Source organism: Amyelois transitella, chromosome 6 (genome assembly GCF_032362555.1).
Source record: "Amyelois transitella isolate CPQ chromosome 6, ilAmyTran1.1, whole genome shotgun sequence".
In the NCBI taxonomy this organism is placed as follows: domain Eukaryota; kingdom Metazoa; phylum Arthropoda; class Insecta; order Lepidoptera; family Pyralidae; genus Amyelois; species Amyelois transitella.
Genome location: NC_083509.1, coordinates 7,688,660 through 7,751,455, shown reverse-complemented (window position 1 = coordinate 7,751,455; position 62,796 = coordinate 7,688,660). Strand labels below are relative to the sequence as shown.

The 62,796-nt window shown below is 34.4% G+C and overlaps 1 protein-coding gene and 1 long non-coding RNA gene across 3 annotated transcripts; both read right to left on the bottom strand.

Annotated features, from left to right (window-relative positions):
* Window positions 1-801: 801 nt before the first annotated feature.
* On the bottom strand, window positions 802-3,091 carry LOC106131203 (uncharacterized). The gene is made up of 4 exons (XR_001228512.2): window positions 2,981-3,091; window positions 1,969-2,014; window positions 1,639-1,671; window positions 802-1,058 (listed from the first exon to the last, which is right to left on the bottom strand). It is a non-coding gene; the product is annotated as an uncharacterized LOC106131203 (long non-coding RNA).
* An 8,464-nt stretch (window positions 3,092-11,555) lies between these two features.
* LOC106131390 (transcriptional regulator ovo) lies at window positions 11,556-34,713 on the bottom strand. 2 transcript variants are annotated; one of them, XM_013330497.2, is made up of 4 exons: window positions 34,329-34,713; window positions 16,423-18,152; window positions 15,440-15,865; window positions 11,556-14,263 (listed from the first exon to the last, which is right to left on the bottom strand). In XM_013330497.2, exons 1-4 carry the CDS (start codon window positions 34,483-34,485, stop codon window positions 14,078-14,080), a joined length of 2,499 nt encoding a protein of 832 aa, XP_013185951.1. In that variant the 5' UTR covers window positions 34,486-34,713; the 3' UTR covers window positions 11,556-14,077. The 2 variants fall into 2 exon arrangements, with proteins under 2 accessions (XP_013185951.1, XP_013185952.1); XM_013330498.2 differs by having other exon boundaries at window positions 16,480-18,152.
* Between the last annotated feature and the right edge of the window lie 28,083 nt (window positions 34,714-62,796).

Here is a 62,796-nt window from a genome sequence, read left to right as displayed (position 1 = left end):
CATTAGTTTGAGTGCTAACCGATGCTTTTACGTTGTGAGAAAAAAATGTGATGAAACCTGCACATTCAGGTAACTGCATGTGTAACCATGATGTCAAGAGGTCCCAAGGTCAGATGACTGCTATCTGACCTCGGGACCTCTTGACATCATGGTTACACATGCAGTTACCTGAATGTGCTTCGTGTGAAAATCTGCTCACTCAATCCAGGATTATGGTCGTAAATGCGCACCCCGGGCTCCTTACCAGATCGCTGACGATGTATACGGGACTATAGCCAGGAGGAAGAAGAGGACCCTTTCCATTATACCTAAGTCTTATAAGTAGTTTTGATTGGCTAATCCTGTTTCTTGTAATTTTTTATACAGTTGATCGATAATGTGCCATTGCGTCTGGCAGCGAATATTATTTTGTAGTGTTTATAGTTACAAAAATGCATTTAAACATTTATTTAAAGAGTAATAAATAATATTTAAAATTTTTAAATTGTTTTGTTTTTTCCCTTTTCAGTACCAGCTATCGATTCAGGACTGAGCCTTCAAGACAACACTAGTTATGCTTTTAACGAATAAATATGATTAGAATTTATTCATCGCCTACAGCCATTTTTATTTGGGTGCATTTCGCATATTGAATAGCTTATAATCAAACAATCCTAGAAGGTCAAAAAGAGAAAAGTTCCATACCTTTCTAGGCAAAACGAACTAGCCACACTGAAGAAATAGAAGAATTTTTGGTACTGGTTTCAGTCATTCTTATACCAAAACTTCAAAAACGTAATACTAATAATTATTTTATCTGAAAAAATTGTAAAATAAAACAGAATGATAAGTTGATACATTTATACGAAATAAATTATAAAAACCATTACTTTGTGAATTCTGAATGTTTATTATTTTATGTTGTTGAGAAAACTAAATGCCTAACTGTAAATAAAATACTAGGCATGTTTGAACCCAAAACGGTTCTGAAACTTAACTTCGACAAAGCAAAACATTTAGGTGTTGGGGTGACGTATTTTCATGTAGCTGTCATTGTGTATATAATCAGCATACAAAATCTGAAATTAAAAAGGGGCTAAGATAAAAAAAAAATGTAAGAATGAATTAGTACGAATATAAAACCAGTAGATTCTACAAGGTAAGCTATTAATTGTTCCATACTAACAGTATGAATAAGAAAGTTTGTTTTTCCGACTCATATGGCTGGGGTTCCTGTTACTGTTGCATGGACAGGGACCACGGGGTACGCTTATTATTATCGCCTATTCCATTTATACCAGCTAGGAGGGAAAGTGGATTTCTTTTCCACTTAACAAATAGGACATTGGATTGTGTGAGTCTGGTTTTTACACGAAGCGACTTCCATCTGATCTTAATCATAATAGTTATAGATCAGTTGCTTAAATATGCAAGTTTCCATGTTGATTTTCCTTGCCGAATGACCAGCTAACAATAAAACTATCTGTTTGCCCGTATCTATCTTAAGTTTTCACACCTTAACCGTTTAAGAAAATTGGTACGTCGTAAATCGTATGATAAAATGAGATATTGTACTGACATGTTATTTTTTAATGCTGAGCACGAGTAAGATACGAGAAACGGATTCATAGGTAATGGTAATATGTTTATAGGACTCACCTTTAAATAAGTTTTTCGTTTCGTTGATTATCTCTAGAAGAAGATAAGTAATTGGTTTAGTTTAATATTATATATAATCATTGTATTCGATAATTCTATAAATCTTTGAAATAATAAATGAAACAATACTGTGTCTATACAATAACTATCGCAGTCCATTAGTTGTTGACATGGTACTGGTACTTAGGTAGGTATTATTTATAGAATTGACCTCCCGCAATCATAGGTAGGTATTCCAATTTGTATATGTAAAAGTTTGTGTGTATGTTACTTAGTTGATTTTTCACGCAATCGGAATAAAAAGCAAGCTTTACAGGAATAAATACTTACTAGTAGGAATACCTGCCAATTCATGTGTGAATTCCGGCATTGCGAACTGTAAGTAAATTGAGATTTAGCATTGTCATAAATAAAATACGTCAACTACGCGCCATCGCATGTACAAACTCTAATAGATATGTCTGATACGTTGATAATTACGCCTTTATCCCTTACGAAGTAAATAATGCCAACTGTCAGGTAAAGACTGAAAGGCCACGTTAAGCGGTATGGCATAATGATGGAACTGAGGTTCAAATAGTGACACGTTACTAACCCATCGCCAAGAAGAATAATTCCTAGTTTATTGGCCTTTTCTTTGCTTGACTTTTACAACCTGCATAAGAAGACAAAAATAGTACTCCTATTTCCTTAGTGATACGTTACAACATGTTTTGTTGGTGATGAAATGGTCCTATTCTAAAATGCTGGGAATCACACGGCGGAAAATTATCGTATCGTATGTGTAGAGCTATACAACTTGTGAAACTCGATAGTTTTATACAAATTATGTATATCGAATCTTATCAAGATTTTTTTAATTCTGAAGAGTAAGAGCGGAATCATTCTATTCGTTCGCCGCGAACTTAAAACTCGTGTATTCTTTCTTTTATTTTTTAACAAAATTGTGAATAATTAAGAAATAACTTCACCGATTTTATTGCCCCCTAATCTTAAAAAGTGTAGGTATTGACGGATCCTGCATCCTATCTTCCTTTTAAATTTCATTAAAATCACACTAGTGCTTCGAAAGTTATCGTGATACAAACATACATACATACAAAAATGTATTTTCGCCCCAAGTTGATTGGGGCACATCAGATTTTTATCGCTAGTGCGAGAATCTGTCTAACCCGCAAGGAATATAAGTCGATGTGATTTTAAGTATGTGTATGTATGTATCTTAGAGTGGAAATCCTTGTTAGTTCATTGACAAGTTCTGTGATAAAAGCACTTAATTATAACATCAAAGTTAACTCTGAACAGCTCCGAGTATATATTTATTAAGTAAAAATCTACTTACGACTTGAGCAAAGATTAACACAATAGCAACAAATAATAATATTCCGTTATACATCTTAGTGGCCACAAGTGTTGTCTTCAGCTTGATGAAAACTAATTCGTAATATTTAATAACTGCTTTATATACTTACCTATCTACATACATTCAGTTTCTGTAAAAATAATTAATATTTTGAAATTAAGGTCTTGTTCACTGTTATGGCGGAGGCAAGAGCGATTTCGTTATGTGGCATACATTTTATATTAGCCGTTTTTATAGAAATAAAATTCTACTTTGCTCCATTAACCGCCCCATTTAAATTGCAGTGATTGAAAATTCGCAGTTAAATAGATTTTTGGCAGTTTTCACATGTTTAATATTAACTTTAATAGAGGTCGTACCTACATAATCTCAAAAGTTCCGATACTAGGGGGTCAGACTACCAAAAAATTAGACTAGTTTTAATTGCTCTAATATCTACTTGAAGGAATTTTGTGCGTCAGATTCCAATGCGACGTTTCAGGCGCAATGCTCACTTTAATCTTACCTCATCTAAATAGACAGGATGCAACTGATAATTTCTTTATATTCATCCCACCATCTCCACATGCAGTAGAATGGAGAAGGGACTTCTTCCCTACAAATGATACTGGTTTGAAAAATAATGTAAATTCCTACCTAGGTAGGTACTAAATTTAGATCTAAAAAGGTTATCAACTAAACTGAGTGAATTGAATATATACTGGGTCAATATAAAACTCAATGTGCTCTTAATTGTCACAGGAATGGAAAGAACATTACAGTATATATCTTTATTATGAAGATAAGATCTAGGATTTGATTTTGAATTTATAAGCGGAATTTACCGCGACCGCTTCAGCACTTGGTTCGCTCACGTCTTAAATTTGATGTCGAAATTTCATAAACAGTTGAATAAATAGAACATTGCGCAAATTTGAACAATGGTAGTATCTATTGATTAATGAATATTTATTTGTAAATACGTGAATATAATAAAAATAGTTAAGTAACAAACGTGCTGATGGTGTGGAACCCGTGGTATGCGAGTCTGACTCCCAATAATGGTTTTTAACAAGTCGGCAATGTAAAATCATAAAAAAATGAAATTTTCTTTAAATACTTTAGAATATAAACAAACATGTATTTGAAAACCTAAATAAATTTTATTGATATGTTTTCGATAAATTGAATTACTATAATGAAGCATTTTTATCTATAAGGCTAGGTCCAAACAGGCCCGGGATACTGTTAGTTCCGATGTATGCGCATAGCGCTAGTGTCGCACGCTCCTTCTGGCTACTTTCGCTCCATATTTTCGGCCATGTATTTTGCTTTCAATATGGCGACTCCGACGAAGTCAACATCAGGGCACATACCCCAGCAGCATTTTTCGATATCGAATAGGTAATCACAAGCTTGTCGACATTAGCTTAGCTTGTACATCACTAGTGACAGTTGCGACATTAGCGCTATGCGCATATATAGGAACTAAACGGTGAACCAATGAGCGTCCTATCTGTCTTTAGACATATATTAATATCTGTGGGTCCAACCATGGCGAAAGTGGCCGCAATGGTTACTAAACATTTTTGTTTAATGTCAAGTTCTTTTATGTCAGTAGGCGCTCTAGGAGTTTTTTCTATCCCAGATTCTATTGTTTTTTGTTTTGCCAGATGTGAAATTTTTTCGTCCCTGGGCATTGTGGAGCAGGTAGCTGGAATGTGATAGAGGAATATTTCTTTTTAACCAACTGCCCATGTGGAGATGTATTTTAGTATTGTTTTTGATAACCATGATTTAATTTTTTATTTAATACACATTTGACAGCAGCCGTTTACCATAAGTCGGATCTGTTTGCCATTTTTCCAAGTTTTTTTTACCCACAACATGTAGTATTAAATTATCAAAAAATTATTACATATTGTTCAAACCCACCAAATGTATTACGTACGTAAAACTTATAGTGGTATCTATGCTAATGTCTGAATGTAGGTACACTTTAATGTAACAGTTTAATGTAACCTAACTTGTAACAGCACATTTTAAATTATTTTTTTTTTGATAATAAATTAATTTTTAATAATTGGATTTTAGTCCTATCAAGTCCACGTGGTTAACAGTATCAAGGAAATGGACATACAGAATGGTTTTATAAAAACTCTCGCTCGTCTTTGTAATGAATGCTTCCTTTTTTTTATATCCAATCTGTACATATGATGATATACATAGATGATTTTCACACCATTGCGGTCAGAAGGGTTAGTGCGAATTTTACTCGATCAAATGCGGTTAGCAAGTAAACGCGAATTTGTGTGTAATTTGATCAGCGCCGCCTAGTGGTAACGCAATGGCACTAATGCAATTCCATACAAATTCGTGATAACTTGCTCGACGCGTTCGATCGAGTAAAACTCGCTGTAATCCCTCAGGCCTTGTATAGAATGGAAAGACTCCGCCGCCCGGCCGCACCTACCGGTTTATTCTACGCGCGATTGGGAAATTTTGGGATATTTTAAAAAGCGTTTATTTTTGGTTTTAAGTATAAACTAACATGTATTTTTTTATTTACTCCATTGAGTACTTTCCTTGAATAAATCTACTTAATTCAAAATCTAAATTTTAAATGTGCCGTGTGTTCCCGGACAAATGGAAAAAAGAATAGGACTCGTACTCGACCTCACGGACTAAGGGATTGATTTATAAACTTGGGATTCTTCTTTTAGACGATGGGCTAGCAACCTGTCGCTATTTGAATCTCAATTCTATCTAAAGCCAAACAGCTGAACGTGGCCTTTCAGTCTTTTCAAGACTGTTGGCTCTGTCTACCCCGTAAGGGATAAAGACGTGACGTATGTATGTATGTATGTAATTCAAAATCGACCATAAATAACTACTTACTTCAAGGTGGAGGTAAAGAATATTAAACAAGATTAATTATGTACACCACTTTTATTTTTCTCAGAATGTATGTAGATTAATAACATCACATGAACCCTAGCATGAATCGGCTATTACAATATACTTATTTTCATTACTTCGAAGGTTATCAACATAGTGACAGTACTTTAAAATATTATAAATGAATTCATTTGATTATTATAAGTAGATAAGTCTTTATAATTATTTCAAGTAGCCCTAGTAGTATTATCGCAAACAAAAGTAGGATGCACAATTTTTAACTTATAAAATGTTTAGCAAAAGGTCAAATAAAAAAGTTGCCGTGATGATGTGAAGTTCGCCAAACTTAACGTGTAGATGATGGATTGATACCTGAAAATATAGACATAAATGAAAGAATTATCCTCTAGAATACAAATTTTAAATTGATGTTTTTACATATTATTGACTTACCGAATATGCCCAGAAACGAGTCGGCCATATTGCGTTCTTTTCCAATAGCTTGAGAAATTATTTTTGTAAAAGGATTAGTTGCGTTTTTTAAATTGCTCGGAACACCTGAAACGTAAAATGGAATATTTAGCGTAGGTTTTCTAAGTAGGTACTTAATATACTTTTTTTACTCTAAAACACCTAGTAACAACACTTGATAGAAAAAGCTCAATGGCTACGATGAAAACATGGAACAAAAAGTTGAACACGTAGAAAATATATAAGAAAGGATAATATATTAATGTCTGGCATTTGACACTGACACACACAGAGTTGGGAATGGTACTGTATTTAATGGTATCACAAAATCCACAATTTATTAAAAATAATTTTGAAAAAGATAGAGATAATAGATTGTTTGTCTCATAGTCCATTCCTTCCTCATCAGTGGGATTTTATAGTAAAATTAATAGATAGATACGAGTAAAGATTTATCAAAGTTCGGGACTAGTTTCCACAGGTAGGGCAATAAGTAGTTCAAAGCGTAGGTATCGGCAAGTCATACCTTTACCCGCAGTCTCTGCATTGGGCACTACACCATTGGCGAGACCAGTGAGGGATTTAGCTGAAAAGAAATCATATTTTCAAAAATGAAGTCATTGAGAAACATCGTTTTTCTGACGTGTGTTCCCAATTGCGACTTATAGTAGGCATATCGGAACCTATTGTGCTTGAAGAAAACAGATATATACAAGTTGTAGGTAATTTATACCAAGTTTTTAAAACATAATTAAAATATTTCATACCCATGGAGTACCGTGCAGTGTAACTTGATATGCGGTAGACTGTACACCCCCAAAAAGCTATCATAAATAAGCTATCTTTCTTTCGACAATGCGTCATCGAGCAAGAGCGGTGAAGCAATACAAATGCCTTTAACTTATTTTTTTTAAGTCGTTCAATGAAAAGTAATTATGTAGTTACCTGGATCATCAGCTGGTTTGGCAAACTGAAAAAAGGCAAGTATTAGTCAGACGTTCCAGTGAAATTAATTTGACTATATTTAGCATACTTATAAGCATGGGATTCCGCTTTTAGGCGATGGGTTAGCAACTTATTACTATTTGAATCTCAATGCACATTATAAAGCCGTACAGTTGAAATACGTTTTTAAAGACTCTTTGTTCTTTCTACCATGCAAGAGATATAGACGCGATTATATAAGTAAGTAACTATATATATGTAAGTAATATAGTTACTTACTTATATAATCGCCGCCGTGTGGTTCCCGGCACCAATACAAAAAGAAAAGGACCACTCCATCTCTTTCCCATGGATGTCGTAAAAGGGAATACTAAGGGATGGGCTTACAACTTGGGATTGTTTTTTAGGCGATGGGCTAGCAACCTGTCACTATTTGAATCTCAATTCTATCATTAAGCCAAATAGCTGAACGTGGCCATTCAGTCTTTTCAAGACTGTTGGCTCTGTCTACCCCGCAAGGGATATAGACGTGACCATATGTAAGTATGTATGTATATGTAAGTAACTACGTTTGAAACGGTAAGTATGTTTTTGAAATGTTATATTTCGAAAATATATCCTGTCCTTGTACTAAATATAAAAAAATATCTACTTACGATTGACGCGACGAGTGCGAGGAAGAAAACGCAATACAGGAATTTCATGACGATATCTTTTTGTTAGTCGAAAATAACTTTGAAACTGATCTCTCTATTATAAGTAGCAATACTGATTGTCTGAACCTAATCCATGGTGTTATATAGTAAAAATTTTGGCCTCTAGAATTGTACGGAGAAGTTGAAAAAATACATAATTACGCAAATGTGACCATTTGTTTCATTCGCAGGATTTGTTATTTTAATTTCGTAGTTAAAATAAATTATTTTAAAGGACGCATCCATAATCTTTTAAACAAAAGAGCTCTATTTTTCTATCACAGCGATTTCTAACGGACTAGACACATTTGTAGAATGTGCGAGCAAAAACAATAGATAAGGAAATAAGTACAGTAGATACTTTATAATAGAAGTACGTAAGAGAATATTTAACAATACTACCTACATATAATAAAACAGTAAAAAAATTTTGTCTGTACATTGCGTATATTTAAAAATATTAATTTATTACTATGAAGAAATAGTAACCGAGAAAGAATTTGTCAATAAACATATAATAAAACAGTATAAAAATTTTGTCTGTACATTATGAATATTTTCAAAAATAATATTTATTACGATGACGAAAAAGTAACAGAACATGAATTTAAAAAAAGTCTGTCTCTTTGAATGTTTGTTTGTATACGCTAATCTCCGAAACTTGTTTGTTTGATAGCTCTTATGCCTGGCCAACATATAGGTTATATTTTTTTTACATCATACATTTACATAGGGTACATCCATCTCAGTTTGGTCCAAAGGTTCGACTGGCAGAGAATGCCTCGTGGCATTAAGTCCACCTGTTGTACATTTTACGTGCATTAAGTTAAAATGAATAAATATATTAGTTCATGCCGCAAAGAGATGTATTTATTGCCTTATACAATGAAAAAAGTAATCAGTCCCACGTTCTTTGTGCTGGTGAATAGTCAGGGACGGTCGTTATCACGCGTCAGATCTGACGTCTGACTGATGTTGTGACTTGGAGGAGGAAGATGCAGCGCACATCCTTATCTTATCCTAGACTGAAAGTGGCCCTTATAAAATACGTTTAAAAAATTCCATACTGGTAGGAATTGCAATATCCAGATACTTGTAAAACTGTCACTGTCAGTGCCGGATGAGTTTTTATACTGCAAGAGTTTAGGACTAAGATCTACTTCGGAGAAGCGTACCTGCAACTTAATGCACGAGCCTATGCGGGATAGGATAGTCTCGAAGTCGTCTAGCGAATCTCCGCACCTCCGCGGTAATTCCCGACTTGGGACTCCAGGTTATCACGTTGATAGGGAGAAGGAGTGAAGACATTGCATGTGTTATATGTATATAACATGCAATCTAGTAGATTGGCAGAAGGAATTTCATTGCAGCCGACCGAGTACTAGCGCGTGAAGTCAGACAAGAGAAGATAGTAGGTACTATAATACCTACTTGTGTGATAACCATTTGGGAAGAAAATAGTTCCCACTTCGGCAAAGTGGCGTAATTTCCTTAGCTGCTGTGTCTCAATAGTTGGCTGTATTTCTGTCTCTTTCGGCTACTTCTTCGCTAGCTGTGTCTCAACAGCTGGTTTAATGTCTATCTCTTGCGGCAACTCATTCGCTTGCTGTGTCTCAATAACTGGCTGAATCTGTCTCATGCGGCAACTCCTTCGCTTGCTGTGTCTCAATAACTGGCTGAATCTGTCTCATGCGGCAACTCCTTCGCTTGCTGTGTTTCAATAACTGGCTGAATCTGTCTCATGCGGCAACTCCTTCGCTTGCTGTGTCTCAATAACTGGCTGAATCTGTCTCATGCGGCAACTCCTTCGCTTGCTGTGTCTCAATAACTGGCTGAATCTGTCTCATGCGGCAACTCCTTCGCTTGCTGTGTCTCAATAACTGGCTGAATCTGTCTCATGCGGCAACTCCTTCGCTTGCTGTGTCTCAATAACTGGCTGAATCTGTCTCATGCGGCAACTCCTTCGCTTGCTGTGTCTCAATTACTTGCGGGATCTTCGCTCTTGCGGCAACTTCTTTGCTTGTTATTTATATATTAGCTGGCTTAGTCCACTTCAACAGCGGTAAGATTGTCAATATTGGCTATCTTTACCTTTGCGCAACATATTTCCAGCGCTTGTCTCTACTTCCGCCGGATAATGGATTTTACTTTTTTTACGCTGGTTGAGTTTTATCCTTAGGTGTTTTGCGAATACTGTTGAATATTCTTAAGTCATGCAATAAAGTTATTGTTTGTTTGGTGGTACCGTAAGAGCAATTACTTCCAGGCCGTTTAACTGTACCTATATTCCTTGGTTATAAAAAATTGACCCGTTTTGTTGACAAGGGTTTTATTGCTATTTAGCATCTGGCTAGCCGCTCTTTGTTTCTCACTTTTGATATTCGCCTTTGTCTACAGGATTGTAGTCCTTTCTCTTTTTGTAAAAAAATCTATGTATTTTTTACTTGCGACGCCAAATGGTTGTAAATACTTAATTGTAAAGTAGGTTAGTAAAATAATTAAGCCTCCCATATTTTACAATTATCTTTTTATAATGAGCCTAAAGTAAATTTTGTGCTAGGCTTTTACTTCGGTTATCTTTTAAAATCTGCGCAGAAAGTAAAGCACGTATTGTCAGCAGCAGGTATGGGCCTATCTTTGATGTAACTTTCTCTAAAACATGTTATGGTAGTTCGAAATAACGTACTACGTCATCAATATAAATGCTTTGTATTTTTGCTCAACTAGTTTGTGTAGGGGCTAGCTATTAGAAACAAATAATTAAATGAAAATTATATTCAAAAATTTGTTAAGAAAATTAGAATGAAAAGGCAGTGAAACAACACAAAATTAATTTATACCTTTTTTAGGGAATTTCAATAAATAAAAATTTCTTAGAATAACAGGAGCTATTAAATAGCGAATCTATCTTTGATTACCATTCTTTTAATTTGAATTGCGAACTAGTATATTGACATTTCTTAGTGCAATAAAAAATATCTGTCTATCTATTTTCCTTTTAGCGCTTGTTGATTTTGAAACTACAATGAACTTACATACCACGTGTTTGTCACTTACGGAGAAGACTGCGCTAAACCCTGAGGACCACCTTTTGATGAAATCTTTGGTTGTGATTCAGAGATACTGTTTCATTCATTGTTGTTTAAATGTAAATTTGTGCGAAGATTTTAAAATTTAATGTTGTAGTTTTGAGATCTAATCATCATTCATCACAAATTAATATTAGGACACCTCTCATCATTGCGTATTTTCTATAACATTTTCTGTTAATTGAATTAATAGGCATCATTAACTTCGTATTTTTCTAATAGGTGCTGAGTTGGAAACCTGCTACTTTTTGAAGCTCAATTCTATTATTTAGCCATACACCTGAACGGGGCCTTTCAGTCTTTCCAAGAATGTTTACCCCGCAAGGGATATAGACGTGACTATATGCATCTATGTTTTTCTTTCCGGTTCTTTGTGACTTCATCATGTTTAGCTAAATTAGGTAAAAGTAAGGTAGTGAAAAGATACGTGAATGTTTTAATCATGATATATTGCTTATCAATATAAAATAACAGAGTTTGTTCCTTAAATATGAATCCAGAGTGAGGATGGATGAAATGCTAGTAAATGCAACAGACAAGTACTTACAAACAAGGCATTGCGCTATCACAATAGTTATCTACCCGAAATGCATTAATGAAAATCAGATGTATCAAAACTTACCAAATTGTACAAAATAATATAAGTATCATAATATTTAATTTTTAGAATCTCATAAACACTAATTAGGTACCACTATGTTAAGTAGTTATTACATTCTCATTTTTTCTATTATTATCTAAATTTAGACATATTTACATTTTTTATATATGTCACCGTAAAATAACTAGAACTGTAAATAGAAGAGATAACAAATAAACTTCCTAGGAAATTAAAAACTTTCGTAAGATTCTAAAAGAGAGATGAATTGTGAAAAGCAAGTGTGAAAAAATCTTACGTCCATATTTTTGCAAATGTATCAATATGCACTTCTTCCTCCTGGCTTTAGTCCCCTATGAAGAGGAGCACGGGGTATGCCTTTGACCATGGATCCTGGATTGGGTCTTCTTCCTCCTGGCTTCAATCCCGGTTGCATCCACACCTCTCTGGGAAGAGTCCCGGGGTAAGCCTTTGACTATGGATACTGGACATTGCGTGAGTCAGGTTTTTACACGAAGCAACTCTCATCTGACCTCCGCAACCTTTGCAGGGGAATCTAACCCGCATTGGATCGATCATGGTTACACATACAGTTGCCTAAATGTTCAAGTTTCCTCACAATGTTTTCCCGTAAGAGCATCGGATCTTTCGACTTCGAAAATAGTCATTGGTACACGGTCGAGGTGGCTTTCGCAACTGTTCCTTTTTTGCGCTACATACATTTTTAACTGGGCATCTTACCGATTCGACCACCGACGTTCTTAATATAATTTATTAACTTACAGATCTTTATAGGTACTTCGTAGCAATTGTGAAGGAGACAAAACAGAAGGAACACGTCACCTTATCAACCAATCAGAGCGCACATATGTAGTCTGGTTATAGCCTACTTTCTTATTTTACGTGCAAGTTCGGTAAGTTATCAATTTACGGAAAAGTGAACTTAAAATAATTTAATTACACACAATTAATCGCTCTTAATAAACTAACTAGGAATTTAATGAACTGTTCCTGTTATTTTCCGGTGACATAGGTATACATATTTCATCCAAAGCTTTTCTGTGAAAGCGCAAAGAATCAATTGAGCATCATAGTAAAAGGTAGCAATTCCATTGTTGCAGTATACAAATATATGATGGACAACGTATGTGTAGAACTGTATTCGCAGTCACTCGAACATTTACATGTCACTATTAACTTAAATCTTCAAAAGAAACTATAAATCATGTTATTGAAATATTTCCATGTGCAGCAATGGATTTGCACCTAATCATCAACTCACTATCCGAAACGGCAGCGCCGTCCCAAAATGAGCCAAATCTGCTCAGTCGCTATCAAAAAATACAACAACAGATGCATAAAATAACTTACTTATTCAATAGGTACATTTTTTCTCACACACACTCACAGCACAAACTGTATCCGATCATCAATTTAATTTAAATAATATAAATATTTTAAAAATGCATTTAAACTTGGTACGACATACCGTGAACCCATTGACAGGTTAACGTTCGAATTCCAAAATTTCGATATCAATATAAGTACAAACAAGAAACAAACATAACATTTTCTATAGTACACGTATAACTTGTGACGTATTTTGTGTTAATATTTTGAGAAACAATTAGGAGCTAGTATCACTAAAACGAGGAAAGAGATTCCTTATAAGTATAGAGGAGTTAATATGTCAGAGCTTAACTTCCGACATATATAAACCGGACAAAAGATGTCATCCGATCTATAACTGCTTCATTTCAAGTCAGCTTCCTTTGCTATTGAGCACCATTTAATTAAATGTTTAGTCTCTTGATAAACATATATCTCCGGCTGGTTTGAAATGAAACTTACAAATGATTCTATGTTATTTGATTGTAGACCTTAGCTTAAATTAAGTCTAACTTACAACTATACTTATGTGATAATCCCGTACCATCACCATAGATTGCACATAATACCCGATACTTTGATTTTTGCAGTCATACCTAAATGCTAGGCCAGTGGACATTCTTATTCACCTTGACTGTTAAAATAAGGTATTTTGGAGAAACAAAAGGTGTATCGTTCCGTAGTTTCATTAACCTTTCAAAGTAAATTAAATTCAATAATGTCTAGGTCTAGTTTGGAAGACATCGATTAAGATATGTTTACATTTAGTGCGTTTTGCTGAATGGGCACTGGGGTTAGATCAATACTTCAACTTGTTTGGTTTCACTTTAAAACGGACGGAATAAATTCGTAATTAAGTACCCTTCGTTCCATTAAATCAATTAGAACTGTGGCGGTCCTCAAGATACAAAACGCAGGATCTTTTGTATCTTGAAAATCGCCACAGTTCTATCTCACGACTATTTCAAAATTTGTAAACTATAAGGTAATTGAAATAGAAATATAAAATGATTTAATTATGAACAGGCATTGGAAGCTGTCCTAAAAGCTGGTTAGCAAATGTGGTGTTTGTGAATTTAAAATGTCTTTTGTCGTAGAATTTAAGAAGAGCTGGCGAGTAGGGGTGTTGTTTCTTCAAATGCATGTAGTGTTCCTCTGGTTCAGATGTCGTGTGGCCACATTCTTCACAAACGTACATCTGAAAAAGATAAAAATAATTTCATTACTACCCAAATTATTATGAAGTGTTTATCACAAATCTGCATATATTTTTAACCGTTTTGTGTCTGTTGTTGTTCCCAAGAAGCATTGGTAATTTATATACATAAATAAAATCACGCCAATTTTGCAAAGGTAGTGAAGCGAAAGAAAATTCCAGCAAATACATTCTGTAAACAGCTAGTCAAGTCTCGATGGAGCTTCTTGTTTATGTCTAAAAGTAGTAATAAAGAAATCGCAGTCAGGTACCTTAGACTTGGCATGACTTTGCCTAGCTTACTTTTTAGAGATAAACAAGCAGCTCCATCGAGACTTGGCTAGTATTTTCGAAATGTTTTTGGTGGTACAGCCTAAAGATAAAAGAAGAGGACCACTCCATCTCTTTCCCATGGATCTAGTAACAGGCGACTAAGGGATAGGCTTTTAAACTTGAGTTTCTGACCTGTCACTACTTAAATCTCAATTCTATTATAGGGCCGGATAGTTGAGCGTGTCCTATCAGTCTCTTAGGGACTGTGGGCTCTGTCTTCCCTGCAAGGGATATTGACGTGACTTTATGTATGTATGCTGGAATTTTGCAAGGACAGTCGATTGTTTTATGTACCAGTAGTAGAAGGGGACATTACTATATCTCTTATACACCTGATACCAACTGAAGGTTCTTTATCATATACTTCAGCTCTTCGATTTTTGACATCAATGGCAGCGGCCTACCAAGTTCAATATTTTTTGTAAAGGCGGTATCTCTAATAGTTTGGTTGGGCTCTTGTGTTTCCTAATTCGGTCACCAGGTACTCCAAATCTTCGATTATCCTAGTTTTTATAGTTTTCCCTTTATGTGACCACCAAACATCAATGATATAATACTCATCAAAATCAATCTGAGTTTATGGGAAGTATTCGTTTTATTTTGATAATCATGAGTGAAAGAGTGCCATGAATGCGAAATTTTGCTTTCGCTTTACTTGGGAACTAAATGACCTACAGACTTGAAATTTTTGATTGTAAGTATGTGATTATAATTGACTGGACGACGAAAATGTCTGCGTTCTGGTCAGGCCAGGCCCCGATTTCAGAACATCTGGATAAGGATCCAGAGGTTCTGAAATCGGGCCCTGAACTGAAATGATTAATGTTAGTAATCACTATAATTTACCTTAGTTCGTCTTTCCTTGTAGGCGTAGGTATGCTGCACACCATGAACTTTTAAGCAATGCGATTCTAAAGAGCATCTTTGGGTAAAGGACTTCTCGCAGAGATTACATTTGTAAGGCCTGACACCGGTGTGCGTTCTGGTGTGGCGTTTCAAGTCAAAGGTGTCGTTGAAACCTTTGCCACAAAAAGTGCACAAGTATCGTTTGACATCAGAGTGACACTTCATATGTCGGTTAAGAAGCCTTTGTAAACTGAAGTTTTTAGAGCAAACTCTGCAGACGAATTTTGAGGGATCATCTTCACTGACTAATACTTGTTTGTTTTTCTCCTCTTCCCTCTGTCTGGCATTGGCTTCAGTAGCTAACGGATTCTTCACACCGTGACCACCATTAATGAATTCCAATGGGAGTTCTGCAGGTAAACCCAACTGTAAAAAAATAAATTAAAATTGCAGATATGTAAGTTTTAGTAATTATACAAATAATGCCGTGTGGTTCCCGGCACCAATACAAAAAAGAATAGGACCACTCCATCTCTTTCCCATGGATCTCGTAACAAGCGACTAAGGGATAGGCTTACAAACTTGGGGTTACTTTTTAGGCGATGGGCTAGCAACCTGTCACTATTTGAATCTCAATTCTATCATTAAACCAAATAGCTGAACGTGGCCATTCAGTCTTTTCAAGAGTGTTGGCTCTGTATTCCCCGCAAGGGATATAGACGTGACCATATATATGTATGTACAAATATATTCATTATTATTATAAGGCTGAGCTTAACGCTTTCAGATATATAATAACAAAAAATAAGGGCAATGAAGATATCAGTGCAGATAGTAGAAGCATAAGTTGATTCAGGCTCAGCGTTACAACATAACGATTACTCATTATCAAACTTCAATGTCGTCGCATCAGAATAATATTTAACGACATTGAAGGATAAAAACGAAATTGAAGCTTCGCCTTAAAATCAAGTAATGCTTACCCTTTGCTGCAAGATTTGCATTTTGCCCTCCTTGTTAGAATTTATCTTGAGACTTACAGCAGCTGCTGGACTGAGTGAAGAATTTTCGATGTGATTGGTGCTGTCCAATGAGTTGTTTCCACCAGGCGATGGAAGCGAAACACCGGTGGGGGAATCTAGATCCAGCGAATGACTAGTGAAGGGAAAGCCTGGAGATAATATTGGTGGTCTTTGCTGAAATTGTACATGGATTTGCAGTTGTTGCATTTGGCCTTCATTGTGCTGTAGTAATGCTGGGTTGAGCTGCATCAGTAAGTCAGGGCGGTCTTTAGCGAAGTTGTATGATGGACTTTGTTCTTGACTTGCAAATGCCAGATAATTTGCTTTTTCGTAATACTGTCTACTAAGATTTACTTGTTCTGCTAAAGTCTCAATGTCTAACGGATTATGCACTGAATCGGGAGTGATTGATGAGGATTCTCTTATTTCAGAATCAGTTATAGATTCCACGTGATTATTCAATAAATTAGCAAAATCTACTGTGGAATCTGACAGATTACTCAAAATGCTTTCATTTGTACCCGAAAACGTTAGGGTAGTAGAAAATTGATAATTGTCAATTACATCATCTCCCATGTCTACAACCATTGAATCATCGAAATTATTGCCATAATTGCTAATTCCATTTATGTTTTCTAGTTTATTATCGTAATCTATATCAGTATCGTATCTATCTTCATCTTTTAGAGCAAGACCATAGTGTGCATTCTGCATTAATGAATACTGCTTGCTTTGTTCAGGAAAATTGGTGGCGTTATCATTGTTTTCACAGTCCATATTAAATCCGTTTATAATATTAAATTCATTGGAAAAGTTGCCATTGGCATTAAAAGAATTTTGTCCACCTTTAGATGAGGGCCCAAGTGTTTCATAGAACGGTGGAAGACTACCAGTAGGTGGACTGTTAGGTCCATAGTTGGACCTGCCATCTCGACCATTACCACCGCTCCCAGATCCTCCTCCCATGGCTCCACCGCCACCTGAAGATGGAGCAGTACTACCACCTCCTGAACTAAAGCTTCCCGAACCTCCACTACTCTGTGAGCTACCACCGGAGCCATTCCCTCCAGTCGATCTTCCATGTCCTGCGGCAGCACTCATTATTCCAGGAACTTTGCTTGCGGGGCAGTTTCTTAAAACGAAAGTAGGCCGAGCTAAAATACCATTAGCAATTTTAGAACTGCTTGTTCTTCTTTGTTCTCTAATTTTCTTTTCTGTTTCTTCATCTTCTTTTTCGTCATGTTTTTTTGCAATTGCGTAATCAATTGGTTGATCTTGTTCGGGTTCTGGTGTGGAAAATGATGTTGGTACTTTTATACCGGAATATTCTTTCTTATCGTTACGCAATTGTGATTGTGAAGGAGTTCTCTGTATTACTGATACTTTTTGACATGTAACATTGTTATCAATGTTAGGTGAGGGTGTAGATTCAGGCGAAGGGGGAGTTAAGGAAGGCAGTACAACAGGCTCACTATCTAAGTTTACATCCTTTTCTTCTTTAATTAAGGGTTTCTCTTCAGTTTTCTTGTCCTCTGCTACAACGGGGAGATACTGCTTGCGTTCTGCTTGAGTTAAAACGTGGCCTCTATGGCTTCCGTAAGGAATATCACCACCAAGAATTGATGAGATAAATCTTCTCGGCTCCTTAGTAGGCCTATCTTGAAAATTGCTTTCGCCGAAAACATCTCGATCTGTAAAAAAAGGAAAAAAAAAATTCAATAGAAGTGTTAGGTATCTTTGTGATGGTTCATACATGTCTATTACGGTGAATTAATATTCTCATATTGCATTTTCTTTATGTGTATTAAGTTACATAAGAACAAATTGCTGTTAACTCTTCGTCCTCAGTTTGTACATACGTATTCGTGTGGCGTTGGAGGCATAAGACCTCGTTGACGTCACTGGTATGTGCCTCCATAACGGTAATAGTCGCCTTCGCATACACGCCTACGAGTCTATGTGTGTGTCGCATTATTGTAATTTGCGCGCCAGCGGACAAAGTGACAAATTCAAACCCGCTCGACCCGAATCTGCCACCATTACCTTTTACCCATGTAGTTCATCGTTTACTGTTTCCTGTCCTCTGTCTGATAGATACATTTTGCCAATGACAATAATTCAATTCCAGTCATGTATTTTTTTTGAGTTATTGTTATTTGTGTCGGTTTACTTTATAAACTTGGTTTTATTAAAACAAGGAGATTTTAGGAAAGGAATAAGGAATTGCTCAGAAACTAAAAAAAACCTATTTTTACAGCAAAGTCCGTAGGTAGTTAGTGAAAGTCCCAAGGTTGGCTTAAACGAGTTCCCTTGCCCTTTCTCAGCTTTTGTTAGAGACCCAAGGACGACGTCAGCATTGTTAAAGCTCTTTTTTGTCCGGTGCCCATAATTGTATGCGTCTGCGCAGGCGGGCGTGACGGGCTGCGTATCCGAACATTTTTGAATCTTTACCCATAGTGCACTGTTTTATGGTGCATAAATATAAAATCTCTCTTTAGATATTAGCAAGTTTTATAGACACTCAAAGACAAAATATATTTAATTTAATGTTTACTTTTTATATTAGTTCAGTCCAGTGTTTCTTGGAAGCGATTAAAAGTTTCCCAATTATAGTTGTTATAAGTTAAATTGTTCTTTCTCATTTTGAGAAGGACATATATATACTGACATACAAGACAATAATGTAAGATTGCACTGTATAAGTTGTGAGTGTGTATTTTTTTCTTCCTCATCATTTAAGATGATAAAGATATCGTTGGTAGGTTATAATATACCTGTACATTTGTGGCTATTTCGAGTTCAGCGTGGGCGAAGAACCCATGTTTCGAGTGGCATTGTTATCTTACGAACATGCCCTCTAGAGTAGGTTCACCTTGGTGTTACCTATACTTAACATATTGAGGTTATACAAATGACGTGCTGTAAAATAAAGTGCTTTTGTTAGGTTATTTCAATGTTTTTACAAAATAATTGCATCACACTTTTAGGGCGTACTATTCTTATTTGAAGTATTTTTCTTTCCATTATTTGTTTCCTTTTAAATTTTAAATCTACAGATACCGTTTGCACCAACCTCATTCTTTTTTTGTTTTAGAAATACAGACATTTATTTTTGGCAGTGATAAGTAGTTATCTAGTCTCATACAAGGGGTATAAAATATCACACATCAGTTCAAAATACATACTAATGTTTTTAAAACGTTATGTTAATAAGTAAATTTGAATAATATAAGCAAACATAACGAGTTCACAGCTTGAGTTCACGGGCAGTCAATGTAATTTAATTTATATATCTATGAGCTAAAATGTCAGATAGTTTTTATCAGAACTAAGACAGTGGCAAAGGCTGACATTTGGAAACCAGACCGTGTTTCGGTATTAATATTCCGAAGACGGCTCGCCAAGGCGGACGGAGGGCGACGGAATTCTAATGAGAAATTAGTTACATGTAACAGGACTACGGAATTTTACTGGCATTTTTAAATTATCCGTCGATATCTTTTGATTGAAAAAATAAGAGTTGCTGACACATCAACAAAATGAAATTGTGGAACTTCTTTTCGTCTCTGAAATTTGGCTGTAGAAAAAATTACGATGACATCGGATTAAAGAACGATTTTTGTAATTTCTCACGAGAGTGAATTCCTGTCAGATAACTCTGCTGAGAAATTTTTTTTAAGCAAATGTCATAACACAAGTCAGTAAATATATTTTCAATAGCGGCACTTCGTATGGTAAATATATGCGTGTCGCGTGATCACGTGGCGATCAGCTTGAATTCCACCGTTAGCGCGATGAAGCTGTCATTTTGCATTCATTACGTGAAAGATACAAAATAATTTGAATTAAATATATGATATCAATTTATTTAAATCTCGCCTCTTTCCGGTGGGGTAGGCAGGGGCACCATCTTTTTATTTGCCACGATCCTCACATAACTATTTTTGTATTGACGTGATTATATGTTATGTTATGTATGAAAAGTTATTTAGTGCTCTTGATACAGAACTAAAACATTTCCTTACTTTAGTTTTAAGTATACTTTTATTGGACCGAATACAGAATGTTAAAAGGCGTAAAACTTCCCTAACTTCTTTGTTTATATATAACAATTCCACAATTATAGAGCATTAAAATAGTGCGGTTTTTATTCTAAAACGGTAAGTCAAGGCTCCGTAATTACCATGTCCATATCTATTCAGCTAGTGCCGTTTCCTGCTGAGGAACTGTGCGGGTAACCTTGTGCGCGGGCGCTCGTTATTTGAACATTAAGACTGCTCTTCACATTAGGACAGGCGGTAGGCCAGTATTATTTAGAACGGCAATAGTTTACTCCCTGGAGAGACTTAGCTAAATTAAGTAGAGATAGGCTAATGACAGCTAATCCAGGAATTATTTCTAAGATTGTGATATAACACTAATTTCACAAAATTTTTAAACTTTGAAAAGTCCCTTGATTGGGTTGGCTTAAGCATTGCGACAATGAAAGTGCACAAATTTATATTATTGAACTTCTTCACTGAAAAGTGCGGTAGGTCATTGGTTAATTGTCATTGTTTGGCCGCCGTTTTATGCGTACAATTAGGTACCTAGTTACAATTAGACTATGTATACTCGATATGCTAGTGCTGGCTCCACAAATCGGCCAGCGCTTTGCCTATTGTGTACAGAGACCATTACGTGCTACCATTACCAACCTCGCATAGAATTTTGGCAATTATTAGCAAAGTTGTAGCTATTTGCCGTCAGGTTTTTATCTTTTACGGCGCTCTTAATAATGAAATAAGCGATTAAAATGTAATTTTCTATTTAATTTGGGAACTTGAAATGTCATAATTTTATATGGTTAAAATGCGGTTGCCGTAATTGGATTTTAGGAAATTTTTGATACCGATAATTTACTTAAATAAAATATGTACATACTTGCATGTTATTAGTTATATTTTAAGTAATTATTCAACAAGAAGCTTAGCAATCGAAATAGTAATTTAAGTGCCAAACAATTGCACTGTCAATCATTTTAATATTAGGGTAGAACTACATACGACAGCTTTACTACATGCCTTTTGGTGAAACATTATTATATCAAGGACAGCTAGTAATTATTAATGCATTAATCACTCATAAATGTTGTTCTAATCTGCTAAAATGATTTATTGTATGTTGCCGGCGGTGAATTTGTTAAACATAATACAATGGGCCTATAAGTGCCAAATGAAGATACCTAAACATATAATACAGCGTATCAATAACAGTTTTTCTTGTAGACGAACGACGACTTACGACATCCTAGGAAAATACATTTGCAAAAACATTACCATAAAAAGATTCTAAGAAAAAAAACTCATTTAAACTGTTTTGGTTAAATTAAGACAATTCATATTCGGTGATAAAAGATGCATGATTTATATTTATATATTCACTATTATAATTTTCGATTCGAAAAGGCGGCAGTGAAGTATTAAAACTAACGATTCTGGGCGGACTAGCCCGTCCTCGAGCGGGGTTATCGCTCGCTGTTAGCATTTAACGCATTATAAAACGTAATACAGCTACGAAGACCCGCTCCGGACCGCCACATAAAATTCCGTTGAAGCCTTTTTTCTATATAAGCATAAGTACCGATAAATACACGGTACTCCGGGAGCGCACCGGCCGCTGTCGGTTAAAAGGTCGCCCCGAAGGACATTTTTTGTCTTGAATTATTTATCATGTGTTCGACCACATGTGGATCTCCTTATACCATATGTATACCACTCAGTTTTTTCTCAAATATTCGTTAGAAACAGTCAGCACTATAAGGCGCCTGTTTCAAACGTTACTTTAGTCAAGTCAAAAATTTGCAAACTTCGTAGTTTTACTGTTTACAATAAACTAACGTCACGTTTCCTCTTAATTTGTATGCAGCGTATTTGTGTCTGACATTGGAGCAAGAAAAGCTGGTCAAATACGCGAAACGAGTACTACATTAAGAGCCAGCGATGAGATCGCACAATCGTAAGCGGCGAGGTTACTAGAAAAACCTTTTTACACCCACCTACCAAATGTAATTGCTTAGCCTTCCGTATATTTTCAACGCTACCATTGCCACAAAAACTGCGATTTCATACGTCGTCTCTAAACGAACGGTCACAAAAACTGTTCGACGCTTAATTATTTTGTTCGCGGCGTGAATCACAACCAGATTTGGAGAGGGTTAATGACCCAAATATGTTTAGCGAAGTGTTCAAGGCTAGTTCCAACTTATTTGGCTAGAGTCGATAGAAAAAACGGGTATCTACGCAGGCGATCGGCTGCTTGTTTTCGTCGGATACTCGTTCCGAAGGCAACTCGAATTTTATTACCGGCTTAAAATGAAGCCGTTAAAATAGATACCGTTATTCAATTTTTTAGTAAGATCATCATGTTAAAAGGGTTTCGAAAGTTCGAAATAAAATTATACATTTTCTAGTTAAGTTCCTATTACGATTCATCAACTTAGTGTATATAATATATGGATATAGGTCAGAACGATCTCCTTGAATTTATAAAAGCGAGTATTGTAAGCAGGCATTTCAGTAGGTATCAATCATTTCAGTGAATGTACTCCACAACGCCACAAGTCACAAAAGCCAATCACGCGACTCTATCAGCCAATAACAGGTTCCCCAGGCAAAACAGCCAGCCTGACGGAAGATCTTCCCTTTGGTGGAGGTCAAGCCGAATTATCGCTCTCGCTGCAATGGTGACTCCAACGTTATTGGAAGCAACCTTCTTTATTACCAACCCGAATCTTCTCCATTGTCACTCGGCTCTTCTCATCATGCAAGCTTTAATTGTCGCATTTGTTTGTCATTCTTGAATTGTGGAATCAAATAAAAGGAAATGTGAGAATTTGGAGAACTTATTATACAGAACATTTGTCAATATTTATGTAAAATTTTTATGTAAAAAAAATTGCGTGCATTATCATCAACTCATCAGATGTGTGGATGGGTGTGTTTGTTACTCTTTCACGTAAAATCTACCTAATCTATATAATAATAATCCCACGCGGGCGAAGCCCTGGAGCTTCAAACATAAAGCAACTAATTCCTATTGCGCCTTTTTAATACTCGTACCTACTTGAATCACAAATCGTGGGCGTTCTTGGGTAAATTGCTCCAAAATACATGAAATGATAATCTTTTGTCGCGCGTGACTATACAATGGCTGTGATGACCTTATGCGTGTAAGATCAGACCATTCGCTATTTTATAAATAATAACCTAAATAAGTTTAAGTTTTTAATCTCTTTTGTTGTTTTGAAAATCTACAAGGTGATTAATGACCAAGTGTTTCACGTTTTTAAAAACTTCCATTGTTGAATGAGATAAAGGATTAGTTTTCGTCCTAGGTGGTCCTTCGTTCCTTAATGTACTTGATAACGCTGAGTGCTTACCGTAATGACGTAGATTGGTGTAGCACTTTGTTTCCAATAACGACTATTCCCCTCCTTAATGAAGGATTAGGTATGTACCTACCTCTTTAAAATATTTAAAGGTTTACTGACACGCCTACCGTTTGACCTATTATCTATATCTATTTATGTTTGTTTCATATTAAATAAAAGTGGGAGTTATACATAATTGTATAAATACATGCTTTACAGATATTTAGAATTTAAATGAAAATATCGCCTTATTACACTAAGTCACGTGAATAGTACGTGTGGATTTGCATCTGTTACAATTGAATGTTAATTATTCCCTGACAATATTAACTCAGGCCAAGTGAAAGCAATTTACGTCATATATTAACTTTTGTAAAATATATTTTCAATCGTAATGAATTAATTGTCGTGTGGTTCCCGGCACCTATAAAAAAGGAAAAAAGAATAGGACCATTCCATCACTTTCCCATGTAGGATGTCGTAAAAGGTGGCAAAGGGGCAGGCTAATTAACTTAAACTTAATTGGGATTCTTATTTTAGGCGATGGGCTAGCAACTTATCACTACTTTAATTTCAATGAAGGTCATCGAGCTATTGAGTATTAATTTTATGTACAAAGTCTCAATTCCGGTATTAAGGCGTGATATTTCTTTGAGTATACGAGTATGTATTATAGTGGACTCCAGGCCCCGCAACATAGTAGCAGAAGGTTCAACTGGGAACACGCCAGCATGAGAGAGAGAGAGAGAGTGGTATGTATTGTTTAAGTTACAGTAGATAAAAGTAGTAACGAATTAGGCAAATAAAGTTGATCGCCAATCAGTGATGGAACTAATGTTTTTAACTAACACGTGCGTACAGTTGACGCAAGATTTGATCCGAATTAAAGAACAATTAAACAATTCGAACATGCTACTAACACGTGGTATTAAACAACAAAAATACTACATTTGCATAGAGAAACTGTTTATTTATTTATTAACTACTTAAGTAAAAATTTTCCATGCCGATGTATTAAAACAAAGTAAATTGGCGACTTCTATTAAATGAGCAGTCAAAACTAGAAACGCACTTAGCTGTTAGGTAAAAACTAATGTAAAAATCTCGCGAGAAGACTTTTTAAAAATAATTATGTTGACGAAGATATGGATAAAACACATTGAAAGCTGGACAGAAAAACCACTAAAATTTTGGTGTATTACTTGTGAGTGCAAAACAGACGGAGTGGCTTATTTTATCATACTTACGAATTAAATACTATATTAAGTCTATTTATACGTTTATAACCAGATTTATGGGCAAAATAATTGTCGACACAAGTAAATAGAATTCAATTAGAACAAATCTACGTACACATCTAAGAGTAAAACATGTATTACAGGTACGATAATGTAATGACGTCAATAGGTAATTGCATGGCATAACGATGTACCCACTACACTTGGCCATTGGCGTACCGTTATTGTCCGCAAAAATGTGCTAGTGTTGTTATGGTAGCAACAATTTAATATCGATAATGGTGTGATTCTATTGTTAAGTTACTGTCGCATGACGATGCTTCATTAAGTCCTGCCTTTAGTTCCAGATGCATCCTCACCTCTCTGGACAGGAGCCCGCGGTATGCCTTTGACCATGGATCCTAGATTGAGTAAGTGAGATTTTTACAGGAATCGACTCCCGTCAGACCTCCGCAAGCTTTGCAGGTACGACGATGCTTCATCGTTTAAATAATTTGTTTAATATTATAAATTTAAGACATATAATTTTGGCATTAATCTCACTTCAGCTTTATATTATGATTTAAGAATGACAAATTAACATTTTATGTTTACACAACACTGTATCGTCGGCAGTTCTATAAGTTATCGATAAATCGGTTATTTGTCGATATTTCTACCACACTAGACAACACAGTTTCTTTTGTCTAATGGCTAGCTCACTACTTAAAGGCTTTAATTTGTTTTCGAACTATTTTGAACCGTTAGAAGACAATGCGCATTTAATACCACATCTAGGAATAGAATATTATTTTGACGCATGAAAGGCGATAATATTGTCTTTATGAAAAGTAACGACAAAAGTAATACAGCGAAAAAAAAGTAATACATCCTTTTTTTGAAGATAATAAGAAAGAGATAATATTTGGTCAGTTGTCTTATTATGTTCATACAGAAATCAAGGTTTAATTGAAGATTGGTTGGCTCCCTACCCCGCAAGGGTTATAGATCTGATTAAATATATGTTAATTGAAAATGTACCTGTAAATTTTACTGCACCTGCATCAGGAAAAACTCGTATACAAAATATCACGAGGGAACAGTGGTTAGACAATAACACCGATGATCACTTACTTTTGTTGTACTACCTCACTGATTACGGATTTTGGCATAAATATTTTGTAACAGGTACCCGCATAATCAGAAAGTTAATTAGTCTTTTTAGTTTACTTGCTTGCATACATATATTTATCAGTAACATTAAAATATTGCGAACTATCGAAGTAAATTGTAGCAGTTAGGCTTCAACATATTATATAGCCGTTTGTCTTGTTCAAATGGGCAAAACTAGCTGTGCCCGCGACTTCGTCCGCGTGGAATAGTTATTTTGGGCATCATTGAAGCCCTCAAAGATGAATAATTTTCCCCGTTTTTTCACATTTTCCATTATTTCTTTGCTCTTAATAGTTACAGCGTGATGTTATATAGCCTAAAGCCTTTCTTCGATAAATGGTCTACTCAACGCAAAAAGAATTTTTCAATTGGAACCCGTAGTTCCTGGGATTAGCGCGTTCAAACAAACAAACTCTTCAGCTTTATAGAATTAGTATAGTATAGATAAACAACGAAGATTGTGTAGAATTTCACCAAATAAGTTTTGTTATGAATGTGGGTGGATGTTACGTAGTGTAGTAGTAAACTTAAAAATATTACTCAAGATGTTAAAGAAGTATACAATTTGGAATTGGCGATTTAGAAAAGCCTTGAACAACAAATATTTTTCTTGTTATATAGGTCTTTTTATAGGACCACAGATAAGGAAATTAATAAAAGATAGCTCATTTGCCCAAAAACTGAATGAAAACGAACTTAAAGGTTGGAATTGTTTCGTCGCATCACGACTTAGGTTGCAGAATGTCTCATAAGATTCATTTTTTGCATTCACATGTAGACTTTTTTCCTAGTTATCTTGGTACAGTAAGCAATGAAAAAGGTGAAAGGTTTCATCAAGACGTGAGAACAATAGAAATTAGGTACCAAGGACGATGGGATCCAGCTATGATGGGCGATTACTGTTGGTTCTTAAAAAAGGCAGATGCATCGCCGTACAAGAGGCAAAAAAGTCATTAAGCACACTGGATGTTTATCAAGTAGGTCTAAATATTCTATGAGGTTGTAATATTAAACAAATACTTTTGTGTAATAAAAAAATAATATAAATTTTTAATTTGAAATTTTCGGGGCTTTTTTTCATTTTTTGATTTATCATATTATTTGAAAAACAGGACCTGTTACAACAAATCTATCATTACTTCTTATTTCTGTGAGGCATATTTAATCCAAAACATAATTTTTTTTCCGTGTTGTCGACAAAAGATGAAAATTTGTTCCCTTGTCATTTAGGCCAAGACACACTTAAAATGATAATACTTTTAGATACTTCAAAAAAGGCTCGATCCAATAATTCAATTATTCTTTGAATAAGATTTAACACTCTTAATGTTTGCAATAAAAAAGTAACAAATACTTCCTAGAATGCGGTTGTGAGTAATTCTTAAATTTGGTAATAAGCATGGGAAATGACTTGTGAGTCATGGCCGTAATTGTTTTATTACGTTTTTTTAAGATAATTGCTTGTGGCCCTATGGCCTTACACACGACATAAACGTGAACTTGAAGGCAACATTCTAAAGTAAAATACACGATAAATGTGACCATATTTTAAGTTTAAACATGACTTTACAAATTGCGAATTGTTTCCATAAAGACCTTTAATAAAATTCTACAGTTTAATGTAACCGAACAACGTATTAATGATAAACTGGTATAAGCAGATGCATTAGAAGCCTATAAGTGTAATTAAGTGCAGGTTGGACCCGCATATATGTTATGGAAATACTGGTATTTCAAGAGGCATGTGTGTTTGTTAGTTCCTAGAACGCTCGCCACGTGCGTCACATCTTGACTCTGTAGCAAAAAAATATTGGCAAATGTCCGTAGTGTAAGAAAGTTGGTCTTTTTACATATTCCGCTATTACAGTTGAAGGAAGGAGGAAGCATAATAGCAACAATATTTGTCTTTTCAAACCTACAGTGGTATTTTTGTTGTGAATCTTGTAAACAGCAAATATCTTTCAACGATGGGTAGATAAAGCATTCCAAATAAAAAAAAATCATAAACAACAAAAATGATTAAAGGTTGGTATTTGCAAGAAAAGGCTATTCTTACCGCAATTTTATTTTTATTATGATCATTCTTGAAAATGGCGAATTTAAAAACGTAGCTGGATCACAATGGCCTCAACACAATGGACCACATGGTAAAGCCTCTTTCTTCCTTTTGGTTATTTTTAAAGATTCAGATTTTACTGTTCTTACAATCAATACTGGAAACACGCGATAACGTTTCGTTCATAAACAATCGTGAATGAAATTCAGGCATTCTTTTATCGTTTGACTTTAATTTTTATTTGTAATATAAAAGTCAGAGAAATAATTTGTATTTTCGTATTTTTGTAACAAATATACTCAAAAACTTCTGAACCAATTTTGATTACATGAATGAATGAGTTTGGTACACAGATAGCCCTATAGGAATAACATCGGCTTCTTTTTCTCTGGAAATTCTCACGGGAGCGTAGCCCCGCGCAGATGTTTAACATTACGGTCAAAGATCATTCAACTTAAGCTTCTAGCTTTTCTCTTTATTGAAAAAAAAAAAACATCTGTAGCCTTTACATATGTACTCTTTATTTGTAGGTATTTAAAAATAACACGATTACGTCTAAACTGTCAATTACAAAAGACTAAAAGTAAAATGCATTTACTTATTTATTTGGTAGACCAACAACCGTTTACAAAAAAAAGCGCCTCGTATATGAAACAAGTAGTCAATTACAGGTCCTCATTGATACAAATACTAATACAATAAAAAACGGTTTTTAATTTCTTAACACAAAGAAGTAATTATTCATAATGAATTAAATACGAGTAGCTCACTAACCTTAACTCACTAAAAACACTTGTCTAGCTATTTTAATTTCCCAGACGGATTATAAGAATATAAATTATAATATGATTATGTATTTATTAAAAAAAATTCAAATCTTAAGGCAACATTTTTAACTTATGTGCCGGGTATATGTAGTGACTGATAATAGATATCTACAAATATACTATTAGTATATATCCTCATCGCCATAGACGACACGGTTTTATCTAAGTTTACGTTAAAATGTTATATAACCAAAAGTGGGACATAATGTAACGTTTGGACGAAACACACAGACAGATGAACACACAGACCCTTGGCCTTAATGCGAGCGTCAACACGCTGGGCGTAATGTTAATTGACGGTGCACTGGACAAACATTACTTTATCATTACTATACTAGAATAAGTGTTCGAAATGATCACGATTTTATATTCTAGAAGTAAATTATTCAGAACGGGTATAGCACGATTGTGTAATTGCATTTATCAGAAGTGAACACATATTATGAAAGTTATTTACTACCATTTACTAATAATACTGACTACTACTAGTAGTACTGTCGCAGCGGTAGTATCCTTGTCGGTGATACTGTAGGTCTCGGGTTCGAATTCCGGCCAGGGCATGATGAAAAACGAACATGTACTGATTGGGTCTTGGATATTTATCTATATAAGTATTTATTATATTATAAAGTCCCGATAAGTCAGTATCTCGTTACACATTAAGTCTCAAACTTAGTTACAGGTTTACTCAATCTGTGTAATAATTTTAGTATTATTAATATAAAAATTTTAAATTTTAGCTGAAGATTAAGATTTTATTGCACATTTAAACTTTGGTTTCATGCACAGCTTGTCCAAAATATTTATTAATTCCTAAATGCTACAAAGATAGAAATTCATGAAAAGTCATAACAGAAGCATTAAGACAGAATAACATAGTAATGTGACCAATCACCTTTTAATAGCCTTGTTTGAAGTACGCAATTAATCAAATGTAATATGTATAATTCTCGCGGAACTAGCTATGAATGTACTCATAGATACTTAAAATTTTAATTGAACTATCATAGTTGTATATTAATCTGAACCTTCAGGTAATAAACAAGTTTATTTCATCAATTTGTATAAGTCATTTCTAAGTTTGTAAAAGTCTGTCGCCTAATTTTGTCAATTTTTTTTTGCAGTATGAAACTAAGGATATGAAATTCAATTAAAAGTTTAAATGAACATGTGTTTGAACACATATATAGATAATTTTGGTAATGGTACGAATGCATAATGCACGAATCGAACTCGCACTTGGTCGGTTTTCTTAATTACAAATAGAATATTTACCAAAAACATTTGATAATAAATCAAATGTTTTTGGTAAATATTCTAAAAATTCTTCTCTGTTTTGAAAAATGTGTTTTTATTTTAAAAATGGAACACCAGTCGTATATAACATAACATTCGTAACGGTTTTCGCTAATGACGGCGAAGGTCAACAGCTCCATAGCGTACGGTTCCCATGTGGTGACGTAACTTGCGACTATTGGTCAATCGGAACTCGTTTATGTAATGTCAATGCAAACTGACGATCTCCTAAGAGAATTAATCTATATGTATTTCACTCGATTCTGCTTCCTAAAAATTACTAGTAATGTTTTCTTCCAGTTTTTAAAGTAAGTCCTAAATCGTGGGTTAAAATTAACTGATTATTTTATTAACCTCCATGTTAATGCAATTTTTAATTTATTTCTAAATAAGTTTGATAAATAATAGTTGCCATACTTATACGTTGGTTCATCATTATTTTTTATTAATAAGACGACTAAATAAAGATGTCGATTACTCGCGGCTCGTTGATGTCTTTTGTATAAAACGCGCGTCTAGTTTTAGTTTTACTTTAGTATCAGACACAAGGCTATTTGAAAAATTATTTCAAATATAACAGGTAAACATGTATTTCCCTATTTTGCTTAATCTGTTAAAATAGTAAGAACTAAAACAACGTGGCTTTGAAAAAAGGGCTTAAGTTTTAGAATAATCCTATTTTGTATTATCCCTTCTCAGTACAATGCCAAATCTTCACCCTATTGTTCGCCTTTTACTGCCCCTATTTGCCTGTGGCCTAACCTTCATAACCGCATACAACAATAAGCGAAAAAAGGTGATGAAGCAACTGTCAATATTTTTATTTATTGCTTTTTTATTTGGAAACCACACCCATTATTGCTATTTGGAAACCACGCCATTAGAAAAAGAAACAAAAATAAAATATAAACTTGAAATTCTTCTTTAAGACGAGGGCCTCCTGTCATCCTGTCACAATTTGCATCTCAATTCTATCATAAAACAAACAGCTAAATCTAGACTATTGCTCTTTTCGAGACCGTCGGCTCTGTCTACCCCGCAAGGGATATAAACTTGATTATATGTATATATGTGCTTGTCAATTAATATGTTAAATATTACCGACTATTAAATAACGAAGAGCAAAAATTTGTGGGTGCAGGAAGCGTGATTAGGGTTACTTTCTAAGGCAGTATAAAGAAGCATTAAGATTGGATTTGCCAAATTTTGGCAAAAACAGGAACTTGGGTGTAAAGCTACGGGTAAAATCCTCGTAACATGTAGAGGAGTTCATATCTTGTTTTTATCCCTTACGGGGTAGACAAAGCCGATAGTCATTAGACGCAATGACCACGTGCAGCTGTATGAATCATAGATAAGATAAGATGATGTAAGTTAGTACAATGTGAAAATATATACTAGTCATAAGTCAGCATTAAAATGAGTTTTTCAAAAAATAATCAGCTGACATTAACAGCGAAATGAAATAAATATTGGCTTTTGTGTCGATAATTTGGATTAACTAAACAGTTGTATTGTAACACGTAAGTAGTTGATTTCAATAATTTGCATTTTAAACTAGTTCTTTCGATTGAATGTATGGACGTAGCGTTAAGTTTATGTTTCGTGTTCAAATCTACACTAACGATTTGTGTAGTGTTTCGGAAATTTGTACGGGCTAGGTCCGGAATTTTGGAATTACATAAATCTTGTCCAACTTTAATTTCTATGTTTTTTTTTTAATTTATTGTCGTCTTTGTTCATAGCTGTTTATATAACAATCTTAATATACGTTGAGATGGGATATTTTTTGTTGGGAATTCATTAAAAGCATTATGACTGTATAAAAAATCTGAAAAAGAAACACGTGTACACGGTATAAGACAAAGCATAAAATTCACCATAGACATCTAAAGAACATTTATACTATTGGATGAATTTATCGTCACGGCAAATTCTATGCAAATAATGTACGGCGTCGATGTTAATTAAATTGGAATGAGTAGGACAGAGATTGCGGTGACTAACCTAAATACAAAGCGAGTGCCGATGGCCGCCGGAAGCCGCCATTGTACTCCAACCATTGACACCTCGGTGCGGACACCATCCGGTCAATTCCTGTCTATTTTACTCTCTAAACATGGGAAAACAATCATTTCTAAATTCAGAGATTTTTATCTTCTAGAAGGCATGGTATGAGGTCAAACCATTGACACCGCGGTGCGAACATCACCCGGTCAGTTCCTGTCTATTTTACTCTCGTAAGAAACATTGGACAACCCGCTTAAAGCCGAATTCCTTCCGAAAAAACTGAAATGTGCTTCAAACATTGGCACTTCGTAGCGGGAATAATTCGGTCAAATCCTGCCTATTTTATTTTCTAAAGACAAATGCGCAATCCTGCTCGTCTCTAAAATTGCAGTTTTTAGTTTCCGGAGAGAAATTTCCAGTTTCATTTGGATTCGAGATTCTACAATGTGATATATTCTTAGCCATAACCATTTTTCTTACTAGATAGCGTTCGTGCAAGTGTCAATTATGTGTCAAATTGTTCTTACGATAAGTGCCCATATAATCGCAGTTTTTGACAAAACATGGGCTATCCATGATTAAAACGTAATAAATAGTATTGTTTTTTGTTAGATTATTTGGCAAATAAAAGCTTAAATAGTCTTTAAAAATAAAAAATTTGATTATAATTACTATCCATAATTTGAAACTAACTATGCTTGTAATGTTTAAGATTATATTTACTTAAATTTCGGTGAAGGTAATATCTTATAGGAGATATTTTTCTTTTAGTGTAATAAGTTGTTTAGTACAATCGCAAGCAATAAAAAGTAATTGCGCTGACAATTAGCAAAATAACTAGTGTCTTGTCCAGAAGATAGTTTATCTAACTGGTTATTTAAAGTGATAAAATGAAGTGTGTTTAGGATTGTGAGAATTTGTTAAGCGAAATCATAATTTTAGCATCTCGATGAGAGCAAACAATTCGTGGAAACACAAAAACACGACAGTTATATCAGTGATTCACGCTTGGTAACTTGCCGGGACCGTTAACAGCGAGTGACGGTCATGTCAAGTGCGGATATTTTCCTGATGCTAAACACTACTTAATGTAAAAAAATTGTTTAAGGTCCAAAAAATTTATGATAATGGTAATTTTTTGGGTAACTGTTGATTATAAATAAGATGATTTCAACATGATTGTTGATAAACTTATGGACATAACTTGCAAGAAGTTGCTTACGTCTGCTTATGTCGGTCCACACAAAATTTGGTTAGAACTCAATTGGTCTAAAAATATTGAAAATAACAATCATTTTTTTTTAATTTACTGTTGAAATAGTTATTGTTGCCCAAACACAAGTGTAGCTACAATTCAACATTTTAATAAAAGCTGCGTCAGATTAGGATCACGCAAGTCACACAAATGATCTCAGGTAGACGTTGCTAGAGCGGAGTCGAGAACTGGATTCTGTCCGAGTGAGGCTGAGACCTTTTTTTTGGGCGACCGAGTGGCCGTTATGGAGCAAATAAATAAAAAGTTACGTTTCATTACGATTGGCAACATGAATTTGATGAAACTAAAATGTAGAACAATATTGGCAAATTCAAAGATATTCTTCAGAGAGACTCGAATTTAGAATATTATAGAAATAGGTCAAAGATTAAGCATTACCATTTAACGTGGCAATGCTTTTCTTATTTTATTTAATATAATAATGGGTAATAGCTGTTAAGAAATTAAAATTATTATCCATAAAAAAAATATAATAAACTAATATAGAAATAAGCGCGATGTAAATATAAATCTCTAAAAAGCAATTTTAATGAAATTATGATTTGATTGGCTGAAAATAATTATGAAATATAAATTCAATATTTGATTTATTGGGACTCACCAGTGCATTTCTTGTCCTTTAGCAGGGGTAGAGGATCATCATCCAAGAAAGATCCTGGGCAGAGAGGGTCACTTTTGAGGGCTAGCAAGTCCTGCGCCTCCTGCAGGCTCTGTTGCTGCTCGTGCAACCGTTTTTTGATCAGGAAGATCTTCGGCATCTTCGGGTATTACAGTAAACTGCACTCTATCCTTCTGTTCGTATTTGTCACTGTCCTTTAAAATTCACAGGCTTGCATCATATCACACTTCACGGTTAGTTTCCTCGCGTTGTTGATGTTTATTTAGTGCGTAGTAGCTAGCAGCACATACGGTACCGTTGGCCGCTGCGAACTGACTGCGTACTCAGCGGTGCCAGCGCCTGCGCCTGCGACACCGTTGCCTGAACAGGTCCGCCCCTGCCCGCGCCCGCGCTAGCTTTGTCGACCCCCTACACCCGCTACAGCTACGATACCTGGCTGCCTTCACCGCACAACAAACGCTACCACAGATATGCATTCCTGTTTGTTCAGCAAAAGTGCCGATTTTATTATCATCATCATCATTATTTCAGCCGTAGGACGTCCACGGGTGAACATAGGCCTCCCCAAATGACTTCCACATGGGTCTGTAATGTTGGGCTTAGTTAAGTAAAATAACTTTATTACACTAGAGGATATAAAAAGAAAAAAAATCATTTTAATAAAGGAAGAAGGAATCTATAGGTCAAGCGTCATAATTAGTTTTATATATTAATATTTGTCTATTTTGACACATAAAGATTTCATCCCAAAAAGTGACTCATTCATAATCTTTAAAAATTGGGAGGAAAAATTATTGTTTTGTGTTATGTATGTATGTATAAAGTATAAATATATATATATATATGGTTTATGGTTCACTTGAATGCAATAATAAAATACGCTATGATAGAATAAGACACTTTAATAATTTACGTACTTTACGTAAACAGTTTAATTATCATTTTGCATATTCATGAGACATTAACCATAAATATAAGGACCTCACAGAATTTGTCGGCATTTCAAATTGGCGGCGTTTAAAAAAATTCAAACATCCCGAAAGGCAGCCTTTCAAAATGGCTGAAAGGTAAACTACAATTATACATATTTTTGTTGTTTTTGTTCAACATCGGTCATAAAAGCAACACCTTTGTAATTGTGCTTTTGTCTTTTTTTTCTCGGTGTCTTTGTTCTTATAAAACACATGCTCATGAGAATTTCTACAGTTTACTTTATTGGGGGTTTATTTAGCTATGAGTTTATTAGTGTGTCTGTCCAAAAAAAGTAATGGTGTTTCACATTCTTTCGACAAACCGTACTTTTTCCTTCTTACCCCAAAAGTTTTATAAATATTTCCGTTGTATAATGCTTATTTCACAAGTCCGCTTATCAGTGGACTTTTGTACAACAAACTAAAACACCCTTGCGGCTTAAATACTTAACGGTATCCTGGGTAATATACTCAAGCGACCTTTTTGTCCATTGTTTTTTTAGGTGACTAAGACAATATTAACTAGAGAAATAGAAAATAAGTGTGATAAAAAAAGATCATTGGAACTGTTAACAGTATATAATGATACTATAAACATTATTGGGTTACATTTATGAATCATATTTATACCATAAAAGTTGTAAATACCTTTATTTTTGTATTAAAAGATTTTTTATCACTTTTACATTACAAATACATAGTTAATTAGTCACCGTGACAGCTTTTATGTTAATTTTAAAGATAATAATTAAGATAATAATTTTTAAAGATTTTTAAGATTTTAGTCACAATACCTACTAGGGCTATTCGGCTTTCTTTAAACGTTTAATATAGTGCTAATCATGAATACCTACTAAAAAGCACGTTCCAAAAAGTTCTTCGATCTTTTATAGTAGTTACAAATTTTTTTTTACTTGGTACTATCACAATCATAAATCAATGAAGAAATGTTTTTTTGGTAATATTTAAACTTTGAAAAATGTTTGTAAGAAGTTGAGCAAGTAAAAGAGTTTGTATATCTAGTCTCTAGAACGCGGAGAACGTGGTGAATGGAGCGTTGCATGCCTTTATGAGCAGTCAGACACTGTCCAAAAAGGCTCTCCTGGCTGCATAAGGGCATGTTGGTCCCAACATTAATGTATGGGAGTGAAAGTTGGGTGTGGCATTAGAGGCACGAACGCAGAATAAATGCGGTGGAAATGAGAGCGTTAAGGAGTATGATCGGTGTGAAATTGAGTGATCGGATAAAAGCCAGCGTGATAAGGGATGTTTTGACCTAGACGAAAGTATCTTGATCAAGTGAAGGACATCCTGGCAAAAGGTCAGGTCAAGAGTGCCCGAAACCGCCGCGCAAAAAGGCGTGATTTTCTGTACATGTATGTATTTACTTAAATTACAATTACGATATCATAAACATTTACTTCACCCCAGTCCATTATAAATTATTTCTTGTAGAGCTCTGTTTTTAAAATCTTAACCAACGTGACAGGCCGTAATCTAGCCCACGCTCTGCGAACAATATAATGACATCACAAGTGCCGTGAATCGTAACACATACTTGTGTTACGCACGTTATTCTTATGGCTTTTGGATTACAACCTGACAATTTTAAACAATTTATATTTAAACTCTTTGAAATATCCGCATCTTTACAAATTTCTACAAACACCTTCAAATAATGAACTTCCTATTCGAGTGTTAAACTTCCTGCTCTTTTGATATTGACGAATATAATAACACTACCGTCATTTATCTTGCTTCAAGTATTGAGTTTACGCGACAAGAGCTTACTGAACTGTGAATTTTGCAACTTTGTTTGAACACATAAAATCCTTACTTTGAATACCGTAAAAGAAAGATTACGATGTCCGATATACGCTGGCAGTTAAACTGAGTCCCAAGAAAACGGTCTTAAGATTTTTTGTGCCCGTGTGCAGGACAGCAAACACGCTAAAAGGAGATGTCTATGCGGTAAGTGGTCTCTACCAGGAACGGAGTGCGACTTCAAAAGATGCTTTTTGTAATTCTTTTCTTAAATATTTTAATCCTACATTATAAGAGAAAGAAAAATATTTACTTAGCTGTTTCTTTTGTAACATTTTGTTCATCTATTGAAATAATAGGCATAAAAATGCATTTGTATTACGGAAATGTCTCCAGAAATCAGTCTCGGGCAGGTTTCCAACCGAGCAAAGGCTGCAGGATTAACACTCCCCACACAAAGTAACGAAAAACCAAAAAAGGGACGAATTTTATAGATGAATAAAGCATCATTTTGGAGAATTTTTTATTTAAAAATCTACCTAACGAGGCCATAAAGTGGCAAGATGTTTGACACAAACAAACTAAAACTTTGAGTTGCTACCGAATTTTAATGTTTACTTTTATAACTGTTATAAACAATTGAAACGATTCCAGTGTTAGCAAAATATTGTAAAATGCATTTTTGTGCAGGTAAGTGAGGCTTTAAATGGCTATGCAAAAAGATATTTCACAGGGTCATTCAAGTTGCTAAAATCTTTAAATATGAAATGAATCTAATCAAGAGAAGCTTTTAATATACGAAGCAACTATTGTAGCGTTTTGTTCTTGTTTAGTAACACCAACACTATTATCAGAGTATAACAGACAGGTAAATTGATGTTATCAACTGTTAAGTCATCAATTATCGTATCAACAAAATAAAAAATTACATTTAGTAGATGTAAATTAAAGCCTCTATAAAACTCTCTTCTATCCCTCTATTCTCTTCACCTCATAACTTTCTTTTCGCTACTTTAACATTGTACACAACAATTATATACCATTTAGTACATACATATTGTCACGCCTATAGTCCTCTGCAAGGTAGACAGAGCCAACAGTTTTGAAAAGACTGAAAGAACATTTTTAGCTGCAAGAATGGCTTTATGATGGAATTGAGATTTAAATAGTGACAAGTTGTTAGCCCATCGCCTACAAGAGGAATCCCAAGTCGACGACATCCATGGGAAAGATATGGAGTAGTTCTACTCTTAAGTGCTGGAAACCATATTTTCCACGGTATTTTTAACAAAATGTTGTCTCGTATTGTATTTATTACATATTATGTATTTCGTAGCACAAGTCTCGAACTTATTTGAGGCTTTGACAATCTGTGTAGTTTGTCCCGTATATATTTATTTATTATATAATATAAAAAAATATATAAGAATAAATGCTGAAGAGTAACTTGAAGATAAAACATTTTTCATCGAGCGAAGCTTTAGAAGCAAGTGCACATGAATGCGGCTAATCGCGGCGATCGAATTGTATAGTTGGCATCGATCGTGGTTGCGCAACTCTTGCGCACGCCGCGCCGGTTCTGCGTCGGCCGCCGCCTCAAGTTCTCGGCAACGCTAACCTCGTTTAAGTTTAACTTCAGCCAACATTGGTGCCAATATTGGCTATTGTTAATATAATAGAAGCATTCACGTAGTGACTGATTATTAACCAAACAGGTGGAAATATCGTCGATATATTTAAAACTATTTCGTTGGAAATGCTGAGTGGTTGACGATAATGCATAACTAAAATCAGATTTTTCAGAAGCGGTCGCATCAGTCATTATATTTTCAATCACATGTGTTTCTTATTAACTATCGCCGCATATGAATTGTTGCATATTTATTAAGGCATCAGTATTCGAAACAAGTGAATTCGTAAGTGACTGAGTATGAAGATCAGCTTGGCCAGTTAATTTTCTATATTCCGACATGAGATTGCACAAATTTATTTAGAAAATGTAAGAAATTGCAAATGAACAAAAAAATAAAACTTTTATAATCAGGCACAATTGTCCCATCCACATCGCTGAGCACTCGAGAATCTTCCACGACCATGTGTGCCGTGCTGGAGACTGAACCAACGGTACCATCATACCCCCTGATTGCAACTGAACACGCGCGACGCAAGAATAAATTGCAATACAACGAGTATTAGTGATTAGAACCGGTTCAACGATTACGTCTCAAATGGACACACGCGTATTATTCAATTGGACGCACGGGCACCATTTTATTAGAAAATAACGTTATACTCATATCTGTCTCGTTCAGCTTTGATTTGCTGGACATTGACACTTCTGAAGCTCTAGACAAATAAAGGATGTCTATCAAAAGTTATATTGGTAAAACAATTTCGCATGTAGCTGCGAGACCAATATCTGATATGACAAAAACATCACAAAAGTGTACAGTCGTTAGCGCAGATTGTCAACGAATGACAAATATTGTATTTAAACAGTACTGAAGGACAACGTAAACTGGACAATTATTCACGAAAACTAAATTAATTTAATTTTACAATGACACTTAAGCAAATGAATTTGGTAAAAAATAAGAAAGCACGAGGAGTAAAGACTAGTCGGTTTTTTAAATTTATAAATTTATTGGAATAAACTAATATAAACGTGCATTAATGTATGAGGAATAAACTATCGTCTAAAGACTGACGTCAAAAGCGCTAATCTAGAAATTATTAGCATTTATGTAACTAGGCTAAGATTACAGTAAGAAACATTATTTATCATTCATTACAACATGCAGCTTAGGTATTTGTCATTATCTATGCTTATTGATCATTATTTATGACTTCTGTCTACATATTTAAGTATAGAATATAGAAATATGAGACACTAAGAGTGACTTTCTATAATAATAATAACTTCATTTTTAATCTTCTTGGCGTGTCGATGTCATTCCAACGGATTACATTTTGCACTAAATTATTTTGTCATATTTACAGCCTCATCGGTTATTGTTATCCCCAGAACAGGCATCAGTGTACAGAACGCATGACGGTATCTAATTAATAAATTAAAGATACAAAGGGTATGAAAGTAATTAGGGTATTCCATATTTTCATAATTATTTTTTAGGAAATTGTTACTGTACAATGTAAACTTAAAATTTTAGATTGATCTATTCAAAAGAAGACAGAAGTGTAATTTATTTTATCTTATTATTGACATTTCTACTTATTTTGTACAGTTGTGGTGACACAATTTCAATTAAGCAATTTTATTGTGAACTTTAATCTGTTTCATTAATAGGTTTCATTCATCTTGGCGCATTATAACTTAATTATTATTGGTATTGGGAGTTGGAGAGAGTACCGGTGGTCGAATCGATATGTAAGGGTCCGGTTAAAATGTTTAATGCGCATAAATACACAGGTTCAAATCCCACCTCGGTGATTTTTTTAAAATTTTGTTATTGTACTGAAGTTACAGTTTATATTTTATAAAGAGAAATTTCTCTACAGTGAATGTATATTGCATCCAGAAATACATCGTATGCACTTTGAATATCATTCGAGACACTGACATGATGTATAATGTGTCCAGGTGAAGTTTAGATTTGAAATTTAGTGGAATTTTCCTATCATTTTAACTCGATTACGGAAAGGGAACATCGAATGCATACGAATCGGTGCTGGCATTTGACCGATTTCAAATTGTTTATGTATGCTTCTTAGTTTCGAAATTTAGGGTCAAATGGTTCTATCGGTCACATCTCTCAAAGAAATCATTCTTTATTAATTTAAATGAAAATGCTCTTCGGCAATTTTTTACGATTGTTATATAATGTTATGAAGCTGCGAATCGTTAGTTTCAAAAGCTCTACAATAGAGTGCTTTGTTAGGTGAAGAAACATCAGAAAATTCTCAAGTGCTTTATTCACGTGTAAGTACGAAAGTACCTACTATACCGGTTGTCAAAAGGCTGCAGAGGGGGCGAAAGCGGGGGCTGCGGCGCGGTGCGGGGGATGGGGCCGAGTGAGTACACCGACCGCAACCGCTGGTTGCCGCACCGCAGCCACCAATGCCAAGATCACGGACCACGCGTGCGCGGCGAATGTCAGCCACGTCACGATCGAGCTTTGTGCTATCGCGATTGGATCGTTTGAATTTAGAACTTGGAATGTGATCACGATTCAACCAAATTCAATTGCTGCAATCAAAAAAATGTTTTCGTTCGAAATAAGGTATTCAATTTCAATCTGGCCAGTACGAAATGTCTTAAAGTGATGTCATGCATGATTGCATTCTCGAAACGTAATGAAAATTGAATAAAAGCAAAGTAAGATTTACAATAAATTTATTGCATATAGCTCATTTAAGCACCGGTCACGCACTCTTCCCGTTCCAAATCGAGTCGCTATTATGCAACCTGCTCACACGAACATGAACGCTTTTTACCGGACCCATCCCCACGGTAAATAATGTCCCAAGACTCGCGAGCTTCATACCATGTATAATAGCCCTTGCCCTATCTTTATATGGGGCGAGCCGTAGCCTCCCGCAATCTTCATTCAATTCACGCATGGTAGCGGCCCTAAGGACCGGGTTTTTGTAACAGCAGCGCAACAGGTAGAAAGGAAAGGATTGCGATTGCTGAAAGAGACGGCACGATATCATCTTCAGGGTTGTCTCGCTCTGCGCCGGCGCAGGAATGCCGCACGATTTGTGCTTGCTTGCTATACTATACAATACAGACAGTGCAGACGCGATGTTGTGTGGGTAGTTATGTATACCTGGCATAAGCCGCACACACTGCCCTAATGCGTACGGGTCATATAGCGGGATCCCAGAGTTTAGCCAGTGAAATTAAATTGAAAGGGAGTCTGGTGATTTTTGACCATTTTCTGATTGTTGATGACTTTCAAATGAGGCCATCTAAATTGCTGTATTTATGTTTCAATATTTGTGTTCGTTTTTTGTTATACAGTAACATAATTATTAAAGTTTCATTTATAAAAAAGAGAACAATAGTTCATTCTATTTCATAGCGATAACTTTACAATCAAAAATCGATTCAGTAACGCTTTAACTATACAGTAACCCACTCTATCACGGACATTTATGATGTTCACAATGACTTATCAAAAATTATGTTATAAAAGTAGAATAAAATTACTTTCAAATTATGATTTAAAAAAAGTTAACACATAAACATAAGCCTTTATCATTTTCAAAGAGATATATAAGTTAAGCCCAGTGGGATGCCAATTTGTTGTCTGAAACTCCACAGTAGGTAAAGTTAAGTAGGAATAAAAGAAAATGCACTCACTTCCTTAAAACGCTTGCTTAGTTAATGTAGTAAAGTTAGTGAGTCAGGGTGTTCCTTCAAAACCAGGAACTTTGTCAAATCCTAAGGTTAGGTTACGGGTACTTTACTTCATGCTTTATAGTAAATAATAATTTATCTTTTTTTAGACCAACAACCAACAAGCTGTAATAGACAAGTCTAGACCTATGATCAATCAATATACTTAAAAAACTTTCAGTAGTGTTATTAAATACAGCAAGTTACGAAGAACGTGGTGTTTCAGCCTTTCGGTATTAAGACGTGTGATATATATATGTAAGATGTAGCAACGATTTTTATAAATTTTGTATCAATATAGTAAATCATTCGAGGTCAGACATAGGCTGAATTTTTGTCTACATTTACATGGGAAGCAACGGTACTTTAAGTGTAACACAACCGGAGCTGCGGGCAAAAGCCAGTATAAGACCTAAGCAAGCGAGCAGAATTCTCAACTAAGCGATTCATTATGCGACATAATAATTGGCTCTGGTACAAGATGTTGAGTAAACATGTAACCGCTGAGGCTGGTCACAAAAACGCCGATCCGGTCCCACTGGTCCGCCAGAGCGTCGACCCCGGCTAGATGTTTGACTTATGGAAATAAATTTTCTTGCACACCTGACCTGACTGACGACAAGTTTTAATTACACGACATTGTGGGGTGTACGAGTCTCGTTATGGGATGTGCAGGCATTAGTAGGAATCCTCCCTTTAAAGATGATCGCTTTTTGTAGAGAAGCTGCATTGCGAAACACTACATATTTTTTTAAGTCTAAATCAAGCTTACACATACATATAGTCGCGTCTATATCCCTTGTGGGGTAGACAGAGCCCACAGTCTCGAAAAGACTGAAAGGCCACGTTTACCTGGCAGTAAATCAATAATATCAACAATATTTGTTATAACATATATACATATATTGTACTGGCGTTTCATTTCGTTGAAATTTGAAATACAGTTGCATACGGAAGTAAAATATCGATTTGGCTAGGTCCCATATCCGAAAAAAATCGCCATATTTTTACTCAAAATTATTTTCCCATATAAGATGGTCGCTAGCCATCAATAATTTAGGGGCGAATTTTTTCTGACGTCCACCACGTCACCCAGGTCCTTATTAGTCACTCAACTGTGCTATGTGGGCAAAATTTTAATTTTTTTTGGGTATTTATTACGTTAGGTTGTATAGATAGCGATAAAGTTCTATTATTTTTGAAAACAATCCTTAGATTCCAATCTTATTACCTCACCTAATCCCATTTCTTTTCTATTCAACAAATCTCTACCTGTTCAACAAATCTCAGATAAAGCAAGTGGGCATTGATATTGGTATGATAAGTATTTCAATAATGTTTCCTCTCTATTTTGGCTACGTTTGGAATAAAAGTACTAGTACATATATAATAGTAGTACTGCTAAGAAAATTATTTGCAAAGCTATAGAAAGTATTTTTACATTTAACAACCCCATCGGCCAGGTGAGCTCACAAAGTAAGCCGTGCACTTTCATCAGTGTGAGTAACATCTACGTTCTGTGCCTGTTGCTAGTTAGGACTGGAGCACACGAAGTATGGACGATGATGATGACTATACTTACATGATAATAGAGGTACTTCTAGCATATAGAATAAATACCCAGTATTTGGCTACTTTGATAATAATTATTTCATCTGCCTCGGAATTCTCCATTTAACTTTATGAATAAAACATTCTCCGGATATTTCAAATCCCTGTTGCTTCATTTCTTGAGTAAAACTTGAAAATGTAAGTAAACCTGTCAATGTGCCGTGTGGTTCCCGGCACCCTTAGAAGTGCCGTGTGGTTCCCTGCACCATTAGAAAAAAGAATAGGACCACTCCATCTCTTTCTCATGGATGTCGTAAAAGGCGATTAAGGGATGGGATTATAAACTTGGGATTCTTCTTTTAGGCGACAGGCTAGCAACCTGTCACTATTTGTATCTCAATTCTATCATTAAGCCGAACAGCTGAACGTGGCCATGTCTTTTTAAGACTTTTGGCTCTGTCTACCCCGCAAGGGATATAGGCTTGCTTATAGGTTTGTATGTATGTTTGGCGGTCTTGTAGCAATTATCAAAACTCGTGAAGTTTTGAAAATTGCTAGCACGGTTTGTTATGGTCAAAGATCAACACAAATGTTGACCGTTTAACTGTCCCCGGGGTATATACATATATGTATATATATACATAATTTTTAAAGATGTAACTGTCATTATCTCTTCGCGTTATATATAAATCTGATTGCATCCCAAATTTCATGGCTTTGTCTTCTCCGTAAGGGACGAAGAAGTGATTCATGATGTAAAATATGCGTAGTTTTTAAGTAATATAAGTCTCGTTAGTAAGTAGGTACCTACTAATACTTTATACTACACTGCATGTGTGCGGTGGTCCTAAAGCAGCCAACGCTCGGTGTAAGTAGTGCAGCTTGCAAGTCTTGGAGTTGCAATTTTGTGTCAAATCTATTTCTAGACAAGCTTGGCCTCGTTGCATGGCTATTTAAGCGTCCTATCCTTACTATCAGTTCAATGAGTAACCATGTGCATGGAGACGTAAATTTCTACTTGGTACGTACATACATACATACATATGATCACGTCCCTATCCCTTACGGGGTAGACAGAGCCAACAGTCTTGACAAGACTGATAGGCCACGTTCAGCTGTTGGCTTAATGATAGAATTGAGATTCAAATAGTGACGGGTTGCTAGCCCATCGCCTAAAAGAAGAATCCCAAGTTTATAAGCCTATCCCTCGCCTTTTACGACATCCATGGGAACGAGATGGAGTGGTCCTATTCTTTTTTATATTGGTGCCGGAAACCACACGGCACACTTACACTCTACTTGGTCCCACTACAAAATGTACTTACGATATATTTTGTATTTACAAACTTTGAGTTATTTGATAATAATTATATACGCCGCCAAAACTTGATGTTTAATTTCCTTTGGTTGATCGGCTTTGTAATATTTGTTATGATATATGCTTTTTCTTGTTACGTGTACGTACTTTCTTTCTGTAAAATCTTTTTAAAATCAGTATAGTCATAATACTTGCAACAGCACATAAGTAACAAAGTACTCGCTTTGTGTTTTTTTAATATTATCATTTACTCAGTCATACCATTCATCATAAGATGTTCACAGCAAAATTACTTGCGTGCAGCTTTTGTAAAACCACTCATTTACAATAAGAGACGTTATAATAAATACGCATGTAAATGCCATGACCTTATAAAAATACGTACTCCTTACTCTAGAAACTTTTCGGTATAATTATCTTTGTTTATAGTAAGTTATTCATAAATGTTTAATGGCTGGAATAGTTTTATACAAAAAAGCAGTCTAAAGTTGTCATAGAGTTAGAACCCATAGAGTTGGTGCAATGTAAGTACCTAGTTAGGTTTTTCATCCTAGCGTTAGTCCTCGTTACATCTCTACCTCCCTGAAGAGATGGGCTCCTAAAATATAAAGATAAAATATATAAGAAAATAAAATAAGTAATGAGGGACAGTAAACAGCATTATCTAATTGAACTGTTATTAATTTTGATTATGAAATAGACTAAATACCACGAGACATCCACATATGAGACAGAAAAAGACCTAACCTATTACACGATGATGTTGCAATGCACCCGTGGTTGCGGTCGCGCTTGACGGTGCAGCACGATCTAACGTTCCGCTTTGCGCCGGCGCACTCCCCTCTCGTCTCTGCACTCTTCACTCCCCCCCTCAACCCCCGCTTCTGGCCCTGACCGAGACACAGACCCCACGAAGGCGAAATGTTACGAAATTGCCCACAGAACTTGTTTCTTGCACCGGCGGGGACTATTGATTGAACCTTTGTCTAGCTGGTAAATGTATAGATTCCTATCATGTTTATAGTTATTCGGAATAATGGTTGTATTATACGGATTCAGCATTGTAACTCCCTCTGTATTGCGCTGCTATGAGATTAAAATAAAAAGGCCATTTGCAAGTGATGTGGAGAGTGATGCCCAGCAAGGATCCAGAACATGCAAAATAAACAAATTAGAACTAAAATAATAAAGTGAATATACTTAACAAATCTTAACAATTAAATTAAATTGTTAATAGTTTACCGGAAATGTTAAGGGGTAATAGATTTATGGAAAAATGTCAAAAAATAGTCAATAAAGATATGCGTGTTTTCATCGTCAAAAGCTATTAATCTCAGTCACTATGGTCTTAAGAAGTCAAAACACTTTAATTGAATCACGTGGACATTTATTAATAGCACACAAATAATACCTATAGTGTGGGAAATTTAAGTACTTAAACGTGTATTTTAATTTACATTTAATTTTAATTTCTGTAAAATACTTTTTAATCTGCTAGTAAATAAGAATTAAGTAAGTATTCTAGTAGGTATTTCATCTACTACGCACAGAAGAAAATTAAAACTAGTGTGCAATCAGTTCCAACAAATTGAACGCGGTTTTATTACGGGTGGCTTGCTTATAGGCAATTTTACAGCATAAGGGTAATTTAGATATTCTTATAATTGGTTGTGAGCTTTTCAATGGTAGAAAAAATACTGATATATAAAATATAAAATAAAATAAAATTTTCACAGATTAGATTTAGTCAAAGTCATTTTAAAAATGTACCTAGTACTTAGTAGATTGATTTTCATGACTTTAAAAAAAATGTGTAGCAAATTCTATGTGACTTCTTTAGTCCATTATCATCCGATTTATATCTTGTAACTTTAACAGCGATAAATGTACCAAAATGTCGACATTTGCTCTTACTAAAGTGATTAACTGCTTTTTATTAAAAATGTTTATCATTAAGGCATCTCGTATCCATTAAATAATTAAGAATATCTTTGTAATTACAGTATCTTATAAAATAAAGTAAAATTAACTTTTTTTGAAGTTATCGAGTTATTCATTCTAAGTTCTTATCTAATTTGCCACCTGCATTTATTGTATTTCCTTTTAAGACAAGTGTGCTTATACTAAATTCTTACCATAGAGTAAAAAGTAAGCTTGCAGCTTGAGTTAATTTTAGCAGTGAACCCATGTGAGCATACTAAAAATATTAAGACTGTGGTTCAAATTAGTTGGTACGCAGTGCTTACTTAATCGTATATTGCTTTGGCAGGTGTGTTGATGATATTACTAATTATTTCTTCGAATTTTTTGGCAACGTGTTCTGCTCAGTGCAGATTGTTGTCTTAATGATTGAGTTGGCAAGTTCACCTGCTTTTGGTAAGTCCTTTATTAGAATCTTTTTATTAATTGCATAAAATTTTAATGGGGTTCAAATTATTTAATGAATTTTAAACCTTTTACAAAGCTTACAAAATGTATGGTGTATTTTTATTAACTTTTAATTTGTGTCATACAGTTGAATGTAGCCTCTGGCTCTGTCTATTCCTCAAGGGATATAGATGTGACAGTATGTTTAATTTGTGGGCAATTATTTTCATTTTAGTAAGCAACTTCCCAGTCTGTTCTGCAAAGAAACAAATGATGGTCAAACAATGTGTAGAAGTAGTATATAGCGGTAATGACTATTTGATAATACTTTATTACAGATGTAATTGCGATTGTTATTGAGGCGTAGTGTCATTATAGACCACCTGAGAGACGATGGCAAAATTGTAACTTTTCTGTGGGAAAACTATAAGTTATATTAGAGAGAATTATCCTTCTAACAGGTTTCCATTGAAAACTTTGAGATTCTACATTGGTTGTTAATCAACGTAAAAAGTGTATACAATACTTACATACCATACATAAAATCACGCCTTTTTCCCGGAGGGATAGGCTGAGATTAAATCTTCCTAATTGCCACAATCTTTGCACACTTCATTCGCTTCATCCACATTTATTACTCTCTTCATGCAAGCTATCGGTTTCGGGTACTCTTGATCTGACTTTTGCCAGGAAGTCCTTATTTTGATCAAGATACGTTCGTCTAGGCCTGCTCACTCCGACCTTTCCCTCCACATTCTCCATATACATTTGTTTAGTCAACCTGCTTTCATTCATCCTCTCCTCATGATGTGTAACAAAAATGTTAGTTCAGGATGTGTGCCAATATAAAAGGCTCTAATGCTGAGCACAAATCTATTTTCTATATTATGGAGTATGGCATTTAGTTTCCCTTATGTTCTAAGGGTGCATAAAGGATTATCCGATATTTCCACGGAAAGTAAATAAACGAGATTAAGACAAACAGAGTCGCTTGCGAATTTATAAATAAATATTATCAAATACGGGAAATACACATATAGCTTGAGCATTCCTTACAATTAGAGAATTGTATATATTTTTTCCTTTCTCAATTATCATTTAGTCTTCTCGTCACCTTATTTTGCCTATAGAAAGAAATTACTAGATATGAAGCTAGCTATATAAACGAGACAACGTCGCACTGAGTTCACGACACTCTCTAACAAAGAGACTAATGAATATTCACATTCTGTCCTCGATACAAATAAACGTCGCAGCCGAATGTACGCTGCTGACACGGTTACTGGCTAGTTACAGACTATAATCTGTAATCTATAGAGGGCATATGCGAATTATATAACACATATGAATAAAATGTTCCTCTTCTTCTTCAGCGTCGGTTCACCCATTTTTGGGTGAGTGTAGGCCTTTTAATAGCAGGTCCTGCCCGTTTTTTTTCAGAATATTCTGTATCTATTTTAAAATTATTTTACATACATATGTATGTATAATCACGTCTTTACCCCTGCAGGGTAGACAGAGCTAACAGTCTTGAAAGGTAGGCCACGTTCAGCTTCTATGGCTTAATGATGGAATTGAGATACAATGATTTATGAAATGAAATTATTGAGTAGCCACTCATTAAATAACGATTATTTCTTTGTAGCAGTAACAGGATTACCGAAGCCTTGTATGTGTTTCTCAATATTTTCAATGTTTTCAACAGGGCATTGTTTTATTTAATTGACAAGCACTATTTTGAAACTGACCCTAGTTCAATGATTGACTGTAATTAGATGCCTTGGCCTAGTGGAAAAATATTTGATTGAAGAGAATTAATCACGCTTCTTATGAGGTGTTAATTATAGTAAGTGATAAATAAAGTCTTATTTTAATATACATTTTAAATATATTTTCATGAAATAAAATTGTGTTCATACATACCGAAATAAAAACCATATATTAATTTGGTTTTGTTTCCTCTTCATTGGAACTCACAACAAGATAGCAACAATATCCAGTTGATGAAAATACAACGAAATAGATACCTAACAACTCATTCAAATCTGTGATTCATAATTATACATCATTTGCATGCGATATAGGTAAATATGTGCATGATAAAATAAATCCGAATTCCAGATTCATGCTGATTTACTTCAGAAAGTTCAGATGGTTTTTACATTTCGTTTAATTCACTAATATTCCGAAGCACGCAGCAAATAATACGAGAACATTACTTAAGTGTCTTCATATTATAAAAAAGTGCCGTGTGGTTCCCGGCACCATTACAAAAAAGAATAGGACCACTCCATCTCTTTCCCACGGATGTCGTAAAAGGCGACTAAGGGATAGGCTAATAAACTTGGGATTCCTCTTTTAGGCGATGGGCTAGCAACCTGTCACTATTTGAATCTCAATTCTATCACTAAGCCAAACAGCTGAGCGTGGCCTATCAGTCTTTTCAAGACTGGTGGCTCTGTCTACCCCGCTGGGGATATAGACGTGATCATATGTATGTATGTATGTATGTATAAAAAATAAATAAGCATAAAGTAAATTACGAGCCACTCGACGAAATATATGTTACAACTTACAATACGCAAAGATATACGAGTACTCAGATTTCTAAGCTAAGGTAAATTTAATGGCAAAAATGAAGTTTTTATTAAAAATAAAATATCAAGTACATGACATATTAGTAGCTTTACACACTGACATCATCCTCCTGGTTATTTTCTGTTGTTTTACTTACTACGACAAGTGAGCGAGTCTGACGCTTTCCATGGAAGTGCACCTTAAAATTAAAACTTAACGGTGTTTTATGCTGGAAAACCGGAAGTTTCATTATTCAATTATGATTGTTTTTAGATCATTTTGCATATGTTCAGCCATTGTACGTATCCTGGAATTTGCCTGGATCTATAATCGAAAAAGGGTAGATCAATTAAATTATAGAATGTTATCATTACTTAATCACAATTTTTTTAAATACCTGTTCACTATTGCGAAAAGAAAATGCTGCACTGGAGTTTGTTTCGCCACTTCTTCTACACATGCGCTTTGGAAGCGGTAGTGCTTAAAATTAGACTTAATTTATGTTGACGTCATTAACTAATACCTTGTTTCCAATTTTGAAAATAAATCTTTTTTGAACTATTCCATTCATCGGCTTGTTTTGGTTGTTTCTTCTTTGAAAAGGCCCGGAGTTCCCTATGTGATATAGATAAGTAAGGCTAAAGTTGTCCATACATTCATGAAGGTAAACAAATATTATAATCAAAAGCTGTGTCCACAGTGGAGTATACTTGTTATGACAATAAACTGCCTTTAGTTGAAGTCTCTGGCCACTGACACCTTGGTAACAGAAGAACCATATCTCAGTTTGGATAAGAGTTGTCGCACTGGATAAAAGTAGATACCTATTCCCATATTCGCCGCATAAGACATCCTCAAGAAAGAGAGAATGTCGTGTGGTTCCCGGCACTTTAGAATAGGACCATTCCATTACTTTCCTATGGATGTCGTAAAAGGTAACTAATGGATTGGCTCATAAACTTGGGATTTTTCTTATAGGCGATGGCCTAGCTACCTGTCACTATTTGAATCCCAATTCCAACATTAAGCCATACAGCTAAACGTATTCTCAAGGGATATAGACGTGATTATATGTATTCTTATATATACATATGTATGTAAGTCGCGAGTCAGAGAAGGAATTCTGTCCCTTTGGTAACACACTCTATGATGTATTTATACTTACACTTAGAACAACTATGATTAAAGTAACTATGAGAAAACATTAAAATGTTTTATTTTACAAATTCATAAGTAAAAACCACGTGGCACAAGTAAGTGTAGCATGTGTCTATTCCTTATCTTTACGCGGACAAAGTCGCGGGCAACAGCTAGTATCAAATAAGAATCACGGAATAAGAAAAAAATTATTTTATAAGAATAATTCTGTGAAAAGAATCTTATTTCCAGTGATTATCAAATATATCTAACCAGCTGTAAGCGTTTATTTTAAAATAATGCAATTAAATATACTCGTATGCAAAATCAAGCAAAGAAAACAAAATAATCATTTCTATATGTTCCTGTGTACTTACAATTTGTACTTATGACTTTGAAAACAAAATTCTTTGTATCTACGGAAAGTCTCCGCTTCATTGAAAATTAGCAGCTCGGTAATTGATGATGGAGTATTGTTTTAATAACTCTGTTTAACGTCTACACATGATACAGTTATAGGCAGTATTCTAATGAGATGTTTGCATAACTAGAGTGTAATGTACGCACTGAAAATACCTGCCAACGGTCTTTGCAACCTTGAGTTTCATATACATTATGGAATTGGGTTCCTGTTACCTTTTTAATTCAGTCAGTCATTTATCTTCTCACATATTCTTAACTTACTCGTTGGAATTCCGTGTAAAGAAAACAAAGACAACACGCGCTACGTGATATTCAAAAATGTATTGTGTAAACCGTAATTGCATTCAGTTATTTTATTTTATATTATGTAATGGGTAAATTTTATTTAAGGATGAATACATGTTTCGTGAAATTGGCGAGGTGTCGTTAATAATGTCAAAAACATTCTATTATAATTGATTATTATAAATAAGATAAACAAGCCCATAAAATTACCTTTCTAGTCTTAAATAGCAAAAAAGTATCTAAAATCTATACATATTATAAAACAGTAAAAGTATTTTGTCTGTACATTTAGTATTTTTGACTGAAATGTATAGAGGGAATTGTATAGTAATGCCGTGTGGTTCCCGGCACCAATACATAAAAGAATAGGACCACTCCATCTCTTTCCCATGGATGTCGTAAAAGGTGACTAAGGGATAGGCTTACAAACTTGGAATTCTTTTTTAGGCGATGGGCTAGCAACCTATCACTATTTGAATCTCAATTCTATCATTAAGCCAAATAGCCAAACGTGGCCATTCAGTCTTTTCAATACTGTTGGCTCTGTCTAGCCCACAAGGGATATAGACGTCACGATATGTATGTATGTAAGTATAGAGGGACACTTAAAATTAATGATAGAAAGCAAAAATATATATTTTTTAATTTCTTGTCTGTCTGTATGTATGATCACGCTTATCTCCGAAAACACTGAACCGATTTACTTAAAACTTTCACCAATTGCTTTGAACTCTCTTTGGAAAATATTTAAAGTTTGTTTCATCAAAATCGGTTCCCTAAAAAAAAGTTATCATCATTTGAAGGAACTCAAGGCATGGGTTTGCCTGCAAATAAGTTTACGCAGAAAAAATCGAAATTTACGCGGACAAAGTCGCGGGCAACAGCTAGTAACAAATAAGAATCACGGAATAAGAAAAAAATAAATTTTAAAAGAATAATTCTGTGAAAAGAATCTTATTTCCAGTGACTATCAAATATATCTATCTAGCTGTAAGCGTTTATTAAAAAAAATGCAATTAAAATACTCGTATGCAAAATCAAGCACAGAAAACAAAATAATCATTCCTATATGTTCCTGTGTACTTAAAATAATGGCAAATAATTTTAATTATTTAATGTATAAGAAATAAAATCTAGATATTGCAATGATAATAACCGACAAAGTCCACAGGAAATAAGGCTTCGTCAAGGGACACCTGCGTCAGGTTTAGTATGCGATGAGAATTGCAGTTGACCGATCGATTTATTGGTTACACACATGTGTACATTCACACACACACCAATCGGCATTGATACTTGATTTGATGTCAACAATCTTAATGATAGTACAATTATTTAAGCAAATTTACTAAGGTAATAATGTCATCTCTTCATCATTTAGCCATAGAGCAGGTCGTTGCTTTTCAGTCTTTTCAAGAATTTTGACTCTGTTTACCCCGTATGGGATACAGAAATATGTATGTACTCGTATATAGGGCGCAAATAATACAGAATGATCTAAGTTTTAGTCTACTTAAAAGTCTTTTTTTTTAAGTAAAATTTAAATAGGTGTTCACGCATGACTAATTTTGTAACTCTCTCAGCAACAAAACCTTGTAGTTTAAATATTGAGGAAGCTACAGGAGTTACTTTGTTAAGTTAAATGGAACAAAGGACGATATACTTTGCATGTTAAAATTCACGTCACACGGTTAAATGTAGGCAAAAGTTTGGTATCTAGACATTACTTCCTGTGAGGGCGCCCGCATCGCAAATGTTTTCATTCACTGATACAGAATATGAACCAAATTGACTTCACTTTTATGATTTTTACTTTGTAAAGATATACTGGCACGGTTTTATTATAAAAAATAAAACAGATATGTTTTTCATAATTTGAATGAAATAAAGGAGAAAGCCGAAAAGAGATGTAATTTGGACCTACATGTAAGGAGTTTGAGTATTATGTTGTGTATTATATAACGTTTTTGTATTTTTGGTTGCACTTTCCACCGTTATTGTTTAGGGCCCGGTGTTGAATATATTTTCTACACGGTTTATTTAGTTTTTATCAAATAAGTAAAAGGTATGTATTAAAAAAAAGTCGTAGATAATAAAAGTAATTACAAATTAAATCTGATATAACTCAACATAACTTCCTACGTGAAGGCTGGATAACTGTACACAAGAAGTTCATAAAAACCCCGAAGAACTGGAGCAAATCGGTCGGCTCGCTAATTGTAAAGCTTCAATTATTAACGATATTGTGCAATATTCCATTTCAAGACACGAATATATCGGATTTGATTGAAAAATTAATTGGATCATGGGTAATCCTTCACGGTAAGTTGCGAAATTTATTACAGGATTGATAATTTGAAAACTTGTCGTCCATTTTATTTTGACCACAAATTTATTTTCTGATTACTTTTGTCCGTGTGCTTTCTCAAAGCATAAAAAGCTAAATTTTAGCATTAATCGTAGTAGATTAGGGGTTTAAAGATATCAGTCACTATTAATTTTACAATAGACATATAAATGAAAAGCAAAATTTTCGATGTCTCAAAGTCTGAATTAAACGTGGTATTTGCTCTTGGCATTGTTGGCAAAGGCTTACATTCTAAACTCGTCGAATTAGAGCGAAAGAGGTCGCGGCGGCGAGGGAGGGAAGGCCGTTGACCGGAGGCAGCCTTAGCGAATGTCTAGGGTAAGGAAGTTAGTTTTTAGTACAGTAGGTATAGAACTTTACTTTGAAAATCTATAGGAAACACAGTAGTCAAAACCGGTGGAAAAATAGTTAAAATGATTTTGAAACGCATTTATAATAGAAACATAAGCGACGTTCGAAGTTTTATTCTATACTTCGATACAAATTGCTCTTTTTTTTTAATTAACATGTAAATGACTAATAGTGAAAGAAAGTTTAAGGTAAGATTTTCTATTATTGAATATTACTATTAAAAAAAATATATAAAACATGACAAAAAATAAAATAAAAATAACAGAGAACAAAATATGTTTATCACATAATCATATACATGTGACTAAATTTTGATGTTTTATTGTATATACCTGCGTTTGATTCTTGGATGTAAGAAGAATATTTTTAACACATTGTCAAACCAATCAGTGGCGTATTCGACACGGTTTCGTTTCAGCAAAAAAAACTATTGCGTAATTGCCACTGAAATTTCGTTGCAGATTTACAAATGGTACCAAATTTATTTGCTCTTGCTTCTAAAATCTAAATATATACATATGTATTTACTAATATTTTACAAAATCTTAAAAAGAAGGAATAAATTAAGCTGTAGCTTGTATTATTTCCTAATTTCTTGCGGTATATATAGCATAGAATTGATGAATGCTATTTTAAACACCAGCTGTCTATTTGTATAATTTTCACAACATTATCAAACTCAAGACGGTTTTTGTTTCCTTCTTATCCTATCCTTAAGCGGTTCAAATAAACCTTAATTTAATAAATAGTAATTGTTTCGTGCACAGACAAGAGTCACGGTTATTGATTAAGGTGGATGAAAACTTGAACAGTTTCAAAGTTCACGAGCTTTCGTTGGCGATAGTTCGTCTCATAGCTAGTCGTTTCCACAGCACGAGGCCAATGCCCTCCGAAGTTGTTTGTGGCAAAAAATGAGGACAGAAAGACCGGCTCACTTATTTTGGTCGGCTTATGAATCAGCGTGAGAAAAACAATATCATTAGAAACTTTTTTTAGTTTAATATAGTTAATTGTTGATCATCTGAAGGCGCTGCAGACCGGACAGAGTCTGAAAGAAATGGCGGAATGGGACCTGAAGCCCCAAAGTGCCCCAAGTGGCAGAGATTACAACTGAGGAACTCACGAGGAAGAGAATTGTTGATATGAAAAGACGTCAAAGGTTTAACGGACACCAGGATACCATAATCGGCCTATTTGTCAGTGGATACTACCACTGCCCTTTTAATATAGATGTTGGGTTCGATCCCCGATTAAGTCATTGTGAAAAACGATTACGCCCTGTTTTTTGAGGCTTTCTTTTGTTTCATTTGAATGATTGGATATGAAATCTGCTTTGTATATAACATACATACATATATATGGTCACGTCTATATCCCTTGCGGGGTAGACAGAGCCAACAGTCTTGAAAATACTTAATGGCCACTTTCAGATATTTGGCTTAACGATAGAATTGAGATTCAAATAGTGACAGGTTGCTAGCCCATCGCCTAAAAAAGAATCCCAAGTTTGTAAGCCTAACCCTTAGTCGCCTAAGTTATAACTTGTACTTATTTTACAAGTGCATTTGGAATATTTTGTGTTTTCCACTTAATATGTGGTTGTACTACTCGTATTTCGCCTAACAGCGTAGATAGGCTCCGGGTTGAATTCAGATGACAATTTAAGATGTAAACAACTATACACGTGTACAATCATTGCAGGTATGTATCGGAGAGTTCCAGAAAGCCATGTGATTGGAATTGTAAAATGTAACACATTTTCCGTTCAGCATGTAAATACTGTGCAGTATTCATTGATTCGAGATGTGCTTAATATTGTTGTGAGCGGATACGAAGGTAAATTACATCATATTTTAATACATATATTCAAGCTGTTACTTTTTATTTTAACAGTAGAAAGTAGAAAATTTTAACTCTCGTAAATAGGTTATGCAGGTATAAATATTTCAAAAAATTAATTCTTAATTAATAATTGCCAATGATGGTAATATGTATGGTGAACTTTTTCATAGTAAGTACTCAATAAATACTAAATCACACAAATGGAGCTAGCGATCAAGTTCGAGACTTATGTTGGTATTCTATTACAATAATACTGATATTACTGCATATAACAAAGTCACTCTATTTTCTCTATCTGTATATGTATATACGCAAGGAAAATACAGAATTGGAAAAGGGTTTTCCTAGGAAGGTTAACACACCTTTAAATGCTACCCGTGCGAAGCCGAGACGGGTCCCTAAATTCATATTACAAGCTTATTTAATTAAATATCCAAGACCCAGGTTAACCAGAAAACTTCGTTTCCCATGACCTGACCTTCAAAGTCACATAGAAACTCGACGATTTCTTTTGAATTTAACATCGTATGTTTGCAGAGGAATACGGAATGCTTTATCGACCTATTTAACACAGCCGTCCTCACGGCGATGACCTTAAATATTCAGAATTTCAACTAAACTCCACTCCGTGGCCAACAGGAGCATGTTACCAAAACCTTGATTCTTCAGAAAGTCACGGACATTATGGTGTTGCCTGCGTTGATATCTTATCTTATTTTAAATCTGCGATTAAAGACAAGATAAATTATCAAACATTAACGCTAACAATATTTTCAATAGTTTAAGGCGAAAGTGATTTCATTTTAATCTTAATTACTTTATTTTACGGTTTATATTTCACTGATAAGCGTCCCTTAGCTTAACGTTTTACTGGGTGAGATATGGCGTTTAAATCGCTCTATATAAAGACATCAACGGGTTCTCAGTTAGCTTCTGTGTCATAGGAATTTTGTGTTATTATTTGTAGTTAATTAAATAAAGTTTTAAGTTTATTAGTATTCTTGATTAAAATTATACGGCATGCATCGAAATAAATTCATCAATACTAAAAATGGCAAAATTTAATGATGACAAGATCCATATTGGCATAACTTAATGAAATATTTTAATGCTTTTGAGACCTACTTTATTTAATGTTATACCCCCAAAAACCAATATTTTTTGCGGCAGTTAAATCTCGGTCATGCAAGGATGTAAACAACTTATCACACACATAAGCTCGTTGTAAGTACGATGTCAAAAATTATTCATTTACTCACTCAAACATACAAAAATTTGTTTGAGGGAATTTGAACTTTCTCATGTGTGTAGTAGCGATGTCATTTCTTAATCAAATTCAAACCTATTGAAACTGTAGAGTCGGAATCAAAGTAGAGTGATATAAACATAGTAAGTATTTTTAATACCAAATATTTAATTCAGATATGTTGTAAATTATGACATTTTTCCAATCCAAACCCAATCTGTGTAATTTATTCCGTATATATTTATTATTTAGAAGAAAAAAATATATATTTTTACTTATTCTTGAATCGTCAGCTCCTCGTTTAAGTGGTAAATTATGATTTTTTTTATCATAACCGCAGCAGCGAATAGTGTTTTAATTGTAAATTAACTTAACCTTACTGCGTAAGTGTTAGTCCTAATTTCTCCTGTATTTCTCTTCTCCAATCTTAATCTAATTCCAGATGAAAGCCCTTCTAATTGAAAATTATTCAGACACCAAAAACGGTTATTAAACTATTTCTAAATCCCAAAGTTTACATTTTCACAGTAGCGGAATTCCAAAGAAAAGCTTATATCTTTTCTTTTATAAAAAGCTATCCACTTGATATACTAACGTTACTGTTTCACAGATTTTCCTTTCCATGTGTTGATACCGAGCGTGTGCAGGCTAACGGTAAACCTCACGTGTCTCCGCGGAGCCATCGACCCTGAGCGGCCTCCGCGCATCTACGCGCAATACTCATTACATACAAAAAATATTATGTACGTCTCAGTACATCTTAAAAGTACGCCTATTTCCTGAAATCGTAGGTAACTAATTAGGCATCTATAATAATATGATTATTCTAGGCTCATATACAACGCAGTTATTACACATCTTTGCTTACTGTGGGAGTTGGGATAATGCGACTAAAAAGGAACTAGCCTCCTTCATTGGAATGAAGGAGGCTAGTTCCTTCGCAATGAGAGGTCCTTTTGCTAAAATTCAGTCTACAACTAAACAAGTTGACGTATGGAATTGGGATAATAAAACGTAGTTAGCCCGTGTCAAAAAGAAGAATCCCATAATATAAGCAGCTGGATACAAAGCAACATGGAAGCTTACACTACTCTAATATAAATCAGCTAATTCCCTTACTTACCAACCTGACATTATGATGGAGTGGTCTCTTAATAATATAACTGACTAGAGATGGATGTATCAGTGAGTAAACACACAAGTTAATATCCCAAAAACAAGGAAATTCAATTTGGGACTTTTTAATCTATTTGAGGTTAACCTTTTGTGTATTCATTTATTGTAATATAAATCAAGATTATTCTTTCAAATTATACACAACTTATTTCATTCACATTTACAAAGTGTGAATGAAATGAGTGTTTTGTTTAAGAATTAATGGAAAGTTGGAGGAAAGTTTCCCTGATCAACACATAATGTATGGATCTAACAGTAACAAGAATCACGTTTCGTTAGGCGTGGTTCACTCACATTGTTCATCCAACTTGGCAATCAGCTCTTATCATACTCATATGGATCTTATATATGAAAGAGGACGATGACTGACTGATTGACTGACATACAGTCCGCGAGTAAAACCGCGAACCCAAAAGATTATAAGTATGCATGTATTTCAAAGGTAGAGATCGCCTTTTGTTGTAATGTTATTAATATGTACTTATTATTTAAAAAAAAGTTATTACTCTTTTATGTTATATTTTTTTTACTTATTTGTTCTTAAATTTAATGATTTTATCTTTACTATTTTATACATGTGATATAATTGAGTTTTATGTGATCTAATTACTTATCATCAAATAAATCACAATATTAGACGATTATTTGAATTGACAATAGCTGATCATAATTTATAAACAGATCGAGGAAAATAAGTAAAAAAGAAAGTACAATTATATTAAAATTTATTGATTTAAACAAGTTTGTATTAGCATTGACTCACGTGTATTGTGATGTAGCTGATAATTCGAAAAAATGTTAATATTATATGTTTACGGCTAGTTCACACTGCCTCCAAATTTACTACTTTTATTTCAGTTCAATCTTTTTCTTCCTCCTGACGATAGTCCCAGCTGCAACCTGAGGAGAGGAGGCCGGAGTACACCTTTGTTCATCTATGATCCTAAGTAAGTCAGGTATTTACATCTTATTTTATTAATTTATGAAAGCTGTAAATAATAACATTTTATCAAGTCACTCTCAATATAAAGACAAAGTCAAGGTTATATATCTACTAGACCATATAAAATGTGATAATATCAGGTGATGGAACAATCGCCTTATTAACGCGTAGGTTTGTGCTATAATGAATGTTTTTAAAAGCTGACATTTACATCGAGATGGCGAAATAACGTACACCACTTGAAATAAATGCCAAGTGTACTTCAAGATGGATGAACTTGACAGACATGTTACTGGCAGTAAAGACTATAGTCTGAAAATAGACTAAGTTTAAAATTTAAATTTCGAATTTCTATCGAATATAACAATCAGTTGGCAGATTTGAAATCACGTGCATCACGTGTTGTTCAGTCAAGGACTATGACGTTAGTTATTGACTGTCTGAGGAGAAATTTATTTTGAATTGCCATTCATTAATAATTTGAAAGTCTTATGAGATGTTGACCATTTCTATATGGGTATTAAATGTTGCTGGTATAGAACGGAGGGTATAAAGGACGATGTGTGCATGTGTTTAAATATGTTAATCTGCTTTTGCAGGATTATAAGGCAACATTTGAAATTTGTAATTTTTTTTTATTTTTGAAAATCTGTTTGCCCATGCACAAATGCAACGAAAAGAATACCCTGAAATTACGCCAGCAGGATAGGATAGCCAGTCATCTACAAAATTCTTTGTCGAGTGGTACTAAAACACTTAAGTGTGTAGGTAGTAAAACAAGTGTGATTCGTCACAGTTAGTTTCATCAATAATGATTCATCTTCTGTTTCGCCAAGTTTAGAATTTTTCAAATATATTGTATTTCATGGTGCAATAGCTCTATAATGCGACATTATATTTACAATCAGTATTTTACGGAGTATAATATAAATGAGATATCATCAATAAGAAACAAGCAATTTATCTGTTTTTAAAATATATTTAGTTACTGAATGAAAACGCACGGGAAAAACTATTTCTAACTAGGTAATGATTTTTAAACCCCACCGCTTCCCTGGCTGAAATATGGAAAAATGTTTAATAACTATTTTACGAGGACGAAATCAGGTTCTTATAGGTTTGGAAATATAACTTAAAACAAATAATGTAATAATGTTTTAAAAGAACTCTTAGAACAAGGTACATATAATTAAAAACGAAAAAAAAATTTGTTTAGTTCTGTCAAAATTTGGTCAATACCCTAATGCTATTTCTACAAGCAAATAGAGATAATATACTCGTATCGTTAATATTGACTTTGTGCAAGAAGAGTTTTGTATAGCTTGATGGATGGAATCATTTACTAAGTTTGAGCGCATATGACATAAGTGCATAATAAAATATGCCTTGCGTATTCTGACGACATCGTCTATCATAATTGCGATTTGCTGTCTACATTCCTCTATAAATGTGGCTAGACAGCCGTACATAATAAAGACAAATTAGTAGTTGTTGTTTTCTTTAGAAGATTATATTGTATAAACTACGTACATGAATTGGTAAATAAAAGGAATACAGATAGTGACAGATAGCTAGCCCATCGCCTATAACAGAATAATCCTAATTTTATAAGGCTTGCATTTTCCTTGATTGCCTTTTACTATATATACCTTGTGCCAGATATCACACGGCACTGCTGCTCTATGTACACAGAAGAAGTACTTATATTATTTATATTTAAACAATTCTCCAAATCAATCAAAGGTTTCCACATACACAAATATATCTCAAAATAAGACGTAATATCTTCTTCATAATAACATAAGTCGGCAACAAGATAATGTTCTGAACAGTTATTCGACCTTCAAACTGAAATAATAAGGTTTTTTGCACGTTTACATTTCACCGCTGGCATAATCGCGTCCTGTGTATATCTATGCACATAATTCAGTAATAGCACCCTCACGTGGCTACTTAGTGGTCCTATCTGAATTGAATCAGTGGAATATGATTTTAAAATTTTCACCAGTTATGAAATGGAAATGTTCATATGTCCTTATATGATATACATTATGTGTTAGACACTATATGTACATTATACGTTATATGTTATATATATGTTGTCCTATGTATTACAATGTATGTGTTTGAAAAAGGAGTTTTATTTAAATACTTTGCACATACACTCCAATTAAGATTGTTTTTATATGGTTAAACTTAATGCTTGTGCATTGTTTACTTAGGTATGAGATAAAGAGAGAGTATAGATAGACATTAAAATTTTTGGTTTCGTTCTACTGAGACACATATGCCTTACTAGTTATAATTATGGAAATATACATTTAAAATGATGTAAACATATCTTTCTCCACCTTTCTCAGTTAAATCTATGGGCACACATACAACTTTCGAGACGTCTAGCCAGAAAATCCAGAATAGGTACCCCTTCTATCTGGGCTATCAAAAATCAAGGAATTGATGTTATTCAATCTTAAAAATATTAAAAATAAATTTGGAAGCACTTTTATGTCAGAAATAAATTTACCTGCAGAATATGAAATACTTAATATTCTCAATATAGCCTTCATGACACCAGGCATTACTTCATCTCATTTGAAACCTGAATTATGTAAGAGTTGTATTATATTTGTATGATGTTTCATTTTAATATCGCAGGTTTATAATCAGTTGCGACAGTCAATTTATTTTTAAGTACTCCAATATGTTTATTTATCCATTATTACAATTTCATATATAAAAGGATAATCTAAAATAAATCTACTAGAATTA

Excerpts from the sequence above, each read along its gene's own strand:
- LOC106131390 (XM_013330497.2), bottom strand. The coding sequence starts at position 34,485 with ATGCCGAAGATCTTCCTGATCAAAAAACGGTTGCACGAGCAGCAACAG. Across the intron at positions 18,153-34,328 it reads AAAGGACAAGAAATGCACTG|ATCGAGATGTTTTCGGCGAA; the intron begins GTGAGTCCCAAT and ends CTTTTTTTACAG. Across the intron at positions 14,264-15,439 it reads ACAAGGAAAGACGAACTAAG|ATGTACGTTTGTGAAGAATG; the intron begins GTAAATTATAGT and ends TATCTTTTTCAG.